At 46.7% G+C, this 72,089-nt stretch overlaps 1 pseudogene; it reads right to left on the reverse strand.

Moving 5' to 3' along the window:
- Nucleotides 1-38,086: 38,086 nt before the first annotated feature.
- Nucleotides 38,087-39,234, reverse strand: LOC146829661 (uncharacterized; annotated as a pseudogene).
- Between the last annotated feature and the right edge of the window lie 32,855 nt (nucleotides 39,235-72,089).

Here is a 72,089-nt window from a genome sequence, read left to right on the forward strand (position 1 = left end):
GATGCATCTGAGTTGGTTGGGTTCTACCAGGTGGGTTGGTGGGCCGGATGCTGGTGAAGCTGCAGTTCTGACAGGAGATGGGTTCTTGGGTGCGCTTCAGGGCGACCAGGCAGCAGGTGCGTGATCGGCCGGCTTTGAGTGCGTGGAGGGTGCTGGAGTCGTAGCAGAGGCGGGCGTCGTGGCGTTCGCGGGGGCCAGGAGTCCTGGCGCTGGGCGGTCCAGGCACGGACGGGCGCAGACGGGCTTGCCTTAGGCGCGCCAGCGGTGCACACGATGCGCGAATCCGCTGCGCGGCTGCGCAGCTGCTGCTATATATGAGGAGGAGGGAGGGAGGAGCAGCTGGGAGGCGGGAGGTAGGGGGAGCGAATGGGCAGTCAGGGGGGCAGGGCCGCAGGGGATGCAGCTGCGGGAACGGGAGCGGTGGATGGCGCGGGGGCAAGGGCACAGAATCACGGGGGCACAGAGGAGAAAACAGGGCACAGGTCACAGGGGCACAGGGGAGAGAACAGGCCACAAAACAAGGGGCACAGAGGAGAAAACGGGGCACAGAACAAGGGGCACAGAGGAGAAAATGGGGCACAGATCATGGGGCACAGAGGAGAAAATGGGGCACAGATCACGGGGGCACAGAGGAGAAAACAGGGCACAGAACAAGGGGCACAGAGGAGAAAACGGGGCACAGATCACAGGGGCACAGAAGTTACCTCAGCAGCAGCAGCTGGGTCAGGGACAGGACACACAGGCGGTGCTGTGCGGAGGGGGAGCGACCTACCTAACAAGGTCAAGGGTCGCTCACCGCGCAGCGGCCACCATATATGGGGAGGAGGGAGGGAGGAGCAGCTGGGAGGTGGGATGTAGGGGCAGCGAATGGGCAGCCAAGGGGGCGGGTCGCAGGGGATGCAGCGGCGGGAGCGGTGGACAGCGCGGGGGTAAGGGCACAGAATCACGGGGGCACAGAGGAGAAAACGGGGCACAGAATAAGGGGCACAGAGGAGAAAACAGGGCACAGGGGCACAGAGGAGAGAACGGGGCACAGAACAAGGAGCACAGAGGAAAAAATGGGGTACAGAACAAGGGGCACAAAGGAGAAAACGGGGCACAGATCACGGGGGCACAGAGGAGAAAACGGGGCACAGATCACGGGGGCACAGAGGAGAAAACGGGGCACAGAACAAGGGGCACAGAGGAGAAAACGTGGCACAGATCACGGGGGCACAGAACTTACCTCAGCAGCTGGGGCAGGGACAAGACGCACAGGCGGTGCTGTGCGGAGGAGGAGCGACCTACCTAACAAGGTCAAGGGTCGCATCACAACACAACTGACTATCAGGCGCTAGGAGAGTCACGCCTCAAATATGGTTATTAAAATTGAAACATAGATAGCAGTGGTCCCCTGCCAGACTTCATAGGGAAAATGTAAGTTCTGACTTGCCATGCTGGAGATGTAAGGCTAAGGACTGTGCCATTATACATAATATCTGGACCTGTTCCCAAGTAAACACATTGCTGGACTGAAATATGGGCTTGTATAAAAATTGCCTATTGCTCCATTAGACCTACTGCAAAAACAGCTCTTCCCAGTGACATAAGTGACCCACCAACCAGGCTTGCCTTCCAACTTCCACCACCCTAGGGTGGCCAAAATGAGGTTTCTGAGATTCCCATCTTATTGCGAGTGTTTAGAGGACCTGTTTCAAATGCTGACTTTTGAGAAAATATTAGATAAAATTAATGGTAGACTATCGCAATTTGAAGAGATATGGAGTATGGTCCTCGACATGACAACACACTAACGATGCTGCATTCTCTCCATTGAGGTCAGGAGGGCCCTCGCTGAACTCCTTGCTAGGAAACTCTGTGGCATATGTACAAGGAGTTAACTATGCCGTAGCGTCAATTTTTTAACGTTATGGCGGCTCTTTTTTTATTGCCTTATTTACAAGTTGCCACTAAACTCGGTTAGCTGCAGTTTTCTGGCGAAAACATGAATTTTTAAGACCCCCACTTCTGTGAGCGGTAGTTAACGAAAATGAGATGCAAGGTAGGTGTACCCGTGAAAAAGCTGCTGCTAGCCCCACTTTGCGATATTTACAAGGAATTCCTTGTATGGTGCAAAACTAAAAAAAACGGCCTCTAACTGCAGTTAAAGGCAACTTTTTAAGACCAGAAAATAGCTGGTCTTAAAAATTGTGCAAACACTTGGGGCCTCATTTCAGAAGGATTTGGTGCTGGACAACGCTGAAAGGAATGTTGCTGCGCTGCCATGCGACAAAACTACAAGGCAGGAATGCGCACCATCAATAAGATAGGGTGCATTCCTGGTACTCATGCATAAAAAGTGTTGCATCGCTGCGACAAAACAGCGTTGCAAAACTTTTCACTATGCCCTTTTTGCGACACCATTGATGCCCTGAATTCACAGTACTTTACAACAAACAAATGATGGACGGAATGCTGACAATGCAGACATTCTCCCCCAGTCAAGAGATCTGGGTTAAATCCATCGTTCTTTTGCCCACTACACCACCCCAGTTTAGACATGGCCATATGCAAATCAGTCTTGACCCTGTGCCTCATGGGAACAGTCCAGCCCGAACTGCCAAGCCATGTCTTCCCTGGACCGGAATCAAGCATCCTAGGACCGGTTTCTGGCTATCAGCCGTCATCAGCCAGGATAGCTTGACTCCAGTGGCGTAGTGAGCACGGGTCCCACGTCTGGGAATACCCATCCCACTTAGGGCGAAAAGCGTTACAACAAACAAATGATGGACGGAATGCTGACAATGCAGACATTCTCCCCCAGTCAAGAGATCTGGGTTAAATCCATCGTTCTTTTGCCCACTACACCACCCCATTTAGAATTCACAGTACGGCGCTCCATGTCGCAATTAATGACAGATACGTCTGGAATCCTGACATATCTGTCAGCGCTAAAGTCACACATTGCTGCAGTTTTGTCACAAGCATGACACAACTCCAGCAATGCATGGAGCCAGCCTATCCCTGTGGCACTGTGTCACCCTTACGCCTGCCATGTGCCAGGAGTAAGGTACTGACGCATTAGCATCCTACAACTGTTGCAGAGAAATCTGTTGGATTTCACTGCGCCACTCCTATGAAGCTTTGTTGTGTGGGAACGCCCACCCTGCATATATCACACCTGATGCAGGTATAATGTGGCACAGGGCTAGATGCGTCACTTTGCAAATACGGCGCAATGTGGTACAAGAATCACGATGCAAGTATGTCAAGGAAATAACGCACTGGCGGGGTGAAACTGTCAGAAGGGGCTCATTAATAAACCCCCCTGTCTTTTTCTCCTATGCTGACACACAATGGCTGCCATGCACCAATGCAGGCACCCTTGCGCCATGCTGCAAGGGAGACTGTGTTGCGGAGTTGATTGATGTTGTGGCTTCATCACTTCTCAAGATGTCTGCAAGTGTGTCTGGACTAGTAGAGGACGGGAGTGAACCAGTTGGCCTTCTTGGAGTATTGTTTGCCTGGTCTTTTCTTGAAGGGTGCTAGGGTGTCGGCGCAGTTGGAGATCCATCGGTGGAGGCTGCGGTGTTGGCATCTGTAAGCCTTGGCAGAGTGGTGGTGCTGAGGGAGTTTACGAGAAGTTCTTTGTGGCCTTGATCCAGCTGAGGGGGGGGGGCATGATGGCGGTGGTGTACGGTGGGCATGCTGAAGACGTAATGAATACAATGTTGGTCAGTCCAGGAGAGTCCAGTAGTGTGGCTGTAGTTGAAGTTCACACTGGCGAAGAAGATGTGCTCGAGAATGTGTCCGGCTATGTGGGTTTGTGCGGTAACTAGCTGCTGAGTCCGAATTTGGCGAGGTTCCCCAGGAGGGGTGTGGTGTTCTGGTCACTGGGGTTGTCCAGGTGGATCTTGAGGTCTCTCAGTTGGATGTAATTGGTGGATCAGAGAGCCTGGGGTGCAATGAGGGCTACAATGGCATTGGTGAATGGTGGTCCATAGCCCAGGGAGCCCGTAGATGAGGGTGCCGCAGACGATGGTGTTGGGGTTGGTCTGGATCTGGAAGTGGAGGTGTTCCATGGTCACCGTTGGGTCATAAGAGTGCGTGGATAGTCGGAGTGTGCTGTTGTAGACGATGGCAATGCCTCCTCCTGGACGGTCTGGGTGGTCCTTGCGGGTGACTTAGAGCCATCAGGGATGGCGATGTGTGGTCCGGAGCAGAGGTTGGTCCAGGTTTCTGTGAAGAAGGCGATGTCTGAAGAGGTGGCGTTGAAGAGGTCCCAGATGTCTGTGGTGTTTTTGTGGAGGGACCGGATGTTGAGGAGGATGGAGTTGAGCTGGTCAGGTGCGCTGGGCGGCAAGAGGCGCTGGTGTGCTGATGTGGCAGAAGGTGCATTTGCAGTATTAACAGGCGCAGGGTGCATGGGTATTCTTCAATGATGCTAGATGACAGGCAGTGTGGCGTCCATGGTTGAGGGCGAGGAGGGTGCTGGCGTCGTAGCAGTGGAGGGTCTAAGAGGCCGGGTCCCTGGTGCTGGGCACGGTACAGGGCCGGACGGACACAGAGGGGCTTGCCTTTGGCTTCCCTTCGGCGCACCAGTGGAGTGCTCGCTGGGCATGGCCGCACAGCATCCACCATTAAGTAGTGCTGCAGGGGGCTGGAGAGCTGTAAGGTGAGAAACGCGGGAAAGGACACCGGAGGTAGCGGGGACGCGGTTCATTACAGAGCCACTGAGGGAGACAATAGGGAAAAAGGAACTGCAAAAAAGCACAGTACAAACAAAGCCAAACACAGCAAAGATAAAAAAAAGAAAGAAAAAGGTAGGAAAGCAACGGGGAAGAGCAGAAAGATGAACAGGAACAGCAGACGAGAGGGACAGGATTTCAGTCAAGCTGCAGAGCTGTGACGCTCTAGCACTGGACCACCAGGGATGAGGCGCAAGCAGGGGCCTGCAGGTGGAGGAGGGACTTGAACACCTGACCCCGGTGTCAGAGGAACCAGCAGCAGCAGATGGGGACAGCAGCAGCAGAAACCAGATGGCGCAGAGCTGTGGAAAGAGGAAGTCCACTAAGGGTTAGTCCCCTGTACACCCAAAAGCAAACTAACAGGTGGCAAGGAAAGGCAGCACCACCCAGTTGCCTCTTCCGATCTGACAGTGGCGACCAGATTCTGTGTTCCCCAGCAAGTAACAGCAGATCAAGCTGCATACCCAAGAGCCTGGCCCAGAACCGGCCTCCGTGCCCCTGGCACCCACTGCCACCAGTGGCCACTCTCAGCGAATTGAGCAAGTTTGTGGGGTCCCCCACCAGTCTTGTGCGGTGATGTAGTTCAGCCACAGCGTAGGGATTGCTCAGGGCACGGTGTGCATCATTCACAGGCACTAGGCCAGGGCCCGACTCGGCCCAGGGCCTCCTCCGCTACACGTTGCACCTTCTCCTCACCTGGACATTGACACCGGGGGCTCAATACGCTGCACGCTCTGCAAATCTGTGACTCAGCCAGCAGTAGCCTCAGCCAGGTGGAATTTCACATGCCTGGGTACAGCAGTTGCCACCAAGTCCGCTGGGGAAACTCCTGATGCAGGTGTATCAACAGGGCCCCCTTAGGCGCAAAGTTGCAGCATTCCTGCCACACAAGTCTTGTCCCGCTCAGGGGCCCCACCCTCCACAGCGCCTGGCCAGTACAACATCCCACGTCCTGTGATGCAGAGAGGCGCGGCACACCATTGATAATCTCCTCCGTGCACCCTAAGGTAGTGGTGGGTTGTAGTATGCCATGCAGACCTCCATACCTTGGTGCACAGGAGCGCAGGCGGCCTTCTTGCACAGGTCAGCAACGTATCTCCATGTAACCTGCCAGATGTCCCCACCAGGTAAGGGCGAGCGCCGCGCCTCAATGTCTACCGCCACGGCCCAGCGACTCAACAGCACCTCCGCATCCCACTCTGGGTTCCAGACGCAGGCCCAGTGAGGTCTCCGGGCACCGGGGACTGTCCGTGCTTTCAAGATTTTGGATGCCATGCTGTTGCAAGGAGTGAGCAATGAAAAGTGATGCATCACTGGTTTGGAACAGCGATGCACCTCTTTTCATTGTCCCTGGCTGCTCCATTCTGCATTCCATTGGTTTTATTTCCTATTTTTCATTGGAGGTGGACTTATAGGCTATTTTTGCCTCTAGCGGCAAAAAAAGTCACGTTGGGCTGTCTAACATGAATTTTTTTTACCGCTAATGGGTCTTTCGTCAGTTTTTGCCCACTAACGTCAGAATTTGTATCGCCTCCACGCTAGTGTTACTGGCAGTTTTCACCGCAGCTACCTGAAACTATCACCATGTAGCAAAGTATTGTAAATACATTACTAACAGGGCGATAGTTTTTGGTGCTAGGCAGCGTTAAGTAAACAGCCGCTAACTAACGTTCTTGTACATATGCCACTCTGACTGATGTTTCTAGAGTGTCCCCCACTATTGGGATGTTATGAAAATTACTTGCTATTCTTTTTCTGTTAATGTTCAGATACACTATGGCACACTCACTCATACTTCTCTAACATTTCATTTAGATATTTCTTGTTTACGTACTGTACCTTCTTCAGTGTTTCTCCCTTGACTAAGAACTTCATGAAGAACCGATAATATATGCTAATGTTCATGAAGGGAACTCTTGACTCAGTCACGCTACACTGCTGTTTGGTGCTACCGTCACCCTTTGGGGAATTATTCATTCTTGTTAGTACATCTACCACCAAAATACCTTCTCATCCCTCCTCCATTCCCTTCATTGTGATTGACGTTAAGCTGTTCAGCATCATATATCTATTTTGCCCTGATATGTTAATCTACTGCACTTTGTTTGGTTCTTCCTTCACTCTTAGCAATAAAGAAATGTGAGAAAAAAATAAGACAGAACTGGTCTCTTGACCTATCTTCAAACTGATGCCTCCCTTTTGGAGATGTTGGGCTTTGTAATATATCAGTTGATACCTTTGCTCAATCTAATATATGAAATCCCTAAGTTTCCTGGTCAATGCAACTTCCAGGCTCCAAATAAAACACTGTCAGGAAGGAACTGTCTCTTCTTTTGACATTTCACATTTCTAGCTTTGTCCTCTCCCAAAGTTGTGGGTCTCATATCCTTCTCTATTTAGGCAGTCTTTCTGCGCCATTTTCAGTATTGGGCTCTCCAGAGAATAAAAAAACTTTCTCAAGAGGGGACTTAGTTATTCAGCTGGAGTTCATTTGGTTTTACAGAACATACAAGAGACTGTGTGTAGGTTGTATCATCTCCACAGCTGGAATAGAAGATCAATTTTTAGTTCCGCCCATGATCTCTTTCAGAACTTGTCACCATGAACTTCAATTCACCAAAATGTCAGGGGTAGCGGAAGTGACATCACACACCATTTAATCTTTAATTTCACTGAGACATGCATGCTAACACATTCACACATACACACATTTGCTCTCACTGAAACACTCACCCACAAGCACTCACATAACATACATTTAAAAGCATTTTTTACTTTCCTCAGCTGCCAAGGAGGGTCATATTCCAGCTAATTGTAACTCATTCTTAATTACGTTAATAGTGAATATTTAAATATTACTCACTGTTAGTGTCATAGAAAAGTGACAGAAAACAAAGAGAGTGGAGTCCCAACTGAGGTCCATAAGGAAGAGCTGCCCATGTGTTCTTGGCACTGATTTTGCCACCTCTGATGCCCGGGGTCGAATGGTAGTGCCAGGTGTCACAAGGAGAAAGCCAGGAGCCACAACTGTGACCCATGGCGGCACCTAAATGACATCCATGTTAGTTACCAGCATGTTTGGAGGGGTGATTACTGCCTACATTTCTCAACTGGTGGTGAGTCTGGTGGTGAGTCTTCCATCCTCAAAAACTGATTAGAAATGTTTGAGGGCTATTAGAAATGGAGGTTTCTAGTTGGCAATGGTTTGCACCTTTGTCCAAGTAGCGACCCTTTTTCCTAGTCAGGGTAAGGGGGATACACTTCTAAAATAGCCCCTGCTCCCCCCCCCCTTGATCGCTTGGCACGAGCAGACAGGCTTATCTCAAAGGCAGTGTGTAAAGCGTTTGTGTATGCATACAGTAATACAGTGACACCACACCAGTTTCGAAAAATATGTAACCTTGATCTGTACCAAACAAGACAAAAACGAAAGAAAATCCACAATACAGTAATCAAAATATGACTTTTGAAAGCTCAAAACAGTTCTGTCCATAGCAAACTATAGTTGTGACACTTTCAACACAAAGTACCTTGGATGCGTCAAAACCGTTAAAAAAACAGCCACAGCGAAGGTGATGCGTCGGTTCCTTACGCCGAGGGAATGTGATGCATCGGTTCCTTACTTCAGGGTAGGTGATGTGTCGGTTTCTTACTGCCACGCAGGGGAGGTGATGCGTCGATATCTTACTGTGTGGGCAGGTGATGCATCGGTTTCTTACTGCGAACCCAGGGTTCTCATAGAGTCGGCGCCCCGGGTGCAATACTTGAGGATCAGGGATGCGTCAGTTCTTGACGCGGCGGCAGCAACGGTTCTTGTAGCGCACAGTAGGGCCTGTGTCAGAATCGGTGTGGTGATCTTGGACTTCGTAGAATGGTGCACTCGATGCGACGTGCGGTGATTTCTTGAGCCGCGGGCAGGCGCTGTGTCAGTTTCTTCGCTGATGCATCAGAAACTGGTGCGGATGCGACACGCTTCTTGAAGTTGCGTTTCTTTTCCAGCTTTCAACAGCAGGAACAACCTCCAGAGGCCCAATTTAGCAACAGCCACCTCCTGGCAGGTCAGAACTCCGGGAAAGGAAGTTCAGGGGAGGTGGCGGTGAAGCCTTTGTATCCCTGAGACTTCAAACCCTTGGAGATCTTCCTCAAGCAGGGGACACAGCACACAGAAAAGTCCTTGTCTTTTCCTTGGCAGAAACTACCACTGCAGGCCAACCCCAGACAGCACACAGCAAAGGGGCAGTACTTCTTCTTCAGTTTCCCCAGCTCTTCTCCTTGGCAAAGGTTTGTCTTGAATTCCAGAAGTAATCTACAGTTCAGGGGTGTGGGCCCCAATTTTTATAGTACAAACCCCTTTAATCTCTGGAGGCAGAGAGGGTCTGTGCTCAGCAGAAACCAGTTCCATCCTCTCTGGTGCAGCTTCCTCGCAGGAGGTGGAGACAGCATTGTCCAAGGCAGAACAGGCCCATTCAGGTGTAAAGGAAATCTCCTTCCCCCACTCTAAATGCAGCCTTGGTCTATTCAGCCCAGCCCTGACTCACCCTGGAAAGGCAGGACACACCTCACCCACCGCTCCCCCAAAGTGGCTGTCTGAACAGAATACACATCCCCAGTCTCTGTCACTCCAAAGCCAGACAGTCAATCAACAAACCAAGCAAGAAACTACCTACTTTCTAAAAGTGGTATTTTCAAAGCCAGAATGTAAAAATCATCCTTACTAAACGATGCATCTTTAGATTCTGAGCTCAGGCCTACTAAACTTCATTCTCCTATCTTGTTCCCTTGGGCAGTTATACTTATAAGATGTTATAAGTAAACTCCCCATTCTATCCTATGAGACAGATAGCCATGCAATAGTGAAAAACAAACTGGGCAGAATTTTACTATCAGGACATGTCACACACACCAGGACATGTCCTACCTTTCACATACACTGCACCCTGCCTGCAGGGTTACCTTTGGCCCACCTTAGGGGTGACTCACATGTAAGAAAAGGGAAGGTTAGGGCCTGGCAAGTGGGTGCACTTGCCAGGTCGACATGGCAGTACTAGCTTGCACACAGACACTGCAATTGCAGGCCTGAGACCCTTTTGCAAGGCTGCTTGTGTGCGTTGCACAATCAGTGCTGCAAGTCCACCAGCAGCACTTGGTTTACAGGCCCAGGGCACACACAGTGCACTGTACTAGGGGCTTAACAGTAAAACAAATATGCCAATCATGGAATCACCAATCCTTAAACACAATTTACAGGGAAAGCATATGCATGTTAGCACTGATCAGCAGTGGTAAAGTAGTAGAGTGATAAAACAACAAAAACAGGGTCCAAAAAGAGGGGGCCCAAAGGCCATAAATCTGGGGATAAACCCACTGGAAAGGCCAAGTCTAACACAGGCTCCTTTGCGATCCAGTATTTCACAAAAGTGTGTCTGTTTTCCAGTGCTACTAAAAAATGGGCAACCTCATAATGCTGAAATAGATTAACCATTGGGTTTAGAAGGGGGTGGGATAATACTGGTCCAAAGGTTTTAGAAAATCTACCCAAGCAATTTCTCGAATTTTACATTTGTCATGAGATATCATTGGCAGGGAGTATTATCATGATGAGCTTAACACGGAGACAGTTTGTTATTCCCTTCACCAAACAGATTCAGTGATTGGAAACCTCTTATGCCAGTCTTCTGTACCACTCAGGAGCAATGGGGTATTTTTTTAAATGGCTCTTTTTGCCTCCAGAGTGACTGATCAACTCCCAGTATTCTTCAGCCAACCCACTAGCTCTTGTGAGAAGTGTCCTACAACCCATACCAGTGTCCACCCTCTGCCCTACCTCCATTCCTAATTATCTCTCATTGTCAGTCCAAGATCAAGTGGTCAAGCACATTTTTGTTATGGCCATCCAATATGTTGTCTCTGCCTCTTTCACAGATGTTCACAGATATTCTAATCATTCCTCCCAATACCAAGACTTTACTTTTTGATCCTTTCTGGAAATCTTCATCTCATGGCACGGAAGATGTCAAGTACTACATACATTAACCCTGGGCGGACAACTACGCTACGCTTGCGAAGTTTGAGTAGTTTGTGCTACTTCGCGCGCCGCGAATTGCACGTGGCACAGTGCAAAATCGCGTAGCGTAGTTGGCATTTCTTGCTCTCTCGCGGTCCTCAACGTCAAGTTGGTGACCGCGAGCGAGCAAAATGACATCCCGGCGAGACTTTTTCCTCGTTCGCGATCAGCAACATCAAGTTGGCGATCGCGAGCGTGGAAAATAAACCTCCTGGCGAGATTCTCAATGCGGGGAGGTCAGGTTTCTCATTGCGAGTGGTCGCGTATACTCGTGACCGCTTGTGATGAGAAACTACCAGTCCGCATTGAGATAGCTGCCGCTCGAGTAAAAATCTACTAGAGAGGCAGAAAACGACAGCTCGCACTGTGCAAGATGCCGTTTTCAATGATTGCACAGTGCGGACAAGCATCCGGCACTGTGCAATCATCGCGAACAGAGCACTACGCGGTTCGCGTAGTGCTACGCGTATCTCGCGTAATGCGAAGTGCACTTCGCGTAGCTACGTGTACCGCTACTACGCTCAGGGTTAACATACATGTGTTAAATAAAGCCTTGTGTCCCTATAAAAGGGATTGCATTAAGTTCATTACTGTAAATCAAGAGTCATTGATCAAAGATCAATCTGTTTTTATTTTTTAATGGTTGTATTGGGTATTCTTCATCCCACCAAATTTGTATTCAAAGTTATTCATATCACAACATTCCAGAATAAAAAACATTGATTTTTAATTTTTCATCCAATACCAATGCATTTCGGACTGGTATAGTCCTTCGTCAGGGGTTAAACAATCTGGATAACATGTAAATGAGGATTAAAACGAATAGCAGCCATCTGCCTTCTCTAATAACAGTATTTGTTTAACAGGCACATTTAAACATGCATATACCCAGTGGTATAAAAGGTCAATCTGTTTCAATGTTTATGTCATCAACGTAAAAAGCGTAAAAGCTAAATGTAGCTCAAGCTCTATAGAACACAGCTATAATCTGTGTTATACCATAAAAGAAGTGTCTGCTGTTATCCATGGGTTCAGAACTATGAAAAATGTCTTAGTGAGATTGCTCAGTGATACATACAAGTGAAACATGCTCAAAAGCAAAACTGAATTAGCCAAAGTGAAATAGCAGAAGTCATGTAAAAGAAAATACATGCACTCTTGCATTTAAATAAAGTCATCTCTCGAGTTGTAATCAGGCGGCTCCAACGTGAGAAACAATCTTTAACTTCAAATGAAGACCGCACAAACCGAAACGTGCTGCGGTTGTAAATAAAATAGTGAATCAAGAAAACCTTTTGGTGAACACAGGTTTGTTCAACATGCAACTGTGGTTCACTTACGGGAATCTTCTGTCGAAAAAAGACCCGTCAAAGCGCTTCAACTACGAAGTAGACCAGCTACTCCATTAGCCAAAGTACTATATACTTCCGGGTGACTGAACCTAGATGAAGGACAATCTTTGACCGTGGGGGACATCTTGCAAAGGGTTACCTTGCGGCTACGGCAGGGTGTTGATCATGCAAATAACAAAACAAGTGACTACACGTTAAGAAAAGTGACATCTGAAATTTAATTAAGGTGAAAAGTATCCATCATGGGATTCCAGTGAATCTAGTTAGAATTCGGATCAAAAATTAAAATCAAATCGATGTGTGTGACGCTAATATCCCAGTGAGTATTCCTAAATACACAATGGTGGCAGCCATCTTGAAATGTGCAACACTGTTAAAGAAAAACATATAATCTGTCTGTTGAATGACAGGTTAGAAAAGCTGGAAAGCATTTCTGTTACATTCTTCCCTCTTTCATAGGCAAACTGTGGTTTTTCTGAGAAAATCCCTCTAAAATCAGGTTCGATTTGAAGCATTGGCCAATGTTTTAAAATAGATTTCTTAAACTGCGTGCTCATGGATGAAAATTTGGAGAATAGGAGATTCTTTTGTTTTGCTCTTTCTTCCGTGTGAGAGCAAGTAATTCTTGCAGTGTTTTAGTAGCACAGCTTCCTTTAGCTTCATCCAAGATCTTCGTGGGATATCCTCAGTTCTTAAATTTGCCAATCATCTTATCAACTTGTTCATCTAAAGTGTCTGGAATAGAAACTTTTCTTTTAACCCTAATAGTTGTGAGTAAGGTAGATGGTTCTTCAATGTGTTTTGGTGAAAGCTCTTATAATGAAGCAAGTTGTTGCGATCTGTTTCTTTTCTATATATGTTTGTTTCTAGTTTGTTATTCTCCCTTGAGATAAGGATGTCAAGAATGCAATACTGGTACTGTTGAAGTCATAGGTAAATTGTATCTTCTCATTGATGGTGTTAAGGTCATTCAAAGCTACTGTTAATTCCTCTTTTGACAGTTTCCATGAGGTGAATGTATCGTCAGTGTATCTCACAAATAGTATGGCATTTGTTTTCCAGGTCTCTTTATTAAGGATATGGTCCATTTCAAATTTGTGCATGAACAAATTTGCATACGCTGGAGGTGCAGAGTTGCCCATGGATGTTCCTGTTAGTTGTAAGTAAAATTGATCATCCCAACTGGAATAGCTCTGATAAAGTGTAAATTGTAAGAGTTCCATTAAGAACACTTTGAAGTCATTATCCAACACTCAATGCATTAGAATATATTCAATAGCTTCTATGCCCAAATCGTGGAGAATTGAAGTATGAAAAGTGATTTTACATTAATAGTACATAGTAGAATCGGTTCATCTGTGTCACTATTAGTCTGATTGATTTTCAGTAGATATCCGTTGTATCTTTGAAGTAAGTGGTCATCTTTTGGACGTGGGGTTGCAAGTATTAGTCCAAGAACTTTCCCACGGGTTAATGAAGACTACCTTTCGTTGACACTACTGGCATAAAAGGAGGGTTGTATAAACCTTTGTGTACTTTAGATAGCATATATAGAGTGGGGCTCTTAGAATTCTCTTTAGAGAGAAAACGTCTGACTTCTTCTGTGATTATGCCATTGTTAATGGCACTAAGATGTTCTTTAATGTATTAGAAATAATTAGAGTGTGTCTGAATGTCGGATACATGTGCATTCACGCTTCCCTTATAGAACAAAGTCCATAATAACGTGCAATGTTTCCAATAATTCCAAATTCCTTGTTGGTAAGATTATGATGTTTAGATTTCTGATGGAAGTTCAAATGTTGAATTTTTTGTTTCATCAAGATCTCAAAAGAATCTACAATTTTGTGTCTGACTTCGGCCATAAATGTACTTTTGGGTCATAAGTCTTTTAAGATGCTGCACGCGGCCCGGAGAAAAGGTCTCACATTAGTCTATGTTCATCCCTAAAACGTCAAATACTGGGAGCAATTTGAAACATCTCTGTTAAGGTACTGAGCGTTACAAAACAAAAAACATTGACAAGAACCCCCAACAAAAAGGGCATTTCAACGGGGTGAATAGACTCTGCCCCCTCACCCCACCAGATGTTGTCCAGTGGGGTCTGACAGATCCTTTGGTCATCTGGCAAATGTAAGGGCTTTGGATGGTCCTCAGCTGATTTAGGGCAGCTTCTCTTCTGGTTCAGGGCAATTCACTGAAGGTGCCCACATTACTCAATAGTAACCCTTTAAGTGTGAAACCGTGTTCCTAGAGCTGCATCTCAGACCTCCCCTTTCACCATGTCAACCAATGCTGACTCCTCAGATGCACTTCAGCACAGCTCTTGTTCTGTGTCAGAGTGGGGCATCTTCCTGGGCTCCTGGAGGCGTCGCATCCGCCATCTTGTCTCACCTCCTCCTAATTGATGAGCCACTTTCTGAAGATTAATCTGTCTTTTCAGGATGCTGCCCAAGTCCTTCTGAGTGGTCTCTCTCCATACAAGCATAAAGTGGGACATTTGACATTTAGTATGCGTTAACTTTGGCATGGGAAAGAGTCCTCGATTCTCATAAAGGTTCGTGCCACATGGTGTCTTCTCTCACCAGTTTTGCAAAATTTGCCCTAGGAACTTTTTTCCTTGTTTCTTTTCCTGTGAATCCTTGCCTTTGTGAAGAACTCTTGAGGAATGAGGTATCTCCCCATAAAACATTTGGAAATCCTGAAGCTAAATGGATATTTTAGTGCGTTTTTAAATGTGACGGCTAAAAATACTTTCATTTTCCGGTTTCTGAAGCGTACGTGTAATATTCTCCCTTAATGTCACATTGGTGGGAGCACCCTCACCTGCTTATACGTTTTCATGCAAATGCCTGAGAGAAATGTGTGCGCCCAGGCTAAAAAACCTGGATTATTCTCTTTGTGCTACAAGACAAGCAGTGAAAAACAGGCAATCTGAAAAATCGGACGCATTTTAAATACTGTGCCTGGACACAAGGCCTGTTTAGGTTTCTGTAGGAATTTATAACCCAGGAAATTTCCCTCTAAATTAAAATATTATCAGTATTGATGCAATTATTTAGTGTGTTGCGATCATGTGTCAGGGCACATCTAAAAGCGATTGGTGTGTTGCTCAACTATTCCAACGTGCTATTAATGAGAGGATGCTCAGTGTATAAACTGTCAGAGTGTGTTCATTGTTTTTGGTGTGCTAGAAAGTCATGGGCAATCACTAATGCTTAGTTAAGCCAGGGCTGCTGCAGTGGTCTATATGTAAAACTCACACTGCAAAGCCAGAGTCAGCACTGATCTACCTGTCCGTATCTTGCACATGGTTGTGCCAGAGTCAACCCCCACCAATTAGGAAATACAAACTATATTGTTTGTTTCAATTCCAACTTGAACCTAGAGGTAAGACATACATTTCCACGCTCTTTTTTTACACCGTACTAGCCTTTTAATCCCCATTGCTATCTGCTGCACCATTGTCATTGAAGTTTCTTCCAATTGCCCTAATAATGAAAGCTCCATTTCTGTTACAGTCCTGTTTCCTCCCCTTCTCTTCCTCGGTGTCCTTCCTCCCTCCCCTTCACCGGTTCTGCTTCCTCCTTTTCCCTCCCCTTCAGCCTTTGGATCGTTTTGAGTAGAATAAAATGGGGAATAATAGGGCCTGTTGTTCATATGAAATGAGCCTGGCCATATCCTTTGTTCCTCCTTCTGCTCTAAATAATTACACTTTTAAAAACCCAGCTCCTCCTCCAACGTTGTAATTCAGGGGCACCAGGGGAAAGGGCAGGGGCTTCTGGTGTATTTAAATCTTGATGATTGGGACTGGGAGAATTCCTCTGCAGTCCATGCTCTCTCCTCTGCTCCCGCCAGCTGCCTTGTGGGAAATTCAAACTAGCCCTTGATCCTCTGTAAATACCGGTTGACTGCTTGGCCAGTAAGGCAATGGGTCCTGCCGTCAGCAACTGCTAGGACCATCATGGTCTTGTTGGACAGTCACAATATTCTTAGACGAGCTGAGAAAATGTATGCATTCTATACCAGAATATAGATTGTCATAATATTACTGCTAGTTGCATTATTTCTCCTGGCTTTTTAGGGCGCTATTGCTTCGCTGTTTAATTGGTGTTCCTGCTTTTGGATCCTTTCCCTGATAGATTTTGAGAACCAAGGCATGGTTGGGTGAATGCCACGCTTCATGTATGCTAGAAAAAAAACATGAACGTTACTTATAACCAACAGCTTCAGCACAACTCTGCAGATCTGCCATAACTGTAATTTAGACAAGCATTGGCATAGCCAATAGGTCTCGCCTTTGGGACCTTATAAGTGTTCGGTTATCCAGCACAATATCCTTGGTGCAACAACATCAAGTGTTGCATGGCTAAACACTTAGATGGTCCCAAAGGCGAGACCTATTGGCTATGCCAATGCTTGTTTTGAGTGATTGGCTCGTGCAGGTATGCCACTGTGAGGTAGAGATGCTGTGAGTGCTTTTATAGGAACTCCTGTGACATTGCGCCTCTTTAAAATGTATCTTGGGTTTGTTGTAATATTTCTAGCCCCTATTCCCGTCTTCTAGCACCGAATGCATCATTAAATGTTCCTTGTACAGCCCGGATTGACACTCCTATTACCCCTGCCCTCCAGTGACACTTTACCTGTAACGGGTGGTGGTGGTGAATGTGGTGGTGGACGTGGTGTTGGTGGTGGATGTGGTGGTGGTGGTGGATGTGGTGGTGGTGCACGTGGTGGTGGACGTAGTGGTGGTGGTGGACGTGGTGGTGGACGATGTGGTGGTGGTGGTGGATGTGGATGTGGTGGTGGATGTGGTGGTGGACGTGTTGGTGGAAGTGGTGGACGTGGTGGTGGATGTGGTGGTGGTGGACGTGGTGGTGGTGGTGGACGTGGTGGATGTTGTGGTGTGGACGTGGATGTGTGGAGGACGTGGTGGTGGTGGACTTGGTGGTGGCGGTGGTGGTGGATGTGGTGGTGGATGTGGTGGTGGTGGACGTGGTGGTGGACGTGGTGGTGGACATGGTGGTAAACGTGGTGGTGGATGTGGTAGTGGTGGACATGGTGGTGGATGTGGTGGTGGTGGACGTGGTGGTGGTCGGGGTGGACGTGGTGGTGGTGGACATGGTGGTAGACGTGGTGGCGGTGAATGTGGTGGTGGTGGACGTGGTGGTGGTGCTAGTGGTAGATGTGGTGGTGGATGTGGTGGTGGATGTGGTCGTGGTGGATGTGGTGGTGGTGGACGTGGTGGTGGCGGACATGGTGGTGGACGTGATGGTGGTGGACGTGGTGGTGGTGGACGTGGATGTGGTGGATGTGGTGGTGGATGTGGTGGTGGCAGACATGGTGGTGGTGGACGTGGTGGTGGACAAGGTGGTGGTGGACATGATGGTGGTGGTGGACGTGGTGGTGGTGGTGGACGTGGTGGTAGTGGTGGACGAAGTGGTGGACATGGTGGTTGTGGTGGATGTGGTGGACGTAGTGGTGGCAGATGTGGTGGTGGACGTGGACTGGATGTAGTGGGGGTGGTGGACGTGGTGGTGGTGGGCATGGTGGTGGATGACGTGGTTGTGGTGGACATGGTGGTGGTGGACGTGGTAGTGGTGGACATGGTGGTGGTGGACGTGGTGTTGCTGGTGGACATGGTGGTGGTGGTGGACGTGGTGGTGGTGGTGGACGACTATTGGGTAGGAGGGTGCTGGCAGAATGCGGAAGGAGAGGAGGATCTCGAAGGGGGCACATGGGAGAGCTGAAAGAGGCCGAATATTAGAAACAAAAAATGGCAAATAGAACGCGAAACAGATTTAACGGGGTGGTCCCTTCTTATAGAGCATGTGAATGTTCCTTAGCACCCCGTTTTCAGTAAACAGGGGGACCATGGGGAGATTAATTGATTAATCACGCATGATGATCGCTCTACACAGCCCAGTACTGCAATTAAAATTTCAAGCGCAGTGCTCCGTTAATAAAAAAAAACACGTCGTGCCTGCAGTGAGAGTGGCTCATGTAATGTAACTGGGTGTCTTGTAAAGGTCTCTACTACTCTTGAGTTCAGTTTGTGCTGTATGAATTTGCTAAACAAACAGCCAGCAGACCTTTTAGAGCATGAGCCTATTATATCTGTTCATGTAGCGCACGCACAGCAATGAGGGCTCTGTACAGCCCAGGACTGCACACTACACAACAAACAAATATCCGTTCTTGTAGGGCATGCACAGCAATGAGGGCTCTGTACAGCCCAGTACTGCATTTAAAATTCAAAGTGCATTAAAGCGCAATGCTCCGTTAATAAAAAAAATGGTAAAGCGCATTAAAGCGCAATGCTTCGTTAATAAAAAAAAACACGTTGTGCCTGCAGTGAGAGTGGCTCACAAAGAAAAGAAATAAGCAGTCTCTGCATGGTAACAGGGACCAGACACGCACAGTGTTTACTTTTGCTTAAACACGTGCATGTTTTGCATTGGGTTATTTTGCCACTCATGCACGTTTGGCGTTTACCTTACGGGAGCGAGCAGAAGCAGGGCGATAATTGCTAACAGATGGTGCCACTGCTCGCTCCTGCAAGGTAAATGCCAAACGTGCACGTGTTGCAATACAAACCAATGCAAAACATGCACAGTTTAAGCAAAAGTCCTGAGCGATAGCAAGAGGTCCCCTCCTAAGCAGCGCTTGCGCGCTGCGTAGGCGACACCTAAAAAACAAAAAAGGACTGACTGGAATGCTTCAATTCATCTTTATCACCGATAGTTCCTCAGATCACTGTGCAGCCTTCAGACAGACACCAGACATAAGGACGTCCCTCTTGGTCCTCCTCTATTATAGACACTCTCCTGAGTCGTGAGCACCCAGTCAACCCCAGGTCAGGTCCCCTCTGCTGCAGAAGGGACCCCAAACTATCCCAGAATGGCCTCAGCCTTCTGGGCCTCATCAGCATCTGCAGCAGGAGTCCTATAGCACAGAGACCATGGGACCCACATACGGGCATCTCCGTTACTTCTAGGAAGTCTTACTTAAAAGAACATAAAATGTATGGGTAAAATTCTGAATTCCCTGTGGCTGCTGGTAGTTACTATGGACAGCATGCCAGACCATCTTTGTTTGTCTCTTCGGCCACCCCCCACAAAAACCATCCACGGGCAAATCAGTCTTGTTCCTGCTCCAGTAGGAACAGTTTTTAGCCCAAACTGTCAGGCAAGTTCTAATCTAGGAGATCAAGGAACATTGACTGGTTTGAGCATTTTTGGACTTTATCGGTGTGGCGTAGCTTGAGTTCCACCGTCAGTGACCCCCTTGGAATTCCCTCCATACTGAGGGCATCTATTGCAGAAAAACTAAAAAGTGATAGTGCAATCTTTGAGTCAATCTCAGCCACTGTTTATTTCTTGGGGCTGAATTCATAATGGCGGAGGGATAGGACTAGCATTTACAGGAGGGCATTACACTAGCATTTCTAAGCAGAGCCTCAGCACACCTGTTTGCTGTTGAAAGAAATGTAAATAACACATATTGCCCTATTAAATGGTACTCAGTTTATCAATCTTGGGAGGATTAAAGTCGAAGTTGGCACTGGAAAGATTTGCAATTATGGCATGCAGTACACAGGAGATAGGAGATATCAGCAGCCACGACTTAACTTACCTGCTATTGTGTCAGATGCGCACTTTTCACCTTCAGCACTATAACTTTCCTGGTCAGTACACGTATGGGCCCAATGCTCCGGCACTTTCATGGCTTCCTCCATCCTTCTAACTATTTCTGGATATATCAACAGTTCTTAGTGGGCTGCTTTTTGTTCAGGACATTATTATCACTTTCGGACAGGGTGGCTATTATTTCAATGGGACCACACGGTCGCTTCTTAGCAGGATGAAGATATGGTACGACTAACAAGTAATTGCATCTCTCCTCATTTCACAAAACATAAAACAGTAAATATAACAGCCCTATCTCCTTGTATTCTGCTGCTGGGCCAAGAGTGAAAAAGATCTTCATTCTTACTGGCCAAGTCTCTGAACTAGTTGACTGATGGAAAACAGAGTGTGACCCATTGTCGAGCAAGAGAGGAGTGGCGAGCTCATCAAAGAAAGAGGACAGAGCTGTTGTGATCTTGCATACATTCCCTAATGATTCTTCTTTTCCATCTAAACCGGTCTTGCACTCTTGTGTTTCTCCTTCATCTTCTTATTCTGATATTGATGTGTTAGAACCAAGGGGTTCTTTTCATCCTGAACCCGTACGTAGGAATAATAGACGAAATATTGTCAAACCTTTAAGATATCGCAATTGATGTGCATTTTTATTAAGTTATCTACTGTATGTTTATGATTTGGTGTATTGATGCCATGACATTTTATTTGCTGTTTACCTGTTTTCATTCATTGTAAACAAGGGAGATAGTGTTGTGATCTTGCATACATTCCATCAGGGTGACATGTCTTTGGAATGTGGAATGTACTGTGTGAGCTTGTAGCTCAGAAATTCCAGAGGTGACTGTTACTCTGGACTGCAGCAGCTGTGGCTAATAAACACACTTCATGAAGTATCCCTGCCTGATGTCCTACATCCATTCATACTTCATTACAAGAGCTCAAGTGGTATCAAGGAATCAAAAATGTGAACAAATAATCCTTCGGTTTTTTTCCCCTGTTTTTACAAATACAGGTGTAGACATGCTTAGACCCTTCCCAGATTTATCCAGGATGCCACGCGGCAGCTACATTATTATTCCATGCCACATACTAAACAGAAAGCCATTTTTCTTTCCTATAAATGTTTGTTTTTTAAGCTCACTGCTACTCTTGCTAATGTGTTACACTGGTCATAGGTGATTGCAATAGCCTTTAACAAATGGTTTTCATGTGCCAGCACTGCCTGCTGTCACGGTCATTTGGGAGATGGCAACCATATATAGCACAGCCGTGTCAGACCGCCCCCACCATAATTACTACAGCCCTGTGGAGTTAAGGAGAAGTTTTAGGGTACGCAGTTAGGTTTACCCATTGAGCCTCTGAAGATAGTGACCTGTTACTGATGGTTTCTGCTCTTCCCTCACTACTGAGACAGGCAAGGCGGTCAGTCCCTGGCAGAGACTGGGGATAATACAAGAGTGTAGTTGACTCTCCTGCACCCATCACACAAAGGTCCGCCAGCCAGGTGTTGCATGGGATGGGAAAATGGGAGTGATATTTGAGCCGTTGAACCTCCTATGTGATAAGGCCTCACCAGCATGGTTGGACTTGCATTGCCTCTCCTGGTATATCCTTACACAGCATGGATCACCCACCAGCAGATTTGCATGTGTCTAGAGCATGGGCTTCTCTATCAGTAGACAAATCTAAATCCTGCCCTGTTCACACTGATGGCCAAACCACAATGTTGCTGTCTATTCGGCGGCCACGCCTTCCTTCCTTCCTTCTCACCTACAGGATGGCCAACAGCATCTTCAGTTGATCATACATAAACACTAGTTCTGGTTTATAGAACTTGCCATTTAGCTGGCATGCAAAGACCACCTAAAGCAAAGATTTTCCATGCCTCCTCCCAATCAGTACATGAGAGGCTGTAGTACAATACCAATGCAAAAAGAACAATTGATGGACGGAGTGCAGAACAAATCAAAACATTCACCCCCGTTCAAGAGATCTGGGTTAAATCCATCATTCTTTTGCTCACCATGCCACCCCAGTTTAGACCTGGCCATATGCATATCAGTCTTGACCCTGTGCATCATGGGAACAGTCCAGCCCGAACTGCTAAGCCAGGTCCTCCCTGGACCGGAAACAAGCATCCTAGGACCGGTTTCAGGGTTTCACCCCTCTTCAGCCAGGATAGCTTGATTCCAGTGGCATGGAGAGCACGGGACTCACGTCTGAGCATACCCGTCCAACTCGGGGAGACAAATGCAAAAAGAACAATTGATGGGACGGAATGCAGAACAAATCAAAACATCCACCCCCAGTCAAGAGATCTGGGTTAAATCCATCATTCTTTTGCTCACCATGCCACCCCAGTTTAGACCTGGCCATATGCAAATCAGTCTTGACCCTGTGCCTCATGGGAACAGTCCAGCCCGAACTGCCAAGCCAGGTCCTCCCTGGACCGGAAACAAGCATCCTAGGACTGGTTTCGGGGTTTCACCCCTCTTCAGCCAGGATAGCTTGATTCCAGTGGCATGAAGAGCACGGGACTCACGTCTGAGCATACCCGTCCCACTCGGGGTGACAAATGCAAAAAGAACAATTGATGGACGGAATGCAGAACAAATCAAAACATTCACCCCCAGGCAAGAGATCTGGGTTAAATCCATCATTCTTTTGCTCACCATGCCACCCCAGTTTAGACCTGGCCATATGCATATCAGTCTTGACCCTGTGCCTCATGGGAACAGTCCAGCCCGAACTGCCAAGCCAGGTCCTCCCTGGACCGGAAACAAGCATCCTAGGACCGGTTTCGGGGTTTCACTCCTCTTCAGCCAGGATAGCTTGATTCCAGTGTCATGGAGAGCATGGGACTCATGTCTGAGCATACCCGTCCCACTCGGGGTGACAAATGCAAAAAGAACAATTGATGGACAGAATGCAAAACAATGTCATACATTCTCTCCAGTACAGAGATCTGGGCCTAAATCCATCGTTTTTTTGCTCACCATGCCAATCCAGTTTGAACCCAGCCATATGCAAATCAGTCTTGACCCTGTGCCTCATGGGAACAGTCCAGAGTACAGAGAAAAACATCAGGTAAGAAGAATTACTACAGACGTGCAAAAGTGATATATACAGTGTCTATTGATAACCTATAGAAAAAACGTGTAGGTTCAGTGTTCTGTAAAAAAGGAGGACAGATACAAGACACACAAACATGTAACAATAAACACACACTCTAGAGGGATCACCTCCCAAGGTTGTCCTTGCTGTGGCTGCGGGGTTCATTAATATGGGAAAATATTTTCAATAAAGGAAAATGATTGCGTACTTGCTGTACTGAAGCCAGTGGCGTCATGGGCCTTTGGAACGATGGGGACCCCGTGCTATTTGCACTTTGCAGGGAAAATTGCTGCATTAGGTAGGCGTCAGAGGTCTTACTCGGTGAGAGCAGGAGTGGCCTCTCTGAAGCGGCTATGCCGTACTTGTGTATATCAGGATCTACCTCGCATGATCGTCCCCCGCGCAGCTCCGTGGATAGTGTGAAGCCGGGAGGTACTCATATTTATACTGTGCTTAATTGCCTTGATTTTTCCTGCCACTCGTGTGGTGTACGTGTGTAACAGGAACGCTTCTATTTGTGGTTTCCATTAAAAAGATAGACAATTCCCGGTGTGGTTGTGGGTCGCTCAACCCCGAAGTAAAAAGACGCGCAGCATTGGGACTAGAACGCTCGCTAACTAACTGTGTGGGAGAGCGCAGTTCTGATTGGATCAATCAGAGGCGCTCGTGTGAATACTGGGAAAGGGCTGCGATGACAGACACCAAAGAGGGGTGCCCGAAAAAGGTATAATCATCACCCCGGCGCATCAAGGAGGGCCGTATGTTTATAAAAAACGGGCCAAAGTAAAGGGGCAGATATAGTATAAAAATCAAGGCTGCAGTGAAAAAGAGCTAAATTTGACTGCAGCCAACCCAGAAAGACAGAAAAACTGATTCTGTCGAAAGAACGCACAGAGATAAAAATTAAATAAAAAAAATAAAATAAACAAAGGATAAAAACAGAGGAAAAAACAGGCAAATATTTACCAAGCTATTGCTGTACCGTCGGTGGAGGTGGGAAGTATGAAGCTAATAGGTCAGAGAAAACCCGATACTATAGAGATGGCTAAGCAGATCATACAGCTATCTATACAGCAATTTTGTAGATGAGTTACCATGGTGGCACCCAATGCTTATTCTATTCAAGAGAAATGACTCCAAGATATATTGTCATTGAGTCCTGTTACGTGGGTGCCCAAACGGAACATCCAACGCTGTTCTTTTTCCAGGAGACCACTCTCAGATGGTATTTGTTTTATCATTGTCCACTGTAGGTCGTTTACTACATTTCAGACAGATAGTGTGTCACCATTATGGTGGTGCTTTTCTTGCACCGGACATTGCTCTTAAGTTCCCAGATGCAGATTTTAGCTGGTCGTGACGTCATTCCAATATACTCTAAACCGCAGGGGCATGTGATCATGTAAATGACGTTCCGGCTGTTACAGTTTGTAAATTTCCTTTGCTCCCATTCACTGCCATTCCTAAACTTCACCCACCTGCTTTTTTTAGTAAGATGGCAAGTACTGCAGTTGCCACATGTATGGTGGCCTTGAACCGGTTGTAGAGTCGGATTGTTGGTGGTTGTGACTGAGTCTGAGCATGGTCACGTGTGAACGAGCATGTCCTTCTGGTTTCTGCCCCTTTTGTGTGCGAACAGCGGTTTTTCAAGATTCAGTTTGCCACAGTTAAGGATCTTCCAATGTTTGTTAACAATTTTTGATATTTTGTTGGAATGAGTGTTGTAGGTTGTCACGCAGATGCGTCTAGCCTCTTGATCCTTGGGTACTTTATCTTCCAATAAAGCCTCCTTGTTATTGTTCCGCGCCCTCTTCATTGCTCTGTCGATAATTCGGATGGGATAGTTCCGGTGGGAGAGCTTGGTCTTCAAGTCGGAGGCTTGCTCTTTGTAGTCCGTTAAGTTGGTACAGTTTCTCCGAAAACGGAGAAACTGCCCGTAGGGGAGGTTATCGCGAAGGTGACGCGGCTGAAAACTGTCGTATAATAACAGACATTTTTTAGCAGTAGGCTTGAAGTGTGTGGTGGTTTTCAATGAGCCCCCGTCCGGGTATATGTTCAGGTCAAGAAATACTAGTTTGTCACGTGACGTAGTGCTGGTGAACTTCAGAAATGTTTTTTGCTGGTTGAGCCAACCCATAAACTGCTCGGTTGATGCAATGTGTCCTTCCCAGATGACCAGCAAATCGTCGATATACCTCTTCCAGGTCTTGATGTTATACCTGAAAGGGTTATCCTGATGAAGGATTTTGCAAGTCTCCAAATGGTTTACATAGAGACCAGCCAAACTGGGAGCGAAGGTGCTCCTCATGCTGGTCCCATGTTTCTGCAGGTAGGTAACATTCTTAGTCAGGGCCAGGGAAATGCACTCCATTACTAGATTCTGTGGTGTTTGGTAATCCCAAATGGTAGAGAAAAGAATCTACTCAATGATGTTGAGTGACTCGTCGTGGGTTAAGCTCGTGTACAAACTCTCCACGTCGAGCCCCAGTAGAAGTTGTTTTTCAGGGTCAAAAGTCAAATCTTGTAGCAACTGGAGTACTGCTTTCGTGTCTTTTAGATAGGTGTTTTTTGAATTAGTGGGTGGAGGAAAGCGTCAGCAAATTTAGACAAAGGCTCTAATATAGAGCCTATGCCCGAGACTATTGGGCGGCCTGGTGGTTGTTACAGGTTCTTGTGTATATTGGGGAGTAGTTCCACTAGGCCCGAGGTGTGCCTAGACTCACACCTGCTCAGTGCCATGATAACCTTCTGGGTGGTAGTGCACTCTACAAATCTGTATAACATAAAATTACACAACATAAGATAACATAGGATAATATAACAAGACTATTCATAGGTCTTTGGCTGAATGGGGTGAGGGCTCCTGATGGGTAGTGGTCACCCTGAGCTGCAAGGTCTATGTTGTGCCCCTGTGCAGAGAACTGTCAAGCCAAAATCACTGCTATATACACAAACCATAGTACCACTTATATAAAATTAGTATGTATGTAGCACACGCACTTGTGAACAGCACTGCATCAGAATTCCATTCCTGCAACGTGGTGCATATATAGAAATCACTTCATTCCAGCTGAACAATGCACAACTGATCACCGAAATCGAGAAAAAACTAAGGGGTATATTCTCAAGGAGCTATCGCCGAGTTATCGGCACTTTAGAGCAGCCAAAGTCGCGTTAACCCCTTCGCCGCGGCAGGAATTCCGCCGCGGCGCTGGGGGGGGGGGGGGTTTGGGGGCACTAAGGTGGCGCCGCGCTCATGACGGAATCACTCCGTCATGAGTCACGGTTGAGCTGTGCTCATGACGGAGTGGTTCCGTCACAACTCCGCCCACTGCGCTAATCGCCCGCACAGGCGGGGAATTAGCGCCGCGTGGGCGGGGCGGCCGCCAACGGCCGCAGAATGACGGAACCACTCCGTCATGAGCACAGCTCAACCGTGACTCATGACGGAGTGGTTCCGTCATGAGCGCGGAAAGGGTTAAATTTACCGCCCCATTCACAAGCTAGTGCAAACAGTCGATATCACCAGATTTCCGGCGATAGCATCCTCCAAAAATATCGCCACAGATTACACCGGCATCTATCGCTAATGAGATGCAGAGTAGGCGTTCCTGGGCAAAAAGTCACGACAACACCACTCCGCAACATTCACAATGACCAGTCAGATCAGCGATAAGAACACAAAACATGCGATAAGGCGCGTTAGCAGCAGGAAATTAACACCTGCTCCGACCTGATGCAAATCCGGATGACAACCGGCAGCATAAAGGGAGCCTAGCCCAGAGCCACAACTGAAGAACAACAGATGCCATGGAGCTACTCATCATGCAGCTTGGAGCCCCAAGAGGGATACAACACCCCGCACCACCACCCCCAGGACCGCCAACCCCGCTAAACGCCCCCCCCGGACCACCACAGAGTCAGCGCAGACAAAGACAGCGGACCTTCAGGAAATGCACCAGCCTCACAGACTTAACACCAGAGCATGTCATTGTCCACTACAGGCTCAAACGCACAACCATCCTCCCTGTCCTGAACATCATCGCCCACAGGCTGACGGTACCAACACAGCGGACAACCAACATCCCTCTGCAGACAAAGCTGCTAGCTGTGTTGCACCTGTTGGCCTCTGGGACATTCCAACCAACAACCGCCGTAGTCGGAGGAGTCTCACAGCCAGCCCTATCCAAGTTCCTCAAACCTGTCCTGGATGTCATCATCAGCTTGGTACCCCAGTACCTATACTTCCCCCACACCACGCAGGAACAGCTGGAGACCAAGCAAGGATTCTACGCCATAGAAGGATTCCCACATGTGTTGGGGGCAATTGACTGCACACATGTCCAACTTGTCCCCCCTACTGACACTGCACACAATTACCGCAACAGAAAGCACACGCATTCCATTAATGTGCAGGCAATAGTGGAGCACCGGGGACTCTTCACTGATGTCGTCGCCAACTACCCAGGCAGTGTGCACGACTCATACATATTCCGACAGTCCATCATCAACTTCCAGGATGGCACCTACGGAAATGCAGTGCTCGTTGGTAAGTACCAAAAGTACAAACCACACACCTCAACTCCACAATCATGCAACTCACAACTCTGGCAATGCACACGTCACAAACCCACATACAACATGCCAAACAACATGCACACCCACCAGACACAACAGCACAACTTACTGTTACAACCTGGGCTAGCCATGTACATGAGCCACCAACGGCATGGCACATCAGCCACACACCATCGGAATGTGTAGGTAGGTGGCAACCAGGCATGTGCGAAGGAGGCTAGTGACCCATGAATGATAATGCACGCAATTCCAAGTGTGGCGTGGATGGGCTGGACAGACTGCTGTATGCAGACAACAGACATATCCATGTCTACACATAATGCTGGTGGTTTTAGTGTTGTGGACAGTGGACGCAACCATGTCACCACAGCCAGTGGGGAAGATCACTGAAATGTAGCTTGTTACGTCCCCCCTGTACGCATGTGCGGGGTGGGCTTGCCCAGCATACGCGTAGGGGTGTGACTAAAAAGCACGTAGCCCCTGCAACATGCTTTTAAAATTTATTTTAATTAATTAATTACACAATTATCATAATTAATGGGCCCTCTTCTGGAATGGCCAACGGGGCTGCCAGGGCGGCGCCTCTCACCCCGCCATGAAGCCGCCGCCGTGTGAGGTCGTGCCTGCGATCATGTGCGACTGCCGCAGCCCGAAAGGCTGCACCCCGAACCAGTCTCGTCTGCCCCTGCGCGTCCAGGCTTCACTGCTCACCTGCCGACACCGGTGTGTCTCCAAGTGTGCCAACCTCGTGCCTGTGCTAGCTCCTCGCCTGAGGCACACGACCTTGGCAGCCTCCTCAGACCATCACGGCCTCCGCGAGCAAAGCCCGCAGTACTTCTTTCCCGTAGACGCACTCCACCGGCATACACAGTCGCGATTACACAATGGCACATATTTAAAGCAGAGCTTAAATCCCTATACTCCCTTCGATGTGGTGCCACCAACTCTGTGCATAGCATTCCGACCACGTGTCTGTGGGCACTTGCGGACTGCTGCTTTAGGCCTACACACCTGTCCAGCAGGCCTCAGACAAATCCTATCCAGTCCGTCCCAGCCAGGCCCCGGCATCATCGCAGACTGCACACCCGCCCTGCTCTGGTGCCTCCTCCTCCGTCAACCAGGAAACTTAGCCACATGGCATTCCAACGCCGTGTGTTAGAGATCCAGGAGGAGCTGGCTGCACAGCGGCCGCCCCACGCTGACCGCTGCCTCTAGCACACACTGCGGTCGAATAAGACACACATTTGGATCTGACTCTTGAGTTGATATCAGTGTACATGCCTCATCGCAGACTGCATCCCCTTCCAGCTCTGGTGCTACTGGCTCAGTGCCATGGGAGTCATGGGCACTCTCCCGTTGGACTATGTGGGCAACTGAGTCCATGACCTGGGGGTTGTCTTCATCATGTAGCTGATACTGACATGGTGGGACAAGGAGACTGTAGCATTCATCTCCTCCATTATGTCTGTTTCTGCTTGCTTCTGCCCTCTGCATCATGCCCTGGATGGACACCTTCCACTGTCTCCCGTAACACTCCACGACATTCTCCTGGGACATCAACGAGGACCCGCTCAGCTCTCGTGGCCCTATCTCAGTGCACCACAAGTCACCGTCCCTTGCGGGTGTACCTGTGCCCGCCGCCGTGCATCCGTGGCCACTAACTCTGTGCAGCTCAAGTAATGGACCCTTGCTGTTTGTACTTTGGACTTCTGATTCTCAGTTCACTGTTGTAGTTGTTGCCAGCACCAACCAATCCCTGAGGGGTTGCTTACATTACCCAACACCCATCCAGCACAGGCGTCACTGGACGTGTGACCCTGGCATTAAAGGTGCCGGGCGCACATGGCCGTACCACAAACTGTCTCATTGTGTCCGTGTGGTCATTATGTATGCATGAGGGCCCCGAGCCATACCACATCACATTGTGCTGTGTACAGCGTGCGCAACCTTGTCACCTCGGGCAGTGGTGTAGACCTTGGACATGTGGCTGTGTCGGACCCCACTGTGAGCATAAGTGAGTTGACCAGTGTACGGTGTGGGGTGGGGTTTTTCGACATGTGGCTCTGGGCGTGGTTGAGGTTAGGCCTTGAGAAAGATGCAACTGATTTGTGTGTCTCTGGTGTGGTGTCTGCGCCACCCGTTACGCATTGTGCAATGTTGCTATGTAGCATGCCTGTGGCGTGCGGCCTCGGCCGAGGGGTACATGAGGGTGAGCAAGCCCGCATGGGGTCCGGGATCATACATGCCAACTGTTGTGTGTGTCACTATTTCCGCAGGGCGAGTTCGGCCAGGCATGTACCCTACATCTGTGTCCACCCTGTCCTTACCAAAGGCCTACACGCACGTGGCCGCACACCTTCAGCGCACAGCATCACTGTGCCGTTGTCAGGCTTGTGGACATGTGCAGACGGGCATGTCAATGGTGTGCGGTAGGGGTGCAGATGATGCAACCGCACGGCGCACACTGGCTCTGGGGGAGGGAGGTGCAGCAGTGAGGCTATGTAATACACATTGATGTCGCTCATTTGCAACAAGCAGTACATGTCATACAAGAATCACAGTCACACATATCACATACCAATGAACCAGTGAGCCTGCCAACACATCATGCAGAACCAACTACTGACTCATGTCTCTCTGCACTGTCACAGGTGACCAAGGATATGCACTCTGCGCTTGGATGATGATACCCCTCCGAGCCCCGAACACACAGTCCCAGAGGCAGTACAATGCAGCCCACAAATGCACCAGGAGCATCGTGGAACACACATTTGGCGTGTTGAAGTCACGTTTCAGGTGCCTGGACGTCGGGTAAACGGCTCCTGTACAGCCCGAACATCGTGTGTAAGATGATTGTTGCATGTTGTGTGTTGCAGAGCATATGTGTATGCAGCAAGGCACCATGGATACCAGTTCCAGAGGCACCGGACGATGAGGATGGGGATGAGGCAGGTGGACCATGCCCCACTGCAGCCGCAGCAGGAATAGCCCGCAGGCACAACATCATTACAAATTTCTTCTGATGATCACGTCACATTGTGACTGTCCTTGGCAATCATGGGACAGTACAGAATGACAACAGGCACAGCATTTGCAAATAAATGCATTACAAAATTACATTCATGAGTGCATGTCACTTATCTGTATAGGCACATCACTCAGACAGGTGTGAGTGCGACATGTGTTGATGGCGATTTTATGATGTGTTCATGGATGGTGGGTGTGTCACCTCTGTGCCTAGGGGCTGTTTGGGCTGTCACGTATTCTGACTGCCAGTCCTGTGTGTCGCAGTTGGTAGGGTATCCCACTCTTCGGCGTTTCACATGTGTCCAGGGTCATTCCATTTTGGGTGACATTTGTGGCCTACAGGTGACAACAGGGCTCCTTGTGGGGTCAGTTATGTACCACCATGATGCAGGGATACCCCTGTGACTCCAAACCCACATGTGCAGCATGTACGTAAGCGGTAGTCACTGCCCCTACATTCGTCCACGCTGTCATGATTGATTGCTCGTGGTCATGAAACGTCTGTGTGCAGGAGGGGTTGCTTGTCCCTCTGCAATGCAAAGGGGAGAGGCGGTTCCACTGCGTGTTCCATGCACGTGTCTGCATTGGTGCAGTTTACATGCAGACTGCATCTCAATGTACATTGTGACTTGTACATTGTCATCTCACCATTTTTAGGCTCTGCTTGTGTGTTGCGTTTTCCCGCATGACGTGTGGGAATCGCAGGCCTGTCGCTGGTTTTCGCTGATTTTTGAATCGCTATTGGCCTCATCGCAGCTTTTTTTACGTTAGTGTTTCGCATTTTTGCGGCATCGCGTTGACTTTATCGCGGACATTTGACACGTTGTCGTGGGGCTATCGCATGGTGCCGCCAGGTTGAGAATGCTACGTTGACACGGCGTTGTTTTCCCGCAATAGACTGCGATATGCAAAGTTGCACTAAGATAAATTTGTGATGGTTATCACACGTTCTTGAGAATATGCCCCTATAATGGCCTTTGCAATACCGGTCTTTACACACAACACACTAAAGAGATCTTTAAAGCTCGAACTCAGTTTAGCTGCACATAAACCAACACACTTCTAAACTAAACAATGAACAAATTCTCTGCTGACCACCCACAACCACAACCAACAAATAACTAACACAATAGTATGATGGCACTGCCAAGTCAACTGGAAATGGTCCGCTAGAGAGAATGCACCCAATATCATTACGGTACCAATGGGTCCTATACAAATGCTACAGTCATGATTGTCAAGGTATTGTAGCGTGCAACTGTTCCGTGTTGTGTAACTTGTGTACCACGGTATGATCCAGGCCCACTTTACGTTGAGTTAGCTCTTGGTTTCTCCATCATGTTCTGCTGAAAATCGATAAGACAATGAAATGTGAAGAAACTTTCCTCTAGATAAGTGACCACACATTGTCAACACTTTTTCAGTTTGGAAATAAAGGGTTTTGACACAAATATGTTACAGTCAGTTCACTGCCTCTTCGAACAATACAAGACAACACCATTCTGGGGTGACCCCTCACCTCAGTCTAAGAGAACCTGTGTGGGTATCTAGTGCTGCAGTACTGTGAGTACTGGCAGGTACTGAGGAACTCTGCCACCCTCCCTGTCGGCTCACCAGTTAAGAGAACATATGTGGGCATCCAGTACTGATGTGATAGGGGGGTACTGGCAGGTACAGAGGAACACTACCCCCCACTCTCCCGCCCCCAGTCTAAGGGAACCTGTGTGGGTGTCCAGTACTGCAGTGATAGGGGGGTACTGACAGGTACAGAGGAACACTACCCGCCATCTAAGAGAGCCTGTGTGAATGTCCAGTACTGTAGTAATGTGGGTACTGGCATCTACTGAGGAACACTATCTCCCCGGTCTAAGAGAACCTGTGTGGGTGTCTAATATTGCAGTGATAGGCGGTACTGGCAGGTACTGAGGATCACTATACACCCGGTCTAAGAGAGCCTGTGTGAGTGTCCAGTACTGCAGTGATAGGGGTATTGGCAGGTAGTGAGGAACACTGCCCTCCTCAGTCTAAGAGGACCTGTGTGAGTGTGTGTCCAATACTGCAGTGTTAGGGGGTACTGGTCAGTATTGAAGAACACTACCCCCCAGTCTAATAGATCCTGTGTGAGTGTCAGTACTGTGGTGATAGGGGGTACTGGCAGGTGCGGTGTAAGACTACCCCCTTAGACTAAGAGAACCTGTGTGGGTGTCCAATACTGCAATGATAGGGGGTACTGGCAGGTACTGAGAAACACTACCTACCCCCACCTGTCTAACAGAAACTGTGGTGGTTTCCAGTACTGCAGTGAAAGGAGGTACTGGCAGGTAATGAGGAGCAGTGATGGAGGTGTACAGGGCCTCAGTACTGGATCAGCAATGGCTGTTGAACGCTGGAGTCCACACACCATTCTAACCCCCCAGTCTAATAGAACCTGTGTGAGTGTCAGTACTGCGGTGATAGGGGGTACTGGCAGGTACTGAGTAACACAACCCCCTCCAGTCTAAGAGAACCTGAGTGCTTGTCCAGGACTGCAGTCATAGGGGGTACTGGCAGGTACCGAGAAGCACTACCCCCCAACCCAGTCTGAGAGAACCTGTGTGGGTGTCTAGTACTGCAGTGAAAGGAGGTACTGGCAGGTACTGAGGAGCAGTGATGGAGGTGTACAGGGCCTCAGTACTGGATCAGCAATGGCTGTTGAACGCTGGAGTCCGCACACCATTCTATAGCTGTGCTGTGACATGCGCTGCAGAGGTACCGGGGCCTGCACCATCTCTGCTGTTACCCAAGTGTATAATCTGCAGAGGTCATTATTAATAAATATCCTCCATTAATGCCCACACCTGTCTACTACTGTTTAATCCACTACAAAGGCCCTGGAGTAAAGCATGGAATGATCTCTTTGAGAATTCCAGTTAACAATGGATTAACCACCAACATTGGGTCCTGCGCAGCGTGCTACCTGAGGTAAAGCTCTTCAGAGCCTCATCAGAGTTAGCAAGCACTACATAAGGATAATGTTACTTACCTAGTAAGCATCTGTTCTTGGCATGTAGAGCTGTATATTCACATACTTTGCATACTCCTGCCATCTAGTGTTGGGTCCGGATGTTTGCAAGTTGTTTTTCTTCAAAGAAGTCTTTCAAGTCACGAGGTACGGTGACTCCTCCTTTCGGTGATAGTGAGCATGGGCATCGACTCCATTGTTAGATTGTTTTCCTGCAGAGGGTGAGAATGGTGTGAGTAAGTGTAGTATAGAGATGTCCATGCATATGTAATGTAAGTAATGCAAGACAGCAACAACTACAGGTGCCCGGGGAGGAGGGAGGGCACATGTGAATCTACAACTCTACATGCCAAGAACAGATGCCTACTGGGTAAGTAACATTATCCATTCAAGGCATGTGAGCTGTAGATCACATGCTTTGCATAGACTATACAGCAGTATACCCCAAAAGTGGTGGCTAACCTGAAGTTGTTGGGAGTAGTTTGAAACAGTGTTTTGAGTACTGCCTTGCCTACATTTGCCTGTTGCCTCGCTAACACATCTACGTAATAGTGTTTGGTGAATGTGTGCGGTCTAGACCATGTTGCTACTTTATAGATGTCAGCTAGGGGGATATTCCCTAAGAAGGCCATAGTAGCCCCTATTTTGATTGTGAAATGCGCTCTAGGGGTATAATCAAAGTTCTTTTTGCTTTGATACTACATGTCTATATACATTTCACAATACATCTTGCAATGCCAGACTTTGATATGGGATTGCCTTTGTGCAGTGGAGAAAAAGCAACAAAGAGTTGCTTTGTTTTTCAAAATTGTTCGGTTCTTTCTACATAATATAGTATAGCTCTTCTAACATCAAGTGTGTGTAGAGCTCGCTCTGCTACAGAATCAGGTTGAGGAAAGATCACAGTAACTCAACTAATTGATTGATAAGAAAGGCAGATACTACTTTAGGTAAAAATGTAGGATTCGTTTAAAGAACCATTTTATCTTTGTGAATTTGAAAGAAAGGCTCAAGTATGGTTAATGCCTGTAATTCGCTAACTCACCTTAGTAAAGTTATTGGTATGAGGAAAGCAACCTTCCATGAGAGGAATTGTAAAGGACACCTGTGGATTGGTTCAAAAAGTGGACCCATTAGCCTTGTAAGGGCTATGTTTACATTCCACTCTGGTGCAGGGGGAACTCTTGGTGGTATCACTCTTTTTAATCCTTCCACGAAGGCTTTAATCACTGGCACTCTGAACAGAGATAAGTGTTGTCTGTTTTGTAAGCATGCAGCTACTGTTGCTAGGTGTAAGCGAATAGATGTGTAAGCAAGTCCAGATTGCAGTAAATGCAACAGATAACAAATGATGTTCTGTACAGAAGCATCAAGTGGATTGATATTGTTGTTGTTACAATATACCACAAACCGTTTCCATTTCGCTGCATAACATGCTCTAGTAGTAGGTTTTCTAGCTTCCTTTAGAATATTCATACAGTCTGGTGGTAGTTGTAATTAATCAAACTCTATGACTTCAGGAGCCAGATCGCTAGGTTGAGTTCTTTGGGATTTGGATATCAGATTTCTCCTTGGCTCTGAGTGAAGAGACTGGATGTAAGACCTAGTTTTTGGTGTGGCACCACTGACAGTTCTAGCAGGATGGTGTATCAAGGTTGACGAGCCCATGTGGGGGCTACTACGATCAGTGTGAGGGATGTTTCCTGAGCCTCTGAACTACTAATGGAATTAGCGGGAGAGGCGGAAAAGCATAGGCAAATATCCCTGAACAATTCCTCCATAGGGCATCGCCTTTGGACAGACGGTGTGGGAACCTGGATGCAAAGTTTAGGCATTTTGCGTTGTGTACTATGGCAAACAGATCTACTGTTGAAATCCCCATTGCTGGAAGTAAAGGAGAAGAACTTGGGGATAAAGTTCTCACTCGTGAACTTGTTGTCTGTGCCTGCTGAGCAGGTCGGCAATTTGATTGTCTACTCCTGGAAGGTGTTCTGCTAGGAGATAAATGTTGTGGTGAATTGCCCAATTCCAAATGCTTTGTGCAAGGCGTGACAGTTGGAGAGAGTGTGCGTCCCTCTGTTTTTGTACATAGTACATTGCTGTCATGTTGTCTGTGCGGACTAGAACAGTGTTGCCTATAAGTTGAGTGTGAAAAGCTTTGAGTGCTAGGAACACAGCTAGAAGTTCTAGACAGTTGAAGTGGAGAGGTTTGTGATTCTCGCTCCACAGACCTTGAACTGTGTAATGTTGGAGATGGGTGAGAGATGCATCTGCTGTTGGTACAGTCTGTGGAATCTGGTCTATGAAGGGCTGCCCTTTTGATAAGTTTTGTGGGTTCCACCACTGCAAAGAGTGATGGTGTGGCTGTCTACCAACACTAGGGGCCTTATTTATGGGCCCTTGCGTAAATGTTTGTGACGCACCAGTGGTGTAAAAATTGTGCCATGTTGCGCCAAATGTACAAAGTGACACATCTAGGTAGATGCGTCACTTTGTAAACCCCTGTCCCACATTATACCTGGGCCAGGTATAATGTATGCAGGGGGGGGGGGGCGTTCTGACGCAAGAAATGGTCATAGAAGTGACGCAGTGAAATCTATAAGATTTATCTTCGCCACGTCTAGCGTGCAAATGCGTCAATATCTTGCCCATGTGTAATGACCCATTGCTGGAGTTGCGTCACTTTTGTGACACAACCCAGCAATGCGTCATTTTTCCGCCTACAGATACATTAAAAATTGATGCGTCATACAGTAAATATGACGCATCATTGGTGATGCAAGGAGGGCGCAATGAAAAGTGACGCATCGCTGTTTTCACGCAGCGATGCTTCACTTTTCACAAGTGAGGCCCTGGATCGTTTAATTGACCCTGTAATTGATTCCACTGATGAGCTAGACACTCTTGTAGAGGACGCATGTGAAGCCTTGCATGAGGTTCGATTGCAATGCAGGACGCCATCATTCCCAGCAGTTGCATGAAAACATTGGCTGGTAATGTTTGATTGGGTTGAAACTGTAGTACCGCGGACTGAATGTTGTGAATCCTGGCTACATTGGGAGAGGCTAGAGCTTTAAGAGTGTTGAGGGAAACTCCTAGATGAGACTGCAATTGTGCAGAGCACAGGTGAGATTTCTGTGCATTGACTGTGAAACCCAACTGATGAAGTAGGTCTATTGTTGTCTGAGGGCCAGATGTACGACCATTGGAAATTGTGACTCGCAAATTACGCCAAATTGCGGTTTCTCAATTTGCGACTCGCTATTTCCAATGTACAACAGTGTCTGAAACACTGTTTGCGATTCCCAATGGGGTGGCAAATTGCATGCCTCATGCATATTAATGAGGCTGTCGCAATTTGCGACCCCACTGGGAATGGCTGGCACTCCCAGGGATGGTGGCCAGTTGGGGTCAGCAGATCTCCATGTCTGGGACTGCTTTTAAATAAAGCAGTTTAAAAAAAAAGCTTGTTTTCCTTAAAGGAAAACGGACTGCATTTAAAAGAAAACAATGAAACGTTTTTGTTTTAATTTTTAAAGGACAAAAAAAAATTTTGCCCACCCATTCACAAAGGGAAAGGGGTCCCCTGGGAACCCCTTCCAGGTTGCGAATGGTTAATCTCCCTCGTGAAGAGGGTGGTAAACTGCGAATGTTTTGCAACCGCAACTGCGGTTGCAAAACATTCTTACATAGGTGATGGACTCGCTATAAAGGAAGGGACACCCTTGGAATGCCCCTTCCTAATAGCGGGTCACTAACCCAATTTTGCGAGTCGCTATTTAATTAGCGACTCGCAAAGTAGGGTTAGTACATGGGCCGCAGTTTTTTTGTGTGCGCAAACGGGTCTAAAACCCATTTGGGCATGCAAAAAACTGTCGTACATCTGGCCCTGAGAGTGTTGTACACAGCTCTGGTAAGTGCTGGCTTTGATGAGCCAGTCGTCTAGGTACAGGAAGAATTGGATACATTGTCTCCTGAGATGAGCGGCTACTACTGCCAGACATTAGGTGAATACTCTGGGGGCAGTGGTGACGCCAAATGGAAGTACTTTGAACTGGAAATGTTTGCCTGCTATCACAAATCTGAGGTATTTGCGATGAGCTGGATGAATTGGAATGTGAAAGTAGGCGTCTTTTAGATCTAAAGTGGACATAAAGTCAACTTGCTGTAAAAGAAGGAGTACTTGTTTAAGAGTCACCATGTGAAAGTGTTCTGGTAGTATGTATTTGTTTAACTCTCTGAGATCTAGAATAGGTCTTAATTAGCCATCCTTTTTGGGGATCAGAAAGCAAAGGAAGTAAACTCCTGTCCCTTGGTACTGAAGTGGTACTGGTTCTATGGCTCCTTTTAGTAAGAGGGATTGCACTTCTTCCTGGAGCAAGTGCAAGTGTTCTGGTGACAATTTATGAGAGTGAGGTGGAATAGTTAGATGATGGTTGGTAAGCTCCAGGCAATAACCATGTTGGATTATTCCAAGTACTCATTTGTCTGTAGTTATTGATTTCCAAATGGGAAGAAAGTATTGAAGTCTTCCTCCGACAGGTGTGGAATAGTCGTAGGGAAGTGTGGGGAAGTCACTGTTTATTTGGGGAAGGGAAATTGCGAGGTGTGGTGTTTTTGCCTCTCCCCTTGGAACTATTTCCTCTATAACCTCCTCTAAAAAATCCTCTTGGGAAAGATGATTGTCTATTATTTTTGTACGAGGAAGTGTTTTGATCTGACGCTGTTGCCTTGGAGCCTCCTCTATAAAAGGAGCACCAAAAGGAACCTCTTTTTGAAGGAGATTGAAGCGCTCCCATAGATTTAGCTACGTCAGTATCTTTTTTCATTATTTCCAGCGCTTGATCAACTCCAGGGCCATAAAGGTGTTCCTTTTCAAAAGGTGTATTCAGATTGCACTGTTGGACTTCGGGTTTGAACCCAGAAATCCGTAACCAGGCATGTCTTCTAAGTAGGATGCTAGTATTCACCTCTCTAGCTGCGGTATTAGCAGCGTCGAGAGAACACCTAATATAAGTGTTGGAAATTAGTTTGTCTTCTTGAACTAAGTCCTGTGCCTTCGCATTATGTTCATCTGGGAGGAACTGTAGTAATTGCTTCATTTCTGTCCCAGTGCACCCTGTCGTATCTGGTTAAAAGGGCCTGCGTATTAGCAATACGCAAATGATTAGAAAATTGCGCTGCTACACGTTTACCAGGAGTGTCAATGAGTTTTGATTCTCTATCTGGGGGAGGAGCATCCCCTGAAGTTTGAGAATTAGCTCGCTTTCGAGCATTAGATACTACTAAAGAATCAAGTCGTAACTGACTTTTAATGAAAACTGGATCTGTTGGGAGGGTTTGTATTTCTTATCGACTCTAGGAGTCAGGATTCTAGCACGTACGGGATCTTTAAAAATGTTGTCTGTGTGCCTCATCATCCCTTTAAGCGTAGGCAGTGTTTGGCTGTACTTATGTGAGGAACCTAGAGTTTCAAAGAGAAAGTCCTCTCCTAAGGATTGTTTATGGAGCTCTACACTATGGTATTGTGCAGCTCTGGTAATAGGTTCTTGATATGACACAATGTCATCAGGTGGAGATGGCTTGTAGGGTAAAGGTCTGGATCTGTATCTTGTGGAGGATCAATTGTATAATCCGTCCATGGATCAATTGGTAACTGGGTGTCTTCGTCATCATTATCATCTCTGTCATGATGAGCTAGAGGAGATTGATGGGGCGTCATATGTAAAGGGTCAAGATGTGGTGAAGAGGGAGGAGGAGGACAAGGTGGTAATGGGTGAAAAGTGCTGGTACCAACATTCTTCTTTTTCAATAGAATTGTATAATGGCTGTCATCATCAGGAAGCTTGTGCTTGGATGGTGGCTTAGCGTGAATATGTCCTGTGTCAGGATTGATATACAGCTTTTTCTGTTTAGGATCCGATTTAGAGGGAACAATGTCTAGTTAAGGATCCGGCAGTTCTTTAGTTTTCAGCACCGAAGCTTTCGGAGCCGGGATGGAATGTCCTTTCGGCGCTGACGATTTCGGCTCCGAAGGATGTTTCTTCGGTTTTGAGGATTTTGGCTCCGAACTGACTTTTTGCTTGGAGGCCTAAGGTTTTGGCTCCGAAGTGGATTTTGGCCGACTCGTTCCCGAGCCAGAAGGCTTATCAGAATGTTTTGGTGCCGAGCCGGGAGGCGGAGCGTGAGAAACATCTTCTCTGTGCCCCTTGACCCGAAGGCATAGGTGATGCCGAAGCCTTCGATTTTTTTGGGACGGGTGGTGGGGGGGGAGGGGTGGGGGGGAGGGTAAGGGGTCCTCTGTACTCATGTCCCCTTGTCCCTGCGGTACTTCGTCGACGTCAAGTTCTATCTGCAAGTCTGATTCAGAGTCAGACACAGCGAAGGCCTGTTCTTCTTTGGCCGCTGAGATGTCCTCTTGCTTGGAGTCTTCACCTGAAGGTATCCATTGTGTCATCTATTTGCTAACGCTGCATCTCTCGATGTCGAGCCCAACGATCATGGAGAGTCTTCTTAAATCTAAAAGATCTGCAAGCGTCGTAGTCTTGTTCTTTGTGCTCTGGAGACAAGCACAAGTTACACACCTGGTGCAAGTCCGTACACGGATATTTTGCACGGCACTGGTGGCAGAATTTAAATGGAGTCCAGTCCATCGACGACAAGCCAGCCCAACACGGATAGGCTGGGAGGCCGCCCATGAATTCTCCAAAAGAAAATAAAGATTTTCGATAATCGAGTCGAAACGCGGAGTAAGGGAAACGCGTTCGAAAACAATACCATCAAAGGAAGTGGATTAAGCACCGACAGGGAACTAGAGGAATGATTCCGAAGCAGAGCGTAGCAATAAACGTCCAAACCCGATTGCGGAAAAAACAATTTAACAATGGAGTTGATGCCCATGCGCACTATCACAGAAAAGAGGAGTCACCGTACCTCGTGACTGGAAAGACTTCTTCAAAGAAAAACAACTTGCAAACATCCAGACCCAACACTACAGCTCACATGCCTCGAACATGCAATTACAATACAATTTGCATGTCTCTACCAGTATTAAAATAGAGGCTGTGTTAAGAGCCCGGATTGAGCCACCTCTGAAAAAGTACTCTGGTGATCGATTACTGTAATACCAAACAGGGAATCTGACAGAGTAATGAAAATACAATCCCAGAAGGCATGTGGCATTGAACATAGATAGTCAAATGTCATACATGACCATCAGACTGCATGCAAATTCTCTCTCGCCATGTAACCAAAAAGTTAAGCAAATTCACTTCAGAAAACACAAAAGAAACTGAAGGGTGTGACTCCTAATAAACAAGAAAAGAGACTGAACGTAGAGGGCGGTTAGCTTTGCTTCTGTGAGAGATATAAGATCTGAAGCTGAATAAATAAGAGACTGTATTAGAGATGAGTGAAAAGGTTAAAAAAACAGTGACCGATCGAAGTGCCTCAACAAATCAGCCAACCAGTGTGAGATACATTTAACTTGATACCTGAGCTAACAAACCCAGAAACTATATGAAACACCCTTATTCATCATAACACCACATTGAAACCCTGTTTCCATTCTCTGAGTGTGAAATAACCTATATTCGACCAAGACAAAATGCAACCCTATAGAATTTCTCCCTTCTGTCTCGGCCCGCTTTGGATCTTTAATTCTCACATGTAAATCTTGGGGACAGAGAAGGTGAGGGAGCTGGCAGGCAAGAACAAGCCTCAAACTCATCATAGGCTGTAGATTAGTACACCGATATGGTAACCAGGCAAAAAAGCAAGCAAAAGGGCGCACTGCACTCTTATTTAGGGGAAAGTATGTAACAGCTATCCCACGTTGAGACCTACATTGGGCTATCCCACGTTGACAATTCTGGTCACGGTTTCCACGTTGAGCGTAGCAGACGAGCGTTGCGGAGGAGAGGAGCGGAGGAGCCCTGGTCTGCTGGGCTGATGTCGCACGACCGGCTCACGCTCCCGCTCCCGTTTTGCCGGCACTTCAGCAACTTGGCATTGGTGGCGCGGCGGCGCTTCTGGCGCTCTGGACTCCTGCGACCTCCTCAGCTGCGGGTGTGGCAGCCGCTGCCGGTGCTGAGGAGCAGCGGGCGTGGTGCGGCGCCTGTTGCAGTGTTGCGGTGCGGTGGTGCTGCGGCGGCTGCTGCGGGGAACGGACTGCTGCGGCTGACCTGTGGATCCCACTGCCCTGTCACCACCCCCACCTGCAAAACTACAAAACCACAAAAACTGCAAAACCCTCAATCCATAATAAAGAATGACTGAAACCTAGTATTCCCCTGGGACGGAAGGGACTGAACGAAAAAACTGCTTCCAGGAACTGGTGGCCTGCAGAGTGCAGCAGAGAGCTCAGTAGCGAGCAGTGAGTGGTGAGAGCTCAGCAGCGAGCAGCGAGTGGCAAGCGGCAGATGCGCCCCTGTCGATTGGTCGGTGAGCAGGGAAGCCGCAAAACCGCAGAGCCACAGCCACAGGAACTGTAAAAGTCTACAACAGGAGCGGGCGGCCACAGGTGCCAACCCTCTTGGGTACCTCCTCGGGCATCCGCCTATCCCTGCATACCCCTGCACGCCCGCAGCCCACAACATTACCCGCAGCCCGGACACTAATATGAAGAGAGACAAAAGGGCAACAAAGGATTTGGTCCTGGACTCGGAGCATTTGCCTAATAGCCAAAAGTCAACCCCAGCAGCGCTTCTGGCACATGGGGCCCAAAAGAAAGGGCTGATTGCCAACGACCCCGGAAGAAAGCCTCACGAGCCAACCACCTAATAACGAGATAATAACAAGGTCTATGAGGAGCAAAACACTAACAGACAGCTCAAATGAAAAGCCACAAGAGGTAGACCAAAGGGGCTCAATCAGAAACGTCCTAATTAAGAAAAACGATCCCCTCAGCAGTGACAACAGCACCGCAAGGGTCGCTCTCCCCGATGGCCCACGCCTGGCTCAAGAAAAAAGCACTAATGATCATAGCAGACGATCGCCCGATAACACCCCTATACCCAAGGAGGAGACCTTCCCCTGTGAGGAACTGAGGACCATCCAGGAAACGGCCAGGGCAGCTCTTGAGCATCCCTACCCAAAGCAACCAGACGGCCAATTCAGGGGTGGAACGCCCCCTCTTTTTACAGATAATGGGCAGAACACTACAACCAGCAAGACCCTCGACACAGCTCTGCCCAAAGGCGGCTTCATAGTAACGACAACTGTGCAAATTCACCAGCCCAAAACCCTTGGTCTATACCCGCAGACTACGGAGACTAGAGAGCCCCAATACGAATTCAAAGAGCCAAAACTAATGAACCACCGGTCCCACCTAGTTGCCCTGGCCCCAGTGACCCCTGTGGTTGGGGAGCTCACAGCCTCCTTCCTTCACAATCTAGGACAAAAGATAGAAAGAACCCTTGATCTAACCCCAAACCAGGCGTGGCCCCTAGCATCCCCATGGGCCTCCAACTCAAAAGCTGACTATCGCGACTGCAATAGCAGCACTGACTCGGTCTCTGAGAAATCATCCTCGATTGAGATAACCAGTGAAACTAATAAAGCCCTCCTGTGGCAATCGACCAAGATGGAAGTGCAAATAGAACTTCTGCAAGCAATTGCAGGGAGCATAGCTGACATAAGCTCCAAGGTGGAAGTCCAAAATAACAGGATCTCCCAACATGTGGCTTCCAACCGGGGCGACTGCTCCTGCCGCTGCTCAAATCTCATCGAGAAGTGGGCTTCCCTTCCCGAGGTCCTAGAAGACATAGTAGAGATAGCGAAAGGGTGTATGGAGGCACAGACTTTAAACAACATTGACGATCGGTGAAGCATAACAGTCATTACCCGAAGGCGACACAGCCAGCAGGGGTTCCATCAGGACAGAATAACACAGCCGACAACAGTAAAAGCTCAGAGCACACGACCAACAAACCCGTCAGCAGCCCAGAAACACCCAAAGACACACAAAGTTTAAATCTCAGAGCCACACTTCACTCGCGACGGACACACACAAACTCACCTTATCAAGAAGAGCAAAAAAGAAGGTGAAGGAGCAAAAGAAAAAAAACAAAGCTAAAACTGAGACAACTGCAGTCACTGAAGATCAATCAACTGCCCTTTCAAGGGGGTACAAAAGTCACCCAGTTCTACCCAATTTTCACCAACAAAAACTGGGGCAAAAAGGTCCCCCCGTTCTCCCTGCCTTTGGAAATTCAGCATAAGTCAACCGCACTACCAAGTACCTCCAGTAAGAAGGGCCTAAAGTCATTAGAAAGGCCAAATCACCTTACAGACAACGATCCAACAGCCGGAACAGGTCCATATCCTGCAGAATTGCTCACCCAGACAACTTTGGCAAAATCAACACTACAGTCGGTTACCCCAGATCCATCACAATCAAGCCCGGGGCCTCAGTCTGTCGCCGGGAACACCAACGATCAAAGCAAGTGGCCCCAAACAGGACTTGCCTCAAGTCACCAAGGAAGCACCCGCATAGGACCAACCCCAGCAGAGTCAGCTTCAGAAAGGGGAGAAAGGGCCCAGAACGTGGGTGCACCAGCAGTTGTATATGAGGTGGTCCTCACACCGAGATTCCTCAGTATGGGACAGAATGACATCCTGAATCGGAGTAACATTCTACGTCTCTTCAAACACCTGGACACCCTAGAGACAAGATACAAACTGGGGACCTAGAATGGGTGAAATTCCTGAGCACGAAGGGGGATACACACGCCGATTCATCAGTGGTGGGCCTAAGGAACAAAGAAATACAACAAGCCGTAGTAAACAACTCCACCCTACTCGCTGAGTGCGGCATTGAAGTTCATACGCTGCCGCATCCAAAATACCCACACGTCCTGGCCCCAGACACTGGGGGAAAGGCCACCCGGTCGGTCCTGCACGGGACAAACAGCTCGGGACCCTCGGACAGAAGCCAGACGGGCCAAAAGGACCTAATGGACATCAGAATCTCATGCCAAAATAATCATCAGGTTATACGTACCATTTCCTTAACCTCTGATCAAAAGTGAAACGCAAGAAGGAGGCCACAGCATTCCTAACTGCGACAAAAGCCAGCCTGTCAGAGGAGATGCTGGCCAAGGACTAACCCACAAGCTGCAACTAACAATAATTTCCTGGAACATAGCAGGGATCAATAAAATCTGCGAAAATGAAAATCTGAAGCAGTACCTGGAAAGCGGGGATATAATCTATTTCCAAGAAACATGGGCCTTGTCCAGCACCCCTTTGGCAGGGTATTACGAACATCAGGTCCCAGCCATAGAAAGGAATCTTTTTGGCCGTCCAGCTGGCGGCTTATCAGTTTTTATAAAACATGAATGTGCCCTTGCAGCCACAGCCATCAATCAGAACTCCCCAGGTCTGTAAGCCCTACAGATTAGAGGTTTGAGATTCAATAAACATCCAATGCGCCTGCTCGTAATAAACTGTTACATCAATCCCGCACAGACCCTCATGAAAGATTAGCTGGAGGCACTGGCACAGAACCTAGAAGACCTGCTAAACAAACACAAATCATACCAGGTTATTCTAACCGGGGATTTTAACCTGAAAGATCTTGACAAAACAGAATCAACCCAGAAACTTTCACCTATTAGTATTGTAAATGACAATGCCTTTTATTATTACAGGTTTTTTAAACACTTAAATAAAAGGCATTGTCAATACAATGCCAATAGCTCAAAATCTCGCAATTGCAAGACCTATTGCATTGCAAATGTTTGTTCATAAATGTCTTCAGACAATTTGGCAGCACTTGGGTTTCGACAACACTTCAGATAATTCTAACTTTTAAAAACAAATTTCACTCTGGAAAAATGTATTATTTCCATTTCCGCCACCGATTCTCGGCACTCCTTGCATACATCTAGCACACCGGTTACCAAGGCAGAGCACTGATGCTTCATGTGCAGTGTGCATGGGGTAGAAGGATGGAACTGTAAACATTGACCCTTAGATATTGCATTGAAAGAACTGTGCTGGTTTGGCCTATATTCTCTGACAGCTGCCACTATGTGGTGCAGCCATCTTCATTGTGCACTTGTAGGATGTGGTGAAGTGCCTTCGAGCCCAACTCCGATACACTTTCCGGGGATAGAAAACCATAAATAATTCTGACAAACTCGATTTGTGATTGTCTACCTGATCAGTCATTAATGCTCAAGTAAAAGTGTTCTTGCTTTAGACAAGAGCTGAATAATCGCATCTATGTGTTATAGTATCCCCATTAACCCCGCCCCTCTACAAACCACCCCAAAAGAACGCTGCTTGGTTCAAAGAACTAGAAGTCGACATTTGAAGAATATCCAAAAGGGCTTTTTGATCCAATATGCGATGAGTATGCAAACACGACCGCACTCCGCTTCTACAGGAATGCCAACATTGCACTGAGTACAATTCAGCCCAGGCGGCGCGCTGGTGATCAGATGGGCAGATGTTTGCCAGTCCACCTGCTGATGATGTCGAGTAATGCAGGATTCATCTCGCATTAAAACCCTGTGATGTGCTGATTCAACAACTCGAATCCCTTACAGCTGACGTTTATAAGTGCATGCGAACTCTTTAAGTATGGACGCCTTTTTGGTACCATGCTTATTCTGGAACCTGCTGATTCAGTAGCATGGACACTTTGAAATGTAACAGACATGTAAAAGTGCATGCCACCTCTTCAGTTGCCGAAGGCCGTCGATATACGCACACTGTAAGCAGAGTTGTGCAAGATTATTCCCAGGTGAATTTAATTCTGAAACTAGAAATCTGGTAAACATGGGGGGGACGTGCAGCTTTTAACGCCAGAAATGCCGCGGTGTCAGAGACATCACACTCTTGATACAGTGCTTCGAACAGCCTCTGGGACAGCAGTCAAACGCATCATTTTCCAAAACCTCTCCCACAACTTCTGTATCAGTGAATGTTCTTACCAGACCCGTTATCGATAACATGTCACCTCTTCCAAAACAGACACTGGCTCAGCCAATAGATCTGGTTTATAACTAAAAGCTGGTCTCTCCCAGCATACAGTCACTCATGCCTCGTCCATTCGCCCATGCGCTCATGTGCATTCATCGCCCATCAAATCAGATTCACCTACGTAGCCATCGCCAGTAGCACACACAGACTTGGTAGTCCAGAAGCTGCACTTTCTTTTACTTGGTATATATTCCGTAATGAGCAGTAATTGCTGACTTCCGAGCTTTTTTCACAGCATATTTCTACAGGCAATAACTGGTGAAATATGCTGCATAAAAAGACGCGCGAAAGCGGAAAAATGTTAGGAAATCTGATGTTATAATCCCTCTCATTGTAATACTTTGGAATTTTAAATAAGGTAAACTAGTAAAATAATGCACCTAAAACAATCGAGCCATGTGGTTTCAATTATCGCGCCCGTGTCTGGGCACGATAATTGAAACCACATGGCAGCGGTGCGCGTAATAGACACCAATAGGCCATGGGAAGAGCAATGCGCCAGCCTTTGGCCAATTGCGTGCTGTCTTTTATGAAAAGACGCTCGCAAAGGCCAATAGCGTGGGCCAAAAGGAAAAGCACACGCACGAGTGTGTGCGATTCCTAGGTCCGTTTTGAAACCCCCTACAAGAGGTCTCTCGCTGCGCAAGCAGTGCTATGCACTACAACACTAGGCGCGAGACCTAAAAAGCCAACATGGAAAGCGAATTGCTCAAAGTCTTTTCCGTGCTCAAACAAAATAACCCAGCACGACTCATAAACCAGCTGAGCAATCGAGGTCCCACAAGAGAAAATGGAGTTGCTGAAAAGGATTGGATGCTACATGTGAAGCAGCTATATGTAACAGCATCCATTAATGAAGACCCAACAAGTGGTAGGGCAAGTCGATCTAGCTAGCACAAAGCCAGGAGTCATGATCCCGAACCCAGGCAAGGCCCCCACGGGTAACAGATCTCCGGCCGCCGCCCATGGCACTACACCAGCCTGGACAAACACCCAACAGGTTATCAAAACTATTAGGAGTATGAAGAATGACGGGGCACCTGGGCCTAATGGAATTCCAGCACCTGTCTTTAAACTGGCACCAGAGTTCTGGGCATCACTCCTAACCCTGCTCTTTAATCACACCTTCGCGACTGCCACAACCCCAGAGTTTTGGAGGGGTTCCATACTGGTCCCTATTTTTTAAAAAGGAGACCGTCTGAAGCCGTCGAACTATAGGCTTATTGCCCTGCTCGATCTGGAAGCCAAGGCATATGCCCGCCTACTACTGAAAGATCTAGAGAAGTGGGTCGAAGAGAGAAACATAATACCCTTGCACCAGACTGGCTTCAGGCCACAGGCATCAACCATGGATAATGTTCTGGTGCTAGCACACCTCTCAGCCCAGGCAATCCTGAAGAACCACCCCCCGCTCTTCTGCTGCTTAGTGGACTACAGCACAGCCTTCAACAAAGTAGTCAGAAAAAGATTATCGCTGAAGCTAGGAAACTGGGGCATTCCATCAAATCTCCTGAAGGCAATAAGATCATTATACGAGGACACCTGGGTGAGGGTCAAAACAAGTGCCCACACAGTTTCCCGTAAATTGACCACGGAGAATAGGTTGAAGCAAGGATGCGTGCTGGCCCCCATCCTCTTCAACTTATACACGGCGGATCTGGGGGAGGCCCTAAAAGGAGCCAGTTTAGTAGCCCCAAGATTAGGAAGTATGAGGCTGCCAGTTCTACAGTATGCTGACGACACAGTTATAATGGACCATACGAAGGTGGGCCTACAAAGAGCCCTAAACGCCCTACACAGCTTTAACATCAATAACAACTTGATAGTTAATCAAGGAAAACCCAGGGTCATAATTTTTGGGTCCTACCACCTGAAAAAGAATGCACTGCGGCAACTGGAAAACGCGCAAATCAACACGGTGGCCTCATACAACTACCTAGGGGTCTGGTTGACAGAACGGGCCAAGGCGAACGTACACCTAAAACAGCAGAGCTCCAAGGCCAGCAAGGTTACACATCTATTGAAACAACTAAGCCAGCACTTGATCAGTCCGTCCGCCAGCCCAATTCTGACAGTTCTAAGAGCGAAGCTCCTTCCAGCAGTTAGCTATGGCCACCTTGCCTTCCCCGGGAAACTGGACGCCCTCCTCAATTCAGCCCAAGTCAAGGCATACAAGTCAGTGCTACACATACCGAGGACAGCAAGAAAAGCAAGGCTAAGACCGGAGCTAGGCCTGGCGAGGCCAGATCTGATCTTCCAGGGGGAGATCATAAAGCTATATCTAAGGATATTAAGGGCACCCGCTAACTCCCTAAAAAATCATCTGAGACCTATTTTTGAGGGACCAGGCTTGGCATGGCACACTAGGGTAGAAAACACAATCAAATTAATGAAGATCGAAGAAGAAAGCATGCCGCGGCTGGAGATCTCCCTGAATGCCTGGAAGAGGGCTGTTAACAAACAAGTGCGCAAAATCTCCTTCGATCTCGATCTTAAAACGCTCCGTCGAAGCTCTCATCTAGATCCGCTGAACAATTCCTATACGGCAGGAAAAGCACAACCCTACCTAAGCGAAGCTCTCACCACACAGGCCCGAAGTAAAATCTTATTCATGAGGCTGACCACGCTTGGGATTGCGGATTTCAATCCTGCATGGGCCCGAAGAGGGGAATCCACAACTTGTAGACTGTGCCCCTACAGGAGGGAATCCTGGCTGCATCTCTTATGCTGCTGTCCCTACCTCAATAACGAACGCCGGCGACTTCTGCACCCGATCTGCATCAACAAGGGTATAAAGTCGTGCAGCGAAGCATCAGCGTTGTGTTTTTCAATCACTAAAACAATGGCTCTAGCGAGACTAGCGAAATGTATCCATCAAATCAGGATAGCTTTAAAAGCTGCCTACGAAAGCAACGCAACCTAGGGGAAATGCATGGTAAACTCTGCAGTCGAATGCTGATGTGACCACTCAACGATGCACCAAGGACTGTGACCCTCACGCACGCCCCCCAAGAGAGCATTTCTACCAGAGAGACACTTAGAGCCCCACAGAGGGCAGTTCAAGAGCTCTGTAATGTAGATCAACTTCAGTGCACAAAACGGGAGTTTCAAGATCATTTCTACAAATGCTGGCGATAGGCTGACTACGCTGGACTGGGTGAGGGGTGTTAAAGTTTATCCAGAACAGAAGTTTGAAATCACTGTGTTTAGCTTTTATACACTGATTGTTTTTACTGTAATGATGTTAATTAATTATACAGTCAATAAAGTTTACAGTATGTAACATGCAGAAAATATATACAGTGCTCCTAGGAAGGGATTGGTTACCATCCACAATCCCGCTCTGCTCTCCTCAATGAAGAGCAAACTTAAATCAGACTGCAAATCCGAGCCCTCAAAAATACCAATACAATTTTATATAATTGATAGTCCACTTTTCATCCACGTTCAGGCACATAGATTTTGGTCCAAATCTTCACATCAATTCTGTGTAGATGTTATTTACAATTGTTTCCAATAGGAAGGCAATCCATGTAAATTTTTTCACAACGCTGAGCAGTTTGAGAGCCACTTAAGAAACAAATAGCCAATCAGCCAACACGTGTTTCATCGGTTGGACGTGCACCTCGACTTCTTCAGGGCTGTGGGCATTAAATAAACCAATTCAAACAAATGTTTTTCTACATGAATTATATTTACCCTCACCAATAATGGTGTGTAGAAAAAGAGTGGAATAGGTGTCCATTTCAATCAAAAAGTGCACCCAAAATCCTAATAGAATTCTCTGAGTGCACGTTTAACAAAGGAAACAACATACAGTACACAAAAGAAAAAATATAATTATTTGTTTGCGCACATACATGCACCCAAATAGTGTATATAAAAATGTACACACAAAATAGTAAAAAGAAAAAACATAAGATATCCAATACCAAAGTGTATGTGAGACGGAGAGAAAAAGACCAACAGTATCAAAAGTCACCAATAGTGGATATCGAAAGGTAAAGGGATATAATAGAGCTGCAATGCTGGTCATGCATCACCCAATGTGTATCCTCATCATCCACTAATAAAAATCATCTATGCTCTCAATCACCCATAATAGAACAAACATATAATTCTATTCATATTAACCTGCTTGGGCGGTGTACTGATGTTCTTTCACCCGATAAGTAATAGTTTCATAGGGCAAGTTAATGCCTAGGTCCAGTGATGCCAGAAATTATAATTATCCTAGGTCAAAAAATCACGATTTAATACAACAAAGTACACAGCAATGCATATATTCAAGCTTACGTCACATGGGCAGAACTTCAAATATACAACTTCATCCAACACGTAATGTCAGGGGAATAAAGCTACGCGAAGAAAACCACATAAACGGTTTAAATACCCAACTGCATGTAATTGACAAATGCAGCAACACATTATCCGCACTACCAGAAAAAACACTGTATATAGGACTCGAAAAACATTAACACACTTTCCATATTAAAGTCAATTAATTACTATTCAGTAAAATTCACTCATATGCACTTAATAATAAAAAGCCATTACTCCTCAATCTAAAATCGAAATATCTCTTAATGTCCCGAAAAGTTATGTTATAACATCAGTCACGCATCACCACCGTACTTTTTAAACAATTAAAAACCCATCTTGTGGACTCACGTTAGTCCGAATAGATGCGGGAGAGTACTACTTGTGTCTAACTTGTATGTGCCACTGCTGCTATATTGGAGTTCCACAATATAGTCCTCAACGTCTGACTTCACCAAACGTCTTTGCGCAGACAAATACACGCAAACCATGCCCGGCCATCTTGAAGTAGTTACTCTAAGCCGTTATCTCTCGTCTATTACGAAGACAAACACACGCAAAAACATACGGGCCATCTTGAAGGGGTTACTCTAAAACAATATCTCTACCGAAATCAAAACCCATATACCCGGGTCACGGCTCTCACTGACCAAAATACAAACCACAGTGAATCTTTCTCTGACTCTTGAGCACCTCCTTCTTTGTTCTTGACTCAAACACTGTTTTCTAGTCATAAAGATTCTCAGTAAGCCCCATGGTGGAAGCGATCCCCTAGAAATGGGGCTATCTGTTACATATTAATATGAACAGTACACATGATATTATGTTATTGTTTCCACAGCCTTGAGAAAGTCCCCTGGTGTGACGAAACACGTGTCGGCTGTTGCGGTATTCGCATCAAGACTGTAAACCTACAAATACCCTCTATGAATAGTCTCCTAAATGTTATGCTTGTCTAGGGACAATGGGTTTTTATGGTCTTATTTGAAAAACTGAGATGTTTTGTACAATGTCTTGTTCATATTAAAAAGAGTATTTTTTGTATAAACCCATCTTTGTTTATTGCCAGTGATGTACCGATATAATGAAACGTATACAGTTGAGAATAGGACATTACTTTGGAGTGCCAGGATACCTGTATATTATATTGTTTCACATAGTGACTGTTTACAGGATCTATGTATTTGTGCACCTGAGGTAGTAAGGAGCATTTGTTATCCCTAGTGGCACCACAACAAATTGCTTCATTGTTATGTGTAAATTAGGAAATTAAGAAAAACATTTGAACCGCTCAACCTGATTATATATTGTTTTCTGAGGTGCGATCCGCCATACATTACTACCACTCTTGTGTTCTCTGACTCTCAAACTGCTCAACGTGGTGAAAAAATTGACTTGGATTGCCTTCCTTTTGGAAACAATTGTAAACAACATCTACACAGAATTGATGTGAAGACTTGGACCAAAATCTATGTGCCTGAACGTGGATTAAAAGTGGACTATCAATTATATAAAATTGTATTGGTATTTTTGAGTGCTCGGCTTTGCAGTCTTATTATAGGCTGGATCCAATCAGAACAGGGTCGGCGGTGCCAGGAAGGTCTCCTGCAGCCCATGCCAGGAAGGTCTCCTGCAGCGTACTTCAGTGCTCTGTGCTAGCCCCACTACTCTTCAACATGTGCCACTGGCTCAGCTGAGATGACAACATCACCTACAGGTCTGGTTGTAAACTCATACCTCTCAGACCCCCCTCTTTTTGGTAAAGGAAGTTCTGAACCTGCTAACATTACAGATGATGACTCCTGTGCAGGGAACGTTTCCAGTGATCCAGAAATGTCTACTCCTGGGAAGTAATTATGTGTGTGAGATTTGCCGCAGCCAACACCCTAAATGTTAGGGATATAAGAACGTTACTTGATTCCAATTTATCTACAATGTAGGAGGTAAATATTAAGATAAAAGAGAGCAGTTTCCAATCGCCTTGTCATTGGAAGATTCTCGCACACCTTCAAGTAAACCACAGAATGCAGCTGGCAGGATCCCAAGTCCAGACCAGGTTGGACAATTGTATTGTAGTCTCCCCAGTGTCATCCAAGAAACTCATTAAACTATTATCAACTCAAGCAATAAACGTAATCCACAAATTGAAGATCCATGTCCAAATCAAATCCACATTCCATGCACTCCTCAGGTCCTCAGGTGCAAGCCAGGATTAAATCCAGAGTACTTTGTATCATGCATGTGTTCTGGCACACATTTTTGACAGGCACAATCCATACTACCAAAGGGGCCGCACAAGCATCGGTGGGCTCCTCTGTGATGTCAAGGTGTGGCAATGGTGCCCCCAACCCATTTTGTATAATCAATGCCAGATAGCCAGACTCCACCTATGTGCTGCTGATACTGAAATGTGTGCACTTGTCATCTGAGGTGTTTCAAACATTTACCTCAAAATTAAAGACTCTTGTATTGAAGCTCTTGGCATAATTCTTTTTAGAGTTGCTGCTGATCAGTGTTTATATCTGTTTAAATACCTGACCTTACTAATAGACCCAGGTTAGTGTATAGCACAACATCTATACCTACCACCAGTCCTGCATGCATTGTTACACATTCCCGATAGGAAACACACTAACATCTGTACTACATTCTCACTCTTCTGGACCCAGCATTGTGCCCTGGCACGTACCCTGAGTTCTTCTTCCTTTCTCTGCCCTCTTCCAAGTGTTAATCAAGGATGTTGAGCTGGAGAAGTGATGAATCTGAGCTGTAGAGGTCTTTTCTTAGGCAAGCCTTTGATGACCTGACGGTGGCTTTCGCTAATGTACCTCTATTCTTTTTGGGTTATGGCTGTAGTTTGGTCAGGACATTGAGGGGCCCACCTCTCGGCTCGCACAACCCCAGTGGCTGTGGCATTTGCACACCTGGTTAATATCAATACTACCAAGCGTTTTGTTTACCAGGTGTTCACTTGCAGTATCATTTCATTTGTCTTTATTATCGAATGTTTCATCAAAAAAGACAGATTAAAAAGGATTACAATCAGGATAAGTAATAAGAACAAGTTCAGTTGACACATATAAAATCAAGAATTAACAATACACTAAAAACTAAAGCCTCCTATTTCTAATGACCCAAACCCAACCCAGGAATTTGGCCACAGCAACTACGACACATTCGCTTGTGTCAGATCTCAGAATTCTTAGTGCTACGAACCCCAGTCTTGTTCCCAATGTTCGGCAAATAGGTTTAGGCCATTTGGCCCGGCGGGCAACATATGCCGGGCAAGCGAAAAATATGTGGCCCACTGAGTCGACACAATCAGTACACCAGCTGCAGGAATCGCTGGACACTCCCTTCCATTTTTTTGTAAATGAGTTAGTTGGTAGGGTGCCAACCCTAAATTGGTGATAAAGTTTCCCGTCGCTGGGCCTGGTAATTGTGTCCCAGTAAGCTTCTAATAAGGGTACTTTTTTAAACTCGAAACATCTGCCAGACAGGGATTCAACTGGGACTGAGGATAGATGTTTTTGGTGCACCATTGACCAGTAGAGGCTTTTAAAATGTTTTTTAGGTGGAAAAAGGTTAGTAGCCGGATCGGTCCAGAGGGTGCCCAGTCCCATAGATTCCAAAAGTTGGCGGACTTGCCTAAACCAGTTGATGTTACCTGCTCCCAAAATAGAACGGACATCCAGGAATGCCTTAGCATAGAGGCCTAATTCCGGGACCGTCCATAATCTCCTCCAGAATGCCAGTGGTCTAAACCTAGCAATGTCGTCAAAAGGATGACAACCAAGGTCCAATAGGAGCGGTTTCACTGGAGTGGAACATGGGAGACCAGTAAGCTTCCTGAGGAATTTGTATTGCGCCTTGACCAGGGGAGATAGATCGGCAAAACCCCAAAGTTCAGCGCCATATAGGATCGCTGAATTGATTCTTGCATTATAAATTTTAATGGGGGGGCCTATCATCTTCGACTGGGATTGCTTTTGTTCTTTTACCAAGCACCCTGAGAGCTGTGCAAATTTAAGTGATAGAGCATCTATTTGTGGCCCCCAGTTCAGCTTGTTTTCAAAGACTACCCCTAAGTAGGTCATAACGTTGGTGCGTTCAAGAATGTCGTTATTCATGAGCACACGACCTTTCACACATCTTCCTTTGTTAAAAACCATGTATTTGGTTTTGGAAACGTTAACTAGCAGGTCAAAGTCAGAGCAGAAGTTGGAAAATACATTCAGAGCCACTTGTAACCCAGAAAGAGTCTGGGAAAGGAGCAGGGTGTCATCGGCAAACATAAGGAGGGGGATTTTAGTACCACCCAACATAGGGGCGTCCGTTGATGTTAGGGAAAAATACTGCACCACTCTATTTATGAATAACAGAAATAGAGTGGGCGCAAGGACGCACCCTTGCCTGACACCCCTACTAACCCTAAATCTTTCAGTGACCTGCCCCTGGTTCCCCCATCGAACTTGTGCAAAGTTGTTTTCGTGCAACCTAATAACAAGGTTCAGGAGATCAGATGGCATCCCCAGCTCCGCTAAGGCCCCCAAAGTTTAGTCCTGTTAACAAGATCAAATGCTGACCTGAGATCAACAAAGGCAGCATAGAGAGTACCACCACAAAGATATACCGTTTTCCAGACGATCAGTTGAAACTTGAACGCCTGGTCAATGGTACTGGTACAGGGTCTAAACCCTGCCTGTAGGGGCGAGATGATGCCCTCCTGCTCAATCCAGGACTGGATTCTTGCTAGAATCATTCTTGCAGTGATTTTTTGAACGGAGTCAATTAAACTGATCGGGCGGTAGTTTCCCGGGCAGGAGCGATCACCTTTCTTAAAAATAGGCAGGATCTCGGCGCCCTTCCAAGAATCCGGTATAGCGGCTCCCTTGGCTATGGCGGTTGCCAAGTGTGCGATATAGGGCACCCAATTGCCAAGATCAGATTTAAAAAGATCCGCGGGAACACAGTCTATACCCGGTGCCTTGCCACTAGGCACCTTGGTTAGAGCTAGCTCTACCTCTTTGCAATTAAATTTGAAGTTTGGGGATGTGGACAAGTCCCTAATGGGGGGGGAAGCGGTCGCTACGACCAAATTAACATCCGAAAACTGGGACTCAAAATGCGTCACCCATAAGTCAGGAGGTACATGATTGGAAGCAACCTGCGTACTCGGGGAGTTACCCCACTTAACTATATGCCAAAACAAAGTTAGATTCTTTATTTTGCTGGCAGCCAAAAGATCATTCCAATGATCGTTATCCCAATTCTGTTTGGCATGAGCTTTAGCCTTGCTATAGTCTGACCTGGCTAAACTTATAGTAGCCTAATTTTTGGTTTTGATGGCAAGTTGCAGTTTGCTATAGGATTGGCGACAAGTTTTATTATACCAAGATTTTTCCTTTGGAATAGAGGATTTCTTGGCCTTACATGGTTTGGAGAAGAGAGACTTTAGGCCTAGGAAAAGGGTGTCGTGAATGTAAGTAGGCTCACCAACAACGGCTTCAGGACTCTGAGACGACTGTAAGTCATCCAACGCAAGAGAGACCATAGAGCTGATCTCAGAAAGAGCTACACTATCAATAGCAACCTTATCCCAACGCACTCTCCGTAGGTTGTTGGTTAGAAGGGCGTCGGCGGTCGCTATCTCTGTAGATTGATTTCTATGGGCCGAACAAAACTGGAGGCTTAGGACCAAAGGGTTGTGGTCGCTGTCGGGGCGGTCAGAGACCACCATGTCACTTAGAGTGGACCAAAGCTCCACTTTAATTAGGGCATAGTCAATTCTACTGCAACGGCGGCGACCATCAGAAAAGGTCTCTTTACGGTGTTTATCCGACGCGGTCCGTCCGTTGGCAGCCCTAAAACCACGCTCCATGCATAAGCTCATCCACTGGATAGCAGATTCAGTCCACCTCTTAATGGGGGGAAGATCCAAGGGAGGTATGTTCAATATTGTATCCACTTCCAATGTGACTGAGTCCCAAGCAATATGCAAAGGCTCAAAGCAGCAATTTAAGTCGCCCAATATAACCACATTAGTGCTTACATTAACGGTATCCAGAAACCCATCCAGCTGTAAAAAGGTATTTGTACCTCGCCCACCTGGTAGTCCCCTATTGTAAACATTGATGATCAAGATCTCAGGGTCAACATTATGTTGCATTGAAATGATCAATATATCGGGGCTATCGATGGCCATTTCAGTGAGACTATACTTGAGAGATTGCCTTACCCATATACAGAGACCGCCCGAGGGTCGGCCCCTTGGTCCACTGGTAGCCCCCTTATAGAAGTTTACATACCCTGAGAAATAAATAGGTTCCACAGCCCACGTTTCCTGGAATGCGAGAATATCATGTGTAGATACCCAAGCAGACCAGTCTTCCATTATTATTTTACTACGGAGACCAGCAATATTCCATGAGGCCAGAGTAAGTGGGAGGGAACTATTGGAATCGACCAACAAATGGGAAGGAGTTAGGCCCAGAACGGCTGGGTAGGTTACGGTATTACCAGGACCTGAAGACTCAATCACAGGGACACAAACATCAATGGGAGAAGTTGGGGGACTGTCCATACACGGTAGACGAGTACGAGGTACCATCTTAGATCTCAAGAGGTTGGGGTTATCTGGACTTGTACCCTGTGAGTTATCATTACACTCTGGAACTGTTAATGAATAAGAATTTTTAGAAGGGACAATATACAAAACACCAGAATGTTTAGGGTACAAAACACCCATATCCAAGTGAGTCCCCATTGACCCACCCCGATCAACAAGCCCAGAGCGTTCAGGACCAGCAGGGACCTTACTCGCACCTCCCAAGTTTGATGGTGTTAATGGTGGTCAATCAACCCCTTCTAGGGAGTTCAGGGTGGCAAAGGAATTGGATAGTGGGAGATGAAAATCAAAACCGGGATGTCGGCGAGAGCCCCTATTGACCCTTTCCCAGCCAGAAAACAATACGCTGGGGATAATACTTGGGCCATGGGGGTAGAAGTATGATAAATCCAAAGTAGATATGCCGGTGACACTCGAAGTGTTGGGATGGGAGCATATATAACTCACCACCCTAGGGTTTCGAAAATTAATGATCACACAGTCTCCCTCCACTTTTTTAACCCCATTTCCCAGCCAGCTCACCCTACGAACTGTCAAGATCTCAGCACAAACTCTGGGCGGCAGTGGCCTATTTCCATTTAGCCAATGAGTAACTTTGTTCTTTAGCTCGCTATGGGACTCAAGCTTTACCTTGGGGAGCCTTGGGACACCTACCATAATGACAGTGTAGGGCAACGATTCAAGGGGGAGATTGATACAGGGAAGTTTTAAAAAGGGTCCTTCACCCTCGATGATAGGCTGTCTATTTGTAATATTGGTCTGGTTAATATCAACGTCTCTTGCTGGAACGTTAGGCGTGTCAATACAAGCGGGTGAGTTAGGAACTTCCACAACAGGGTCTTTGGTCGCAGGGAAGTGGGAGGATGCACTGACCAGGGGAGTAGTACCATTAGGAACAATCCCCGTTATGGAAACTATCTCTGGAGTTGGTAAAGTCTCTGTGCCAGATGAACTTGGTGTAATCTTCTCCAGTAGGGACGTGTTAGTACGCACCATACTTTCTAATTTCGCAATGAAGGTAGAGAGACGATTGACTCTCTCATATAGGGGTAAGAAGTAAGATTTGAGTAGTTGCTCCACATGCTCGGAAAAGCCGATGGGCGAGGTGTTGACAGATGACATGGTTAAGGGAGAGTGGGAAGGCAGAAGGCTGCCAGTATCAGGATGAGTACTACAATGCGACTGGGGGTCGGAGGCATGGCATGGTTTGGCGAGATTTAGTGGTTTAGACACTATGGATACTTTAACACGTCTGCCCTTGACAGGCACACCCAAACGTTTACTTTTCCCCTGGATAGTCTTGGGCATAGTACCCTGGGTCTGGATATCAGTGTGAGGGTGTACAATAATGGGCTGAGAAAGTGTATCGCTAAAAATTGCTTGAGAACCACTAGGTTCGGGAAAGTTTGTAATATCAGGAGTAGATTCCAACGAGCTCAGTGCTAAAATGTCAAGAGACCCTTGTACATTGCTCAGTGGCAAATCAGAAACGGGTAGGGGCTGCCTACAGTCGGGGGAAATAGCGGCCATAATATTACCTAGGGACGATCTTTTCGCTGAGATTTCCAAGGACAGCCTTTTTTCTGTTAAAACAATTTCATGTTCGAGGACCCGGGCTGCTCTTGTGATAAAGTTATCAAGAGTCCCTGTTACATGGCCCCCAGTACTACCCTGCACAATCTTTCTACCAGACCTTAACGAAGACATCCTCGTGAGTAAGTAAAGGGAAAACTGTGAAGAGCGTTGCCAGAGGATGTATAAAGGGACCAGTGGGTACTAAAAAGGTACAAATACCAGAATACACTTAAGAATGAACACACTGTGATATCATAAAGCTAAAAACAAACGAATATCAGCAGGATGATAATAATGTACATGAATTCACAATACTCAAGGGGGCGTAGCTCTTAGATAACTACCAGGCCGACTTAGGGGAATGGCCCGTCCCGTCCACAACTGTCCACGAACGGCCACAAACTGCCCGCTCTTTGCCCGGTCTTCGCCCTGGGCTGCGTCCCGCGCGCGTACCGCTAGCGCGAAGGGGAGGGGCCTTGTTAAGAGATGAGTAAAAAACTGAAGGAGGCGGGGTCGGGAAGAGGAGCCAGGTGTGGCAAATGAAATCGGCGCTGAGCACCGTGGTCCTCGCAGTCCCGAGGGTCAGGGAATCAGCAGCAGTCTTTCCCCGGAATGCAGCGTAGCGTCTTTAAGGAGTCCTCTTTGGTTGCAGATCCAAATCAAAGTGGGAACCCAGCAAGATGAGGGCACTGTCGAAGCCTACGAGCGGCACAGTATCAAATCCAAGGTCCAAACCTCAAAAGGGGCCCAATGCGGATTTATATATGTCCAATTGAACCTGGAACTGGACACAACACTGCACTGGTACCACAACTTGATTTTGTCATTTATATTTATTGAAAACTGGGAGTCCTCTGTACGGAAATGCTGTACTTAACAAACATTGTGGTACCTATTAACTTGGCATGGGAAGGAAGATTACATATATGTAAGACAGTGGCTTTTTGCAGGTTCACCCCCACGATTTGCCTTCCCCCCCCCCCATTTGGACTATTAGGCACTGGTGTAATGACTCTGTAGTGCACTCGGCCCTCTTGACCAGGCATCAGTGCACATGCTCTGACCCTTAAAAAGTGTATGTTTAATTTGTTTACACCTGATTGGCATACGTTAACTTACTTATAAGTCTCTAGTAGCTCATACCGTGAGTACCTAAGGTGTGTAAATGAAGTGTCCCTCATGGACTGCAGCACCTATTGTGCCATTGGCAAGTGTGGAGTTACACACAGACAATTCAGCAGTGCTAACTTCTAACTGGGACTACTATATATGACACTTCAAGGCTGCAAATAAATCATCTCATTAAACCCAATTTGTTGCTCAAGTGGAAATTAATTGAGATATTCTATAAATGGCAACTTTAGAATCCTTTTTCGATTACACATCACTGCTGTCCGCAAGACAGCCTGCTGCTCTCCTGGGAAGAGGTGAGATGCCTCAGAGGAAGAGGAACATAGGATCTGCAGAGGGAAGAGGTGTTACCTCCTCCTCGCTGGATGGCCATGGTGAGTGTGAGCCCAAAAGGTGAGCTTCAAAGTGGAGGCTATCTCTGAATAGCAACTGGCAGTCACACATGGAAGGGGCTGCCAATATGTTTTAGCAGACAGGTTGTCATCTCAGGCTGAGAGGGAAAAGCTATTGCCAAACCAGCTTTTCACGCAGAGTGCAGCCCCCATGTAGCCACACCTTTCGGTTATCTAGTTAGTTAACCAAACCCTTTAGGCTCATAGTGGGCATAAATATTGAATCTTTCGCACTCAGACCTCAGATCACACCTGTACTGGAAATAGGACTGAAGAAGGATTGCCCTGCTGTAATGACAAACTTTAGATCTCCCCTGGACCAAGGAATGTACCGTCACTTTCCCAGGGAGAGAATATCAGTTCCAAACGTATGGAATATAACATATACACAGCACTTCCTAAGGTGGGCAAACTTTCAACACTCCCCCCAAAGGCAAGGCAAGGCAAGGCAAGGCAAGGCAAGAAAACAATAATTTGCCCATCACTTGTTAGGATTAGACCAACTTCCTATAACACAATTACCTGCTAGAAGGGAATTCACCCATCCTTCTACAACAGAATACTTGGCCAAGAAGAGTCCACACCTCTTGCTACAAGGAAAAGACGAATTGGTATATCTGGGATGTATTTATTTGTAAATAGCACCACACAGTAAGCCAAATGCACCTATCATAGTAGACTCTAACATATCCATAGTACGATTGAAACCCAATCAAGGCAAATATATATATAGAAATATATATGTATGGATATAAGAATCAGAAAATAAGGAGAGAATCAGTAAAGAATCAAGAGACGGTTAGTAGCAGAGACACCTCACCTAATGCTCCATCATTTCACCCCACTTTGTTCAAGGGGAGTTCATTGCTTGAACCGGGCGAAAGCTCAGAGGTGACACCACTTTCCGTAACAACACGTCTGCTCCACGGATGAACTTCAACCAGGCCAGTGTAGACTCCCCTTTTTAATACACATTCAAACACAGCGAAGCTTCTAGCAAACTCCGCCCCCTAGTTCTCATGAGAGCCCGTACCAGCCTGCTTCAAGGTCAGAGCAATGGTTGATCAGGCCCTTGCTATGACTACAAGTCAAACCAAGTACATTCCTCTGATAAGAACCAGTTCTCTCTAGTCAGTAAAATGCGAAAAACAGGAGGAAAGAGCAGACCATGCCCACCCCACTTTGCAGCTTCGTGCAGGCACAGAAAATGGCTTCAGAGTTAGCTAAGCCATGCACACAAAGGCCCAAAGCAGGATGGAATTGAAAAGCAAGATGACATGAGACCATGTCAAAGGAGCACCTATAATTCTCATGCACACAACTTACAAGCACCACTGTGCACACAGAAAAGTTTGAAGCAAGGTAAAGTCAGAAGGCAGAATGACATTAGACCACGTCAAAGCCAATAGGTCAAAGTCATAATTCACCTAACCCAAATAACATTATATACTTAATCCCTCAGTATACAACATTGAGCACATGTGTGCACCACCACCCACAACACTGCACCTCAACATCCCATAACTTCTATTCTTGGAAAGACTATTCCACTAAAAGGCAGAAGAAAAGCAGGCATATGCAAACCCATCCTACATTAAGGCTAAGGTAACATAACACACTTAAGTCAGTACAGAATGGTGGTGGCTGAGGGTCATCATAGGGTGTCAGACCACTAAAGTGGCTGATTCACTACACCTGCTGTTCCCTGGACTCAGGAAAGAGAGGCTGCACCACTGACTGGACTGCACTTGCTGCACCTTGGGCGAGCAAAGGAAGGACTGCGCCTGTGGTGCCCCACTTACGGAAAAGTTGCCCACAAGCCCCAGACATAAAAGGTGACTCCAAGAGTCAATTAGCTCACTCCCTGTTACAGCCACAAGGCCAAAAAAACTGAGAAGCTTGCACCCTTAAGAGGCCAGCGCCAAAAAGCATGACTGCTGCTGGACACCGAGATGCAGCCCGATAGATGGAGCCCTGACCCTCAAAAGTCACCTGAGCTTCTTCCTGTTCAAAGTTGGCACCAGGTATAACTAGTGGACCCTCAGTCCCAATCTCCAGTACACTCCTGGGCCTATGGAAGACTACAGCAGGACTGTGTTGTACTCTCTCTAGAGGACTGCCCTGCTGCGTGAGGCCTGCCTTGTCCCAAGCCAGGTCCGGTGGCTTAGTGGACTAACACGTCCACTGTAGGGGCCTTTGTTCAACCTCATAGTCACAGGTTCAAATCCCGGGGGATCCACTCAGCCTGTTTTCTTCCTGAGGTCAATAAAATGAGCCCCATTGAATTGGGTAACAATAAACATCTGTTATTCAGTGTGAGGATACCCTTCTGGGTAAACGTGTGCTTTACAAATACACATTAAGTTATTTATGTTACGTTTGTCTCTCAGCGGCCTGCCCTGCTGTTTAAGGCCTTCCTTATTCTTTAAAGGACTGCCCTGCTGCGTGAGGCCTACCTTGTTCTTCAGAGGACTGCCCTGCTGTTTGAGACCTGTCTTGTTGCTTGAATGAGAGAAAACCATTTCCATGAATCTAGCGCTACCAGAGGGGCTACAAAGGTCAGCTGGCTTACCACCTGTTCTGAGCTACAGGAACACAACAAGCTCCAGAGACCTCCCTGCAACTGCCCTGCTGAATCTGGCCCTACCTGGATCTGCAACTGGATCTTCTAGAGCAGGCAACTGGACCTGCCTGAGGTCTACTGGCCTATGCTGGAGTTAATTCCTGATCCCCCAGAGGTGCCTCTCCAGGTGGACTCAGTGCTTAATTTATAAAATTTGAAGTGCAGGTGCTCAAATCTTTGTCGAAAGCCACACCTACTTTTCTATGGCTCCACCCACTTCCTACACTGGCTCCACCCACTTCCTCAACTGGCACTGTGAAGTCAGATTTTCCCCATAACCTTGTTGTCCCATATATTAAAAATATCACTCAAAGTTGTTGAACAATCACAGACGTATAATGCCCCGTTTGGGAGCATAATGTAGCAGAGTCCCCAGTATTTTCTCTCTTCTTGCTTCTATTTTTCTCTCTAAATCTCACTGCCACGCCCCCCTGTCTACCTCTAACTCTGATTGTCTTCACTTTAGTTTCTCTTTAGTCTACCTATCCCGCCCTCAACACCCTTTCTATATATCTTTCCTTCTCTCCTCACCCATCTCTTACTCTGTCATCTCTCTCTTGGTATGTGACCTCACGGCTCACCCCTCTTTAATACCTCTGTCTCTCTCTCTGCTTCCTACCCTTTCCTCCCTACTGGCATCTTCTACGTTATTACTCACCTCCCTCTTGCTACCATTCATCTGTTCTGCCGTGGAAGAGAGTATCGATCATAAAAAAAGTCACCAAACATAAGTATTTTTTTTGTTTCCGGCACCCACACGTTGAACACCAAGGACCAATAATCATGGACACCACAGCAAATCAGAGCTTTCAGCATCCCTAAATGTGTTTCCCAACCTAGTCTAATATCTGAGCCAGAACCCGACCTGATACTTGAAGCAATGCAGACATCTTTGCATTTCCTGCCAGGTACCTTGGAAACGTAACTGTAAAGGATCTCATCACAAGCCAGGCAGCCTGCTTTCTTATGCTTGCCACTCCACCAGACACTATGCATTGATCCCTTAAGTACGCACACCTACCTTCTCAATCCTCTGCTTCCCAAACCTCCACAAGGTAATTCCCCTTGCTACCTTCCCAACCACTGATGCGCACTAATTTTGTTATAAAAAGCAGCACGCTCCTAAGGTGACACTCCTTTCTGCATGCCTAAAACCCCAGACCTCTACTCCTTTGAACAACAAAGCTTCTATCTACATTCCAACAGCATTACAGCAAAACAGCAAGACAATGCGTAGAGCAGTGGTCATCGCTGCGACGGTGGCTACCAATCATTTTGCTCGAAACAGTCCACAGTACGTCATCGGGCATCACCGTGGTGATAGAAGTCACTGCTGGGCCATAATGAAATTCACCTTAATTCTGTGTGTGTATATATATATATATATATATATATATATATATATATATATATATATATATAGATATATATTATAGTTAGGACCCTGTTTCCATAGGAAATCCGCAACATTCTATTTGGAATAACTTAGGCGCCGGTCGACGAATCCTCGCGAAATTTTCAAAATAGGTGGGGCGCTACGCTCCACTCCTACCCTGAAAGTCTCGGGGGATTCGTCAAGCAGGGGCCGAGAAAAAAGGGGGGTCCCAAAACACGTTTTCCCCATGCATTTTTCCATAGGACCTTTAGACACAGCTACAGCCCGAACGGCTGAACAGAATTACTTGAAATTTGTCAGAGAGGTAGCCATAAGGTCAAGGAAGTGCCTTTTGTAGGTCTGGTGTAAATCTGTTCAGTATTTCCTGAGAAAATAGCATTTAAAAGCATATATATATGTGGGCGGAGCCTAACCACACATCTCATCCTGAGATCTGATTGGCTGTCAGCACTTCATCCAAGAAGTGTTGGCAGCCATCTTGGGACCAATATACATGATAGCACCTCATTAAAAAGCATTGCAGTTAATAGAAGGTTTTAAGACTTTAGTTACATTATAAATCATTTGTTGATGGTACCATACTCATTTTAGGAATTGTGGTATGTTCTAAGGTGATTTCCCCATGTGAAAAAGCCTTCTGCTGGGATATCATGATTGAGAGAAAAATATTTTCTCATGCTTTTAGCACAGAGGTTTGGAAGGTGATCTATAGGCTAAACTGAGAGCTTATTTTCTGTAAATTCACATTATCTTTCTCAGTCATGTGAGAATGAAGTCTGACATTCTCAGTAAAACATGTACATCCAACAAGGGCAGAGACTGTCAGTTGATTCCTTTGTGTTCTACTGCAGCTTCCCAGAGTGTTCCAAAGAACTACTAGAGCGCTAACAGTCCTACTTATGATAAACGTATGGCACACCTGAAGCCATCTTGCTTAGATTAAAGTGGTAACTCTTAAAACATTTAATTTAAAAAGGAACAAAATGAGGGGGTTCATTTTTCCATAAAAAGTATGATTAGTGCTGCAGAAAGAAAAATTAGGGCACATTTTGAGTGACTTCTCAAATCCTCTTCTATTTCATTAAAAAATTCTGACATGCAGACTGAAACATGCACTTTCAATACCAGCAGCAGTTTTCCCTGGTGAGCAGTAGCTTTACTACAGTGATCTAATGAGCAAAAAGAGTGCTAACATTCTGAATTTATGGCAAATGTGTGACACATCTGAATGCCTTCTTGATGGAATCAAAGTAAAAAACTGAAAGTATTTCCTACTGAGGAGACTGCAGTAAATGAGGAAATTAGGAAACTTCATAACAAATAAGTCTCCCAAGATGGCCACCAGAGACAAAAGAGCCCAAATGTAGCCCAAATATCACCCAGATGTAGCCCAAGTATAGCCCAATGACAGAATGTCCCAGAATGTTCTTAAAAACAACTAGAGCGCTTACTGTCTTCATTATGACAAAAGTATGGCACACCTGAAGCCATCTTGATTGGAATAAACTGGTAACACTTAAAACATTTAATTTAAAAAGGAACACAATGAGGAGGTTCATTTTGCCATAGAAATTATGATTAATGCTGAAGAAAGAAAATGAGGGCACATTTTGAGTGACTTCTCAAATCCTCTTCTATTTCATTAAAAAATTCTGACATGCAGACTGAAACATGCACTTTTAATACCAGGAGCAGACTTCCATGGTGCAGTAGTTTTACTACAGTGATCTAATGAGCAACTAGAGTGCTAACATTCAGAATTTATGGCAAATGTGTGACATATCTGAATACCTTCATGATGGAATCAAAGTAAAAAACTGAAAGCATTTCCTACTGAGGAGACTGCAGTACATGAGGAAATTAGGAAACTTCATAACAAATAAATCTCCCAAGATGGCCACCGGAGACAAAAGAGCCCAAATGTAGCCCAAAATCACCCAGATGTAGCCCAAATATAGCCCAATGACAGAAGTGTGCAAAACACTTATTATTTTGTGTTTTTGCAGTGTTATATAGTGCAGACTTGTCAGGTATTGGAGTGCTTTACATGAGCATTGGTTACATCACACAAGAACAAATTCATTTTGGTTGTAGACATGGGGAGACTAAGTGATTTGACCAGAATCACAGAATGTCGAGCTGAAGCAGAAACTTCAACCTGGTTCCCCAGTTGCAAAGTCTGCAGTTCTGGAAGTAACACCACATCCTCTCCCCTAAGTGCAACATTTAATCAAGTGGTCAACTGGATAAAAAAACATAAAGATAACAAATAATTTAAAAGTGCTTTGTCGCTATTTGAAAACTCAGAAAATATGTCCTTATTTTAGTCTTTTAGAGCACTAACCATAATTTTGATGCCAATAAGACCCTCTCATATATGTAATTTCTAAAGGAAATGCTCTAGGTATTACAGTTTTGATTACATCAAGATGATGTCAGGCGTTCCACACTTTTGTAATAAATATAGAATGTTAGCAATCTAGTTGTTCATTAGGATACTGTTGAGAGGCAGAGGCCAGGGGCACGGACTCTGAAAATTGAAGGCAGGTAGGAGGGTGCAAAGGCAACAATTTAACCACACTGAGCAGGCAGGAAGGGCCGTGGAAGCACAACAGACTATGGAGGGCAGTGGAAAGGGGGGCAGGGGCAACAAACCAACAATACAGGACTTGCAAGAGAGGCTGTTGGAGGGAAGATCTATTACGGGTCAAGGAAGCTAGGGGCGGTCCCCAGATCCCCGGGAGCCACCACAGAACTGAGCAGGAGAGTGAGTCAGGGACAAAAGGGGTACCTTAATTTGAGCCGGGGTGCCTAGGAACGCTTGCTCCAAAAATGAAGAAAACAGACATTTGAGACATGGAATTGGAGGCAGAATACAATGGCAGTTTAATGAGAAGATGCAACTTCAAAGAAACCGCAGAATAGAGACATAAAGTACAAAATACAGAATCCAGATAATCATACAGCTGTCATAATATTCTCTGTATCTCAATTAATGTACTGACAGAGAGAGAGAGAAAACACATCTATAAATGCATCATGAGAAACAAGTTACACCAAGGAAAATGTTACCTAGGAACACTCACGTTTACTCTTAGAGCAAGCATTCCTGCAATTACAATACAAAATCTTTTAAATGCAAAAGTAAAGAGAGCAATGGTTAAACATAACATGACATTTCATATAGGTAAAATAGAATAAGATACTTCAAGCAAAGCAGAGCAAGACATTTTAAGCAAAGGAAGACAAGAGCTCCCAGCTCTTGGGGAAAACCTGCACTGCCTGTTAACCTACATACAGACGGCGAGGTAGTCCGTCGATATCTGTGGGTGCTCCCTTTTTATATCATTTTGTGGGCTCCTTTGCACGTTACATCTACCTACGTATGCTACCCAAAAGCTTCGTCTGCAGATTTTACCAGACATTTCGTCATTTACCCACTTAATGCTGACAATGGACTGGGTGAAAAGGTCAGTCTCTCAGGCCAATCGCTTATCGTAAGTTCCATAGAGCAAGCAGAAAATAATGGGTATTGTACGGGAATTCAATATATTCATGTATAAAATCTCCTCAGTTCTCCTAACTTGACGCTCTGCGGTTGCCACTTCCTTAAAAGCGGGAAACCTGCCCAGGAAGCAAGTACCAGTCCAGGATGCAGCCTACTGTATGTCGACAGCTTCAGGGGGATGTTGAACTTTGATACCGAGCACGGAGCACTCGGGTAGGGTGGGGGCTACTAGTTTGGATCAGAAGGCCTCGCAGACCTGCCTTCAGACTGCTATACACTAAAATTGCAGAGCTATGGTCAATTTAACAAAGAGGCCTACATATTGAACAGAAGGGCCTACACAGGGGTTTTATGCTGGCTGAGTGGTAAGGATGTCTCAGGATAATTATATAGCAACACAGGACCCGCTGGTCAATTTAATACGGCCTACAAATGCAGCTGGCAGGGCAAGGACAAGGGTCTCATACTTCAGGTGTGGACAGAACGGGCCAGGGGCCCCCTGTGATACAAAATCTACCCTCCTTCAAGGCTGTGGCAATGTAATAGACCATTGTGGGCAGAAGGAAGAGGCAATGGTAGTACAACCATACATGCCAACAGACCTGATTCAGCCAGGAAACGTCCAATGTTTTTAAGCTCAAATGGGCTTTATTTGATCTGTCTCCTGTCTACAATATCCTCTTTTTCAATGTAACTCAAAGGGGAAAATCAATACCCTAGTTTTTTTTCAAAATCTCCCTCTTACCAAGTTCAAAATGTTCGCAAGTATGGTACATTGGATCATGGAAGGAAATGGGATAGGGACATGGACTTGGATAACAGAGGACAGGAGGGACATGGAGAGGTGCACCAAACTGACCCTGCAGGGCAGGCATCAGGGTTTGCAGCAGCACAATACACCACACAGGGCATGCAGGACGGGAGTGCAGCACAACAATCCATAGAAAGCAAGAGGGAGGGGACAGGACCATGCACATGGACAACAGAGAACAGAGGGGCAAGAGGCAATGGTAGCTAGCTGACCATAATGGACAGACAGGAGAGAAAGCTGCAGCATAACAGACCATAAAGGGCAGGAGGGACGGATCAGGGGCATTACAATGGAACAGACAAGCCAGGAGGGAGGGAGTAGGGCTGGGAGCAAGGGGGCAGGGCAGGAGCAGCAAGATAGCCATGGAGGTCAGGCAGGATGGGCACTAGAAGCAAGACACACCATGAAGAGCAACAGTGAGACTGTGATGGCATACACACAGACCATGGAGGGAAGGTGGGAGGGGGTCAGGGGCAGCTAACTGACCACACAGGGAAGGTGAGAGGGGCCATGGCAGCACAGAAGACCATGCATGGCAAGTGGGAGGGTTAGTGGCAGCACAATGGCTATGATGGGCAAGAAGGAGGGTGGAGGGGCATGCACAAAGGACGATGGAGGATAGAAGGGAGGGTCAGGACCTGTGCACAGACAAGAAAGTTCAGGGGAAGGGACCTCACAACAGACCACACGGGGCAGGCAGGAGGAGCAGTTGCAGCACAATAGACCAGGGAGGGCAGAAGGGTGTGGCAGTACAATGGACCATGTAGGACAGGAGGAAGAGGATAGGGGCATGGCATGTGGACAGGCAGGGTGGAGGTGGCAGGGACAGGTTACAGTCATCTGACAATGCTAGGCAGGTGGGAGGGGAGTGGCAGCTCAACAGAGCACTCAGAGTAGATAGGAGTGGCAGGTCCATGGGACATGGTGGGCAAAAAGGATGGAGCAGGGGCATGCACAAAGACATCGGTGGGCAGGGGGAAGGAGAATAGGGGCAGCAAGCTAAGCACAGAGTTTAAGCAGGAGGTCAATGATGGGGCATAGAATTGGGCAATGGAGGGCAGGAGGAGTGGACTGGTACATCATACTAAATTGAGGGCAGTGGCAGCACATCAGACCATGCATGGCAGGAGGGAGGAGGCTAGTCCATGGATTCACACAACAGAGGATAGGGAGGAAGGGGATGGGGCAGCAAGCTAACTGTTCAGAGAAGGCGGGTATTAGGAACTTTATTGTTTTTAAAACATTGTGTCTGTGCGAACTACTTAAAATATGAACAAGTATGCAGCATAATCTCACTTTTATTAAGGAAGAAGAGGACGTTTGTGACTGTGACTCCGGGCTCACTTGGCAGAAACACCCCCTGACCCTCCACCCCCTATCGCAAAATGTAATGCCCGTGAAAAGGGTAGGTGAACACAGTGTTATATAGAACATAGTCCTGAGAGCACGATTGAAAATGAAAACTAGATATAGTGTATGGTATAAACTATGCACCAAAAAGTGTGATATAAGATGAACCGGGCGTGAAATATAATATGCAATACATTGTGCGCAATGACAGATTCATTGGAGAGCGCAAGATAGCACAGGCACTAGCGCGTGCTATGCGATATGCGCCTTGGAGTGTAATATGCACAGGGCAGTGTTGTGTAACCTAACTAGTCTCTAAAGTTGTAATATAAAATATGTGCTGGGGAGTGTAACGTTGCATATGCACTGTGACAAAGATATGGATCCCAGATTGTAATATGTATGGCATAGCACTGTGCGTTATAACATAGGCATCGAGAAAGGCACGTTAGATGGGGCAATATAACCCGTGCGAAGACAAGTGTGGCATGACATATTCACGGGGTGGTATTACAGTGCACATGGGCTAGAGAGTGTCATAGCATATGCACTAGCTAGTGGAATACAACACAGAGGTGTGTGGCACTCGGCAGGCAATGGTGGGTGTAACACAGCATTGGGCTCTGTCAGGAGCACGCTGTGACTCTCAAGTGATGTTCGTCCCCTTTCCAGAGAGTAAAATAAAAAGTATTACACATCCGGCAGTGGATGTGTGTTTTATTAACCGTGAGGGGGGTTTCTTGCATAGTTTTGGTCGAATTTTTGTCGAATCCCCTTTGAATGGCTTGGTGTGCATGTGTATTAAATGTGCCCGTCAATAGCTACCCATGTTTGTATAAATAAACGACAAGGGTGTCTACCAGGATTAGGCACGGTAGGGCATCAGACATGTCAGAGCTTCACTAGTGGTGTAAATACATTCCACGTGGATTCATTGCATGCATAGTCGCCTTTTAATGAATATCACGCAAATCGTCATGGTGATAGGTACGTACGGTTTGTCCAGCATGTCCTAGGTGTGTCTATAAATATATATTTTTTAAAAATAATAAAAAACAGTGGCCGGCCCTGGGGATTGGGGTCAAAAAAATATAATTAGGAGACTGGCCCTGGGGGATGGGGTCATCAGGGCCAATAAATTAGAATAAGAAGGGGAACCAAACAGCCCCCCTTCTTAAAAAACTAAAATAAATAAAAGACTGGCATCGTGCCGGAGGCCATGCCCCCTCCATGCAGCACTCTGCAAACGCGCCCCCAACAGGCATCTCCAGTATGCGCCAGGGAGCTGCGCTGCAGCCAGGTGTTCTGAGGCCAAGCCCCTTTTTACACCTCTCTGCAACGCAGCTCTGTGGCACTTACTGGAGGTACCTAGTGGTCTAGTTTGACCCTAGGGACCCTTAGGATTCAAGGGGACTTAATCTCTCAACTTAGAACAGCCACAGGGCGCGTTTACACAGTGGTGAAGGGAGGGGACGGGGCCTGAGGTGACGTGTGCAAACACGCACTATGGCACGTTTTAAATTGGGGATATAATTTCCCTTCAATACTGAGGGCCCCTGGGGGCTAACTAGCCCACCAAGTGCTTCCAGTAAGCGCCACTGAGCTGCATTGCAGAGAGGTGATCCAGGCCGTGCCACTTTTTACACCTCTCTGCAACGCAGCCCTGTGGCACTTACTGGAGGTACCTAGTGGGCTAGTTGGACCCTAGGGACCCTCAGGATTCAAATGAGTTTAATCTCCCAACTAAAAATGAACACAGGGCGTGTTTACACAGTGGTGAAGGGAGGGGACGGGGCCTGAGTTAACGTGTGCAAAAACGCCCTGTGGCCTGTTTTAAGAGGTAGTTTTAATCC

Source organism: Triturus cristatus, chromosome 5_2, assembly GCF_964204655.1.
Source record: "Triturus cristatus chromosome 5_2, aTriCri1.1, whole genome shotgun sequence".
In the NCBI taxonomy this organism is placed as follows: domain Eukaryota; kingdom Metazoa; phylum Chordata; class Amphibia; order Caudata; family Salamandridae; genus Triturus; species Triturus cristatus.